The sequence below is a fragment of the Argentina silus genome (genome assembly GCF_951799395.1).
Source record: "Argentina silus genome assembly, chromosome: 4".
NCBI classification, from domain to species: Eukaryota; Metazoa; Chordata; class Actinopteri; order Argentiniformes; family Argentinidae; genus Argentina; species Argentina silus.
In genome coordinates this window covers 9,667,242-9,722,241 of record NC_139658.1, presented here as the reverse complement: position 1 = coordinate 9,722,241, position 55,000 = coordinate 9,667,242, and the positions used below count along the sequence as shown (strand labels likewise).

The 55,000-nt window shown below is 43.2% G+C and overlaps 1 protein-coding gene across 3 annotated transcripts; it reads left to right on the top strand.

Moving 5' to 3' along the window:
* Positions 1-11,095: 11,095 nt before the first annotated feature.
* rad18 (RAD18 E3 ubiquitin protein ligase) lies at positions 11,096-45,635 on the top strand. Of its 3 annotated transcripts, XM_083669012.1 has the most exons (13): positions 11,096-11,239; positions 11,358-11,436; positions 11,593-11,654; positions 11,935-12,005; positions 19,327-19,745; positions 20,115-20,214; positions 21,672-21,877; positions 23,281-23,351; positions 23,575-23,635; positions 28,145-28,279; positions 29,117-29,270; positions 38,795-38,839; positions 45,306-45,635. In XM_083669012.1, the coding sequence occupies exons 1-13, from the start codon at positions 11,192-11,194 to the stop codon at positions 45,403-45,405; spliced, it is 1,551 nt and encodes a 516-aa protein (XP_083525138.1). In that variant the 5' UTR covers positions 11,096-11,191; the 3' UTR covers positions 45,406-45,635. The 3 variants fall into 3 exon arrangements, with proteins under 3 accessions (XP_083525138.1, XP_083525140.1, XP_083525139.1); XM_083669014.1 differs by lacking the exon at positions 28,145-28,279; XM_083669013.1 differs by lacking the exon at positions 38,795-38,839.
* Positions 45,636-55,000: the final 9,365 nt, after the last annotated feature.

Sequence of the window (55,000 nt, the reverse complement as noted above, 5' to 3'; positions counted from 1 at the left end):
TGGGTAGGGCCTCCCTTTGCTCACAAAACAGCCTCAATTCTTTGTGGCATTGATTCCACAAGATTTTGGAAACATTCCTTTGAGATTCTGGTCCATGATGACATGATTGCATCATGCAATTCCTGCAGATTTTTCAGGTGCACTTTCAAGCTGTGAATCTCCCGTTCTACCACATCCCAAAGGTGTTCTACTGGATTCAGATCCGGTGACTGGGAAGGCCACTGAAGAACACTGAACTCATTGTCATTTTCATGAAACCAGTTTGAGACGACTTTTACTTTGTGACATGGTGCATTATCATGCACCATTAGAAGATGGGTAAATGGTGGCCATGAAGGGATGCACATGGTCAGCAACAATACTCAAATAGGCTGTGACATTCAAGCGATGATTGATTGGTATTAATGGGCCCAAAGTGTGACAAGAAAACATTCCCCACACCATTACATCACCTCCACCATGAGAAGGTGGGCAGGTGTTCCTAATAAAGTGTTGTCCTAATAAAGTGAGTGTATATTTTTACTGCATTAGTTTCTGGAAAGCAGCTGATTCAGATGTGGGTTTAATAACCCAATGCCGGTAAATGAGGACTCATATCCCCTGTGATAACATCTCCTTCCTGTACAAGTCTGTTTGACCTGTGCATGGAACCATATACGTTTGCTGTGATTTTCCCTATGTGTATGTTATTCAAGTTATCCATTGAGTCTCTGACGTTAAAAAGAAACAGATATTAAACAAGCCATATCACTCACACATATTGTTTTCTCCAGGGTTAATTTAGTGTAAAGGTTCTTGTTTGCTAGAAAATTAGAGCAAGCTGGGCATTTATATCTGTAAATACCCGGTGCAGTTAATTGCAGTTTAATTTCACCACAAATTATCCTCCCCACTAAGTAGTGGGACCATGCTCTGGCTGATGTAATATCAATCAAGCTGGCCATTAAAGACCTGAGCTGCCAGGAAGCATATGTGTATGTGACAGATATCCCTAAGTATCCCCTGTTTGATTAGGAACAGTCTGCTCTCAGACACATTATAACAAAGCCTTTTGGCTCTCTATGTTGATTATTCTTGGATACACAAAATGAACCTGCAGGAACATTGAGTTGTTTACTTGCCAAGGGTGCATGGCCCAATACGACTTGAGAATGGGATGAGACAGCATGCCTTTAATGCTGTAAATGGGATCTGAAGGCTAGGACAGCTGCTGCTTCAGACTGGGGAAATGGCCAGCAGCAGCAGCAGCAGATAGACTGGAGCTGTAGAGGCGAGCGTGTTCTAATGCCAGCCAGGGCACTTTGGGACACACCATCACCGTCTTAAGACATACCTCAATCAGTGTCTGTGGGCAATAGAACACCCAGAGACTGATAGGAAATGCATTTCGACCCGGGTTAGACATGGCTGCTTGCAGAGGAGGGTGAGGTCATGATGATAAGAGACCAACATCAGCTCTTTACGGTCCTCTAAAGCAGTCTCTGTCTGTCTACTCTGTCTGTCTGTCTGTCTACTCTGTCTGTCTGTCTGTCTGTCTGTCTACTCTGTCTGTCTGTCTGTCTGTCTGTCTGTCTGTCTGTCTGAATTAAGACTAGGACGTCCTGTGTCAGTGAGTGTGAGTATGAGTAACTCAAGGTTAATGGGATGACATGATGTGATATGAATGATCATCTGGTCTATTGGATGATGGACAGAACCATTTTTGCAGAGAATGAACTGCCTTGAAAGATAGAGTGAGCAGTGGATGATTCAGAGCAGGCTTCAATTCTTTTTCTCAAAAACTGACCGGTGCGTTTTTGATTTTTCCCATTATGTTTTTTGATTTTTTTATTTTTTTACATTTTCGAGCCCCCAGCATTTCCTCTCAGATGGATTACTGTAATGTAAACCCAGATACTCCATCAATTGATTGATATAGCATGACGTACCAACATAAACCAAACAACATCACCAAGTAGGACTAGCAAGAAGTCATGTCCTTTGTCCTTCAAAAGTGAGCGGACAAGCACTGTGTACTCAGGAATTGCCATTTAACTTTTACCTGTTGGCAGAGGCTGATGTAATGTACTTTGCTGACACACTCTTTCTATTGGAAAACAAAGGAACACCATCCAACCTTCTGTCTACCTAAAAGAAAAACGAAAATGTATTGGCTATAGCACTGTCTTTCTTTTTTTTATTTCTATTTTGTACACTGTCTCAGCTGCTACTACGTTGTAATGTGAACCGTCTACAATAAAAACATTTATATAAAAAAATAATAATAATAATTAAAAAAAAAGTGAGCGGACATAACTTGTTCTCGCTACCACATTTTTTCATGGCTCCAGCTCCTGCACTAAACTGGATGTGCTTAAAACACTCTCCCACCATCACCCAGGAGACCATGGAAAGAAAAGCACAGTACATTGGGCTCAGGGGATGACCAGCCTGGGCTTGTATGGTGGGAATGACTGGGAGGGGAGCTGACAAGGAAGGGAGGGTCATGGTCATAATAACGTACCAAAAAAAAAAAAATCATTCAACTATCAGTGATTAAAAACTGTATCCGACATCAGACTGACACTGACCACTGAATCTGCCCCCTCGTTTCACATCAGATGGAACACTGACTCTGATGATTTGGATAGTGTTTGCTCTCTGCCTCAGTGCCTACTGTTGGCTGATCAGTGGAAAATCCCTGGCAGGCTGTGTGGCGGTGGGATGACTCACCTGCTGAGGGCCTCATTACGCTGACACACAGACACAGAGAAAAGGACGAGTCTGAGGAGACAAAGCGGATTTTGACTGATCTCCTTGAGAGGCTCTGAGCCAGGGGAGGCTGGTGGAGATAGAAATTGGAGGACGGGCTCATTGTAATGCAATGTATCCAATGCATTGGAATGGAATGGAATGAGGAGTGTGAATGGTACTGTATCAAACACATGTGCCATCTCTTCCATTCATTACAATGAGCCCGTTGTCTGCCCTCCCCTGGCTCAGAGCTCTGAACCCATGGCTCTTGATAAAGCCCCCCCAATCAGAGCTCACCGTGGAACACATACTGTCTGTGTATGATGAAATGGGTCAAGAACCTCCAGTGGAGTGTGTGTACACAAATGGTCAGCAAATAGACTACAGCAGTCTGAGTGATGTGTGTGTCTAGAAGCACTGTTTTGGACAGCGCAGAATATTTTAATTTTCGATTGCATACCCACTCCTTGAAAGAAATGTCACACGGGGAAGTATACTACTTATAAATGATTGAGCTTGTTCAAAGAGAAATCATGAATCTGAGAGGCCTCTCTTCTTCAGCTTGCACTTATAACAAGCATCATGTTGCCCCGAAACAGTATTGTTACGCCTCTCACAAACTCAAACTTTTGTCCTCAATATTGCACGCCTCTGAAAAGCTAGAAACTAGATGGTGTTGGGAGCTTGAATGCTCCTCAGATCAGTGATCTCTGACACTGGAGCTTGAATGGACCTAAATCCAATGGACATGTTATTGCAGTGATTTGTTCATCAAAGAATGCAATACCATTTGATTTCAATACAAGTGAATATAAAGTAAAAAAAAAGACAAAAGCTCTCTCTCTTTCTCTCTCTCTCTCCCTCTCTCCCTCTCTCTCTGTCTCTCTCTGTCTCTCTCCCTCTCTCTCTGTCTCTCTCCCTCTCTCCCTCTCTCTCTGTCTCTCTCTGTCTCTCTCCCTCTCTCTCTGTCTCTCTCCCTCTCTCCCTCTCTCTCTGTCTCTCTCTGTCTCTCTCTCGCGGTAAATGAGGACTCATATGACCCTGTGATAACATCTCCTTCCTGTACAAGTCTGTTTGACCTGTGCATGGAACCATATACGTTTGCTGTGATTTTCCCTATGTGTATGTTATTCAAGTTATCCATTGAGTCTCTGACGTTAAAAAGAAACAGATATTAAACAAGCCATATCACTCACACATATTGTTTTCTCCAGGGTTAATTTAGTGTAAAGGTTCTTGTTTGCTAGAAAATTAGAGCAAGCTGGGCATTTATATCTGTAAATACCCGGTGCAGTTAATTGCAGTTTAATTTCATGCTTGAATGGACCTAAATCCAATGGACATGTTATTGCAGTGATTTGTTCATCAAAGAATGCAATACCATTTGATTTCAATACAAGTGAATATAAAGTTAAAAAAAAAAGACAAAAGCTCTCTCTCTTTCTCTCTCTCTCTCCCTCTCTCCCTCTCTCTCTGTCTCTCTCTGTCTCTCTCTCTCTCTCTCTCTCTCTCTCTCTCTCTCTCTCTCTCTCTCTCTCTCTCTCAGGATTTATGTGAATGTGGTTTTGTTTTGTATCATGTGTCTCCCGAGTTTAACTCTGTAATAGTTATGAGTGAAGAAGAGCAAGAGGAAAAATAGCATTCACCGATTTCATGGATATCATTTGTTGTGTTGCGAATCAAACACAGATGAAAACACGATTTTCCCATGATTGCTATTTGTGTAAACTGTAAACATGTCTTTTATTCTGTTTATTCAACATCAATCTCTCATGAGAATCATTTTTCTATTTGGAAAATGTACTGTATATACAGTATATCTTATGAAAGATTTATTCTGCACTTTTATGTGGTTTTGCACTTAGTAGCTTATGGGCATGTATTGTATTGTCTAGTGTTGATTGTTTGTTTACTGTGTTTGTATTATTTACTGTCTGTTTTACATGGTCCTTTGTATATCTGCTACTGAAAAGGAATTTCGCCTTGAGGATTAATAAAGTACCACTCTACTCTCTAATCTTCATCATCATAATGTCATGTTGCATCATAATGTTTACAACTTGTAATGTATACAATGAAGAAATAACTATGAGTTATAGTTGCAATAGTACATTATCATCACAGTAAATCAGAACAAAGGATGAGGAAGTGGAGAATAGTAAGGAGAGTGTGTTGGAATGAGTATTCTGTGACTGAATGGAAGAGTGCAAGGGGGAGGAGAGGGGAGAGGGGAGAGGGGAGAGAGGAGAGGGGAGAGGGGAGAGAGGAGAGGGGAGAGGGGAGAGGGGAGAGAGGAGAGGGGAGAGGGGAGAGAGGGGAGAGAGGGGAGAGAGGAGAGGGGAGAGGGGAGAGAGGGGAGAGAGGAGAGGGGAGAGAGGGAGACCTGGCTTTAGACCAGTGCACCGCAGACCTCTGAAGATGAGGAGGAGAAGAGAAGAGAGCACTTAGGAACAGGAGGAGGGGGAGGAGAAGAAGAGGGAAGAGGAAGATAAGATGAAGAACAGGAAAAAGAGGAAGAAGGAGGTGATTGTTCTGGTCTTAAAGCAGCTGCTCTCTTGTTTTACAGACATTATTTTATTGAGATGCAGAAAGCCCATTGAGAGAGAAACTAAGTGTGCTTATATGTGTACAAGCAGTAGCCAGCTGCTGCTGGCAATAAGCAATAAGAACATATGGATAATATAGTTTTAGCACACTAAAAGGTGCACACTGTTTTTCTTAGTCAAGGTCAGTTAGAGTTTAAAGAGCCCAACTCAATTCACCCTTACACTTTGTGAAGTCACTTTACTGGATTCATCTAGTTCGGAGACACATCAAGGTGAAAGTAGAATACATCGAAATGGTATAGTGTGTGAACTCTGCAATGAACACTGAACTCTATTCTCCACTAAATGTTGAGCTTTCATACCCAAGGTGGCCCACTGTGCTTAATGCAGAGTGGAAAAAAAAGAACAAATGAAATTACAGAGGTCGTCAATGTGCTATAAGCCCTATATCAGCCTTTTTCCGAGAAGTCTTCTAACCTCTGACGTACATTTCTAGCAACAGTAGTTCTGGTGCCTACAGTCTGCACAATCATTGTTACTTTAGTAATGGAAGCGTGCGTATAGTGGCAACAGATAAATCAGACTCGCAAATCTAAAAGACTGTTTTGCTCAAGAAAGAAACCAATACAGGTAAACACTTACTGAGCCAAAGAGAGAAATTGTTTGCGTGATGATATGTGATATTACATGATATAATGAAACTGTTTTTCTTAGTGTACTCCCCGTGTGCCCCAGACCTGTCATGGTGGCAGACGTGTGCGGCCTCATTTCATAGCACACACATGTTTTTTCAGGAAAGCTCTAATGGGTTCTTCAGAAGGATGGGTGGAAAATCCAGTCCCTAAACGCTCATTAGTTTGACATACAATGGGTCATGACAATGCTGTCTTCCTGCTAGGTGAGTGTGACTGAGAGTGTGTGTTAGTAATGGAAGAAATGCACACAGACGGAATGTCTAATATTCAAAGGATGTTCCATTTCTAATACCACTGCATGGAAGGGACACCTTATCCTTTATGCATTAGTATTATATTACGAATGTCCATAAATCATTTCACCATATTGTCTACCACAATGAGCACAGTAACACATAACCAATAACAAAGTTCTGGTGCAAATCATACAACAGTTTGCTGTAGTTGACGGAGTAAGAAGGAGAGGCCCTCCAAGTTTGGATAATCTGCAGAACTAAATGAATCAAACAATATCTGTCCTCCACATGAAAATCCAAGTATTTTCAGTATCATAAGGAACCCTTAGCCAAAGATTATATCTCAGATCTCTTCATGTGGGCTTCACTCGATAATCAGAGTCTCTGGAAGCTTGGCAGTGGACTGTCTCACAGCTAGGCAGGCTTTGCAGCGTGTTAGTCTGCTAATGTGAGGAGGTAATTAGTACTTCACTGAGCATCTAGTAATTGAACATTCCCTCTGTTTCCAAACTCATCAGCACACGGGGAGGGAACATAGAAGAGTGCTGGCGCTGCCTCTGCCCTCTGCCCCTGATCGGTCATGCCTGAACCAAAACATCTCAGACAGATTCAATTCTAGAAGACCAAATCACTATTTGTTTACGGAATGTGTGTCTGCAAGTCAGTGTTATCGTATCCATGTCTGTTCTGCTGTATTTTGGTGGACAACAACAACAAAAAAACAACACAAAAGCCATTATAGCATTGGATTCCTCGAAGGAAATGCATTGGATTAGTGTGTGTGGGGGGGGGGGGGGGGGGACTTTCTCCCAAGACATTGTCATTAAAACAGAAACAAAGTATGGGAATAAAGAAACAACAGGCTCTCTAACACAAAACCTTTCATGAGGACAATGTGCCAAAGTGCATTTAGCCAGATGATATATTGTCTTTGGCTCCAGGTATTTAATCAGGCAAACCTAACCAGATGTATTGACCTGGAGAAGGCTGATTGGCTCTGACATTTACGATTCCCCTGAAACCCAGTGCATTTCGACCTTCGTATTCATCTGGAGACAATACACTGGTGATAAAAAAAATGAAATAAAAAAAAGAGGTATGGCATTTGAATCATGTACATTGAAAATGAAATGATATGGTCATGGCCCCCGTCCCATTAAGATATTAGTATTGGCCTCATTGTACTATATCCTTTTTGGAGCAACTTGTTTCATCCAGTCTCTGTGCTGAAGTGCATCGATCCCTTCGATAATGAGTCAAACACGCATGTGTGACTCCCCCCACCTCTTTAGCATTGAGGAAGGTGTCCCTGTGTCCTTGTGTGAAGCCCAGGTAACAACCTGTTGTATGCTACAGTACTAATGACTTTGACAGAAGGCCATCATCCTTCCCCCTGCAGAGAGAGCAGCGCTGCCAAACTGACAGTAAGATTGGAGATTTGGAGACAATGTGGAGAAAACATCATTACATGGCTGGCAAGCCTTTAGCTCCAGCTCTGTGTAATGAATCTGGCCAAAGGCTCAGAGGGGCCTGCGTCAGGCTACAAATCTAATCACAGCACCTCTCTGCCGATGGCTACTCATGTGAATAAATAAACTCAGATTAACACAGAAATAGGTCACGGTTAAACATATACAGAACAATGATTTGATTTGTTTTCATTCATTTGCATTCTTCACTTGAACAAGCCAATTAGAATCTTTTCCAAATAGCAGCATTCTGTTTTGGATATCATAACTCCCTTAGAGATTCAGTCCTGTGTTATCATGGTGAGGGGAGATTTGAAAAGAGCCTGTGACTGAGCCTGTCACTGAAAACGATGGTGCTAAACCGTCCTCAGAACTTGAAAATCTGCCCAAAGCTTAAAGATAAAGCACATTTTATTTCTATATGACACATTTCAGTTCACCCTGTCATTGACAACAATGCAATTGGCCAGTTGTCAAGTATACATTTTCTGAAAATGTTTCTGATACAAATCAATACTATTCCTACTAGTTCTCTCTTTTGTGATTGAAAGATATATAAATCATCGGTGAGAGTTTTTTCCTAGGGTACCATTGCTGAGCGTGTCGGGGCTTAAGGAGATTAATGTGTCAGTATGCAGGGGGAGTGTGTACCCTCTAAGTTCAGCTCTCTCCTTACATTCTCGAGAATATACTGTATGTCAAGGGGAGGTAGATCCAGTGTTTGATGCATTGATCCATTTCATCCATCTGGGATGGGAGATGAAAGAGTTCTTACAGTGTTAAATTGTGGTCACATCTTACTGAAAGATCTGAGCATGTAACATGTTTTGATCCCTACCTGGGGATGAGGAATTAGTTCCACATCTGTTGTACTGTAGCCAAGAATCCATCGGAGACAGGCCAGCGTCTGACTTGTTGCTCTGCATTAACATGTGTCCAATATCATTTCAGGCAGCCATCTCAACTGCCATCTCAAGATCACAACTGTTAAATGAAATATGATATTATAAGGTATTATACACTTCTTTGAAAACACCTAAAACTGGCCTCAAGTTATATAAACACTGTTTAACAGAATGCTCTTGACAGGACTAAAATACCGAATTTTTTCCCTTTACGTCCCACAATTACAGAAAGGAAAATCAATTACAGAAAGGGAGAATGAGTTTGGTGAGGTTGGAAGAAAACCTTTAAACTGTGAAAACACAGTATATTTGGCTGGCTGCCATAGTGCATGAAATGAATTACAAAGAATCAACCAAAGTGCTATGAGCTGCCATCTCAAAATGCCTTGCTGGGATGTGAAGTATCAGCACTATCTTGAAGCGAGTTCTGTAAAACGCAATGTAGTATAAACACAGGCTCTTATTCTTTTCCCACGCAGAGAGAATTTTAGATTATAGGTTACACTGGTGTGAAGATTCTTAGGGGAAAATGTGTGCTCAGTCTAGACCTGATAGTCCCCTCCAAAGCCTGCTTGGTGTCTTCTAGCTCAAGGATTTAGCAGTAACCATCTGGAGGATTTAACAAAAAAGAGGTTATTATTTCATGATGAAGGCCTTTCACTCAGACAGTAACCTGGCAGCGAGGGGAGATGCACTTACCACAGCCACTGCGCTGTATCAGGTTTCAATGGCAGGATATAGGAACTAAAAGCTGCTTGGACTGTTTGTTCATTTGTTCATTTCTACTAACACTTGTTGCTCAACATCACTTTTCTCCTTATCCATTTGAATACGACTGTAAGATAGAAGCTAGGCTGTCAAGGTAGAGAGCCATGAGTAAGTGTGTTAATATGGAATACTCATTTTCCATCCTCATAGTTCCTGATGGGAATCATGGTTAGGATTAAGAGGATTTGAATGTTTTGGGGCTGACTTGGTTAATCAGAGGCATATGTATCTAGTAAGTCTACCCTCTTGGATTTGGTTATGCACCCCACACCCCAGAGGCATAGCAGTATGAACCAATTAGGCTTACTTCAAATGTCTGTTTTTTTTTTAAAGATTTTATTTTTCAATTATGACTGTTTGTTACTCGTGGTTGAGTGACTGAGATCACCCTGTTCACTACATAAGAACAATCAAGAACAATTAAGAACAAATACCAGAAAGAAAGCCAGTGAAGGAAAGATATCTCTTGTTATTTTTTGCATTTAAATTAAATAATAGTATGGTGTGAGATGGTTTACTGTCATTTGTAAAGAGCACAGAATCATCTCAATTAATTAGTTGGATTAACTACATTTAATTTGCTACTGTAAAAACACTGTCAAATGAAACTCCAAAGATTCAAGAATTAATAGATAAACTAGAACAAAATGTTTAATAATGTTATTCATCATGGTTTATGGTCAGTCTTAAAGGCCTTGGCAGCCTGAACAGGCTGTATTGTAAATATACTGTTCTACAGAATTCATATTCGCTTTGGGAACGAGAGATGGATTGAGCTGACATACTCACAGGCAGAGAGAGCAATGTACTGTCCCTTGCACAAGCCATGCCTTGCGCACAAAAGTCAAACGAAAGCCATACTGCACACTAACTTGTTATCATTCTAGAGGTCTATTCTAAACATCATATTGCGACTGTACAATGGAATCAATTCACTGAATGAATGAATGAAAGAATGAAGGAAGGAAGGAAGGAAGGAAGGAAGGAAGGAAGGAAGGAAGGAAGGAATGGAGGAATGAATGGAGGAATGAATAAATGGATGAATGATTCACTCACTCAATCAGAATAAAATGTTTTGCACAGTTACTTTATTTCTCCAAAGTACATGCGCTGTAGTTCTTGGATTGTATGAGTATGGCTTTAGTTATTCCTATGGTTAGCTCTGTGACATCTTGTGTTTTTGGTGCCCAAAAAGGATAAATGCAAATGTGTTATTATCACAATATGGTCTATATGCCAGTGGGCCTCTGTCATAGGTCCTAATCGCTCTTTTTCCAAACTGTCAAAATTACACCCAATTAACAATAACAAACCATTTTGAGAAACATTAGTTGAGAGCAGTAGCTTGGCCATGTTTTTTGTATTTTTCTGGTCACAAACACACATTTGCACGCACACACACACACACACACACACACACACACACACACACACACACACACACACACACACACACACACACACACTGTTCTTTTTTTCTATTGTGATTCTTAGTCTATTATCTGAGGAACACGTAGAGAAATTATTAACTCTTATTAACACTTAATAAGAAACATTAGTGGGCTATATGGCAGGCAGTGGTAGTTATACCATAGAGCATACAGTATGTTCTATATAGTGTGCGGTGCGTGCTCAGTCCCAAAAAAGCGCAATGACGTAAATCGAGCGCACCCATAAACAAAGGAAGTGACAGCATCATCGGAAGCACACGTCTAGTATTATGAAAACATATTAGCGGGATAAATCAGTGCTGTTATCTAGCTAGCAAGCACATCTGATCACAACGACACAACTTCTAACCAATTTTAAGAAGCTAGCCGGTACTTTTATAAACCTATCATGGCCCTCAATGAAGCGGATTTACCATCAAATCTCACAGGTCTCAAAGTAAGTAGTTCAATAAGAGGGCAAAGCTATGTAGCTAGCTAGCTTTGTGCTAGCTCTCATCTATGGAATCTAGCAGCAGACAGAATATGATGACAATTTATTTGAACTTTCTTTACAGAATGTTGATGCCCTGCTCCGATGTCCCATTTGTTTCGAGTTCCTGAATATCGCTATGATGACCAAATGCTCTCACAACTGTAAGTTAATATACCTAGATAGCTGTCATCACCAGCCAGTGGGTCAGCTTTCAAAAAGTCCAAACAAAAGCCAAACCATGTCTTTGATTGAACTTATAGTGCATTATACTGAAATATTTCTCATTGCATTTTCATTTGGTGCATTGTCTTTTACAGTTTGCTCGTTGTGTATGAGGAAATTCCTTTCTCACAAGTTGCAATGTCCTGTTTGTAATTCAGTAAGTATGAAAGTACACCCCCCCCCGCCCTGGCAGTATTACATCATGTAACCGTAGCGTACCATCACAAATGTGTAATGGACTGATGGACATGATGTGACGGACCACATTCACCTCCTGTACTAATCTTAATGGTTAGTGGTTTATGTAGGAACCACTTCAAAAGATGAGACCCTTGACCTGCATTTTCATAAATATAATATAATTTCATTCATTAATATGTGTGCTTTCTATATGTCAAAACCAAAAAGACTTATGATTTTTTTTCCTCTTTTTTTAGCCAACAACAGAGCAGGACCTGAGAAACAACCGGATACTAGATGACCTGGTCGTAAACTTTCAAGGTGCAAGGTAGATACATCATACATGATAACTTCAACTAAACACCTTCTGGGGAAAAAGCCACTGACTATCTATTCCAAGTGTCATGGCAATGATATGGAAACACCATGGGTGTAGGTTCTACGCAATTTAACAATACTCATGGTACCTTTAGCAGGTAATTTAGAGGGCAGCATAAATAATAATTTCTATCAGACATGAAAGGTATGAGTTCTATATGTTACAATAAAAAATGCCATTAAAAAAGAAAAAATAGTGGGACATGCTTAATGAAACCTATGGCCCTGGGAAACAATAGAGACCAAGATAGTGTCTTGAAGCAGTGTGAAGCACTAAAACCTCGCTGTCAATGCTATGCACTAATACGATAGGCAGAGCCTGCTTGTATTTCAATTTATTGATAACATTGTCTGTGTCATAGATAACCTGCTATACTCTTGATGGAGAACAAATTAAAACTGTCATCAAAACACTACCCTATCTCATCATTGGAACTAGTGAGTGTAGTTATTGGTGTAGATTCAGCGAGGGTGCACACCTCGTGTGCCATCAAAGCTCAATAATGCTGTGTGCTCAGGCTAGTCCTTCCATCATATCAAATCAAATGGCAGGTTTTAGTTGATCATTTTCACAGTAGTAGACCACAAAGTATGGTCGTCTTGTTTCGAAAATAGACAGTGCATGTCATTTGCAATACTTCAACTGAAGTTGAGTGTTGCTGTGTTCTCAAGGACTGTGATTTGATGACTTACAGTAACTCACAGAGGGCCACATGTACTTGTTTTTTTGTGCCTTTTCATTATTCACCCTCCACACAGTGGCATTGGACACTGAGCAATAGAAGTCTATTCAGATGCTGTGTATGCTTTGGCCATGTTGTGGAAATGACAGACAGGAAATTGACTACTATATAGTGTACAACAAAGACAATCCTCCACTATAAATTGCTATTGCTATGAGAATTCCAGGGACCTGAAGATTAGGAACAAATAAAGACAGACAGTATTTTAATTGAGGGATGCTATTGTTATTGACTAGTTTATGATTTACCCTCTGGATTGTTTTATTTTTGGTCCTACCACTTACCTTCCACTAATCCTCCCCTGAATCAAGGATTTCCTTTTACAATCAAATGGGGATTTATTTTTCATAAACCAAGGCCATTCATATACCACTCTTTCTATCTGGTGCACCTGACACGCAAGCTAGGCCCATATTGTTATAATTTTTTGCATTTGCATTAATTCCATGAAAGAGACGTTGCAGGACGTTTGCCTGATATTGAGGGAACCACATCGAAAATATTTGCAGCAATTCCCCAAATGGATGCTGCCTTGTAAATAAGCGTTCCCGTTTTATGAGTGAGCATAACAATGTCTGCTTTTGCTTGAACAGGAAGATTTGAGGCTGCTGCAGATTTGATCTCGCTGTGCATCGCCGTTATCAGTGTTAAAACCATGAATGCTTCTCTTGCGTCAATCACAGTGGCGTCATTACTCTGAAAGGGCTCCTTTAGAGCAGAGAAATGTCAGATGGCCATCGGGGTTGGGAGAGAGTGGCTTATGGGGCTGGTCCTCCCCTATGTCCTTTAATTTCCTGTTGTCTAGCAGCGAGCATGTGAAAAGAGGGGTACACTACAATAGGTGACCTCTCACAAGGTAGAATGGGATGGTTATTTAACACATGGTGGACTGGTTAATTTCCCTGCTGGGTCATTCCATGTAAAATTAACAAGCCATGACACCCATCATCTCAGATTGTTCTGAAATGGTTTCTGTAATTAGAAACAGATAAGATAAGTATTCCTGCATCGTTATTTTTGTAGGAATATAGTTCCATCCCTGAGAAATAAGATAATTGATTGTACCCGAATTGGCCATTTTCATTTTGTGGGATTCATATAATATTCAATAGAATTCAACCCTCCAACCCCCCTGACTAATGACTAGAGCCTGACAGACATGTCTGAGCTCCGATATTATAGGCTGATATTGGCCATTTAGAGAAATATATGTATCGGCACATATTCCTCAGATAATGCACCGATTCAGCACCAAAGATGTGCGTCAGCCTCACTTTCTGAAATGATAGAATATCAGTGTAGTTGGGTTTTTACAGAGCAACAATTGTTATGAATGGATAAACTTGCCGTTTTCGCTTACTGGAGGGCCTAAGTGGCTGAATTTAAGAAAGTAACGTTAGCTCCTTGGACTGCAGTCAATTAACACAGTTACTAACTAAAAGGATGTTGACTGAACAAGAGAGTTATTCGGCATAAGGAGTCACACAGTAAGATATTATTTACCAATAAATTATTTCACCAGTTAACATGGCTTTAGCTAGTATACAATTTCAGAGTCAGACGTCACAAGCAGCTTGCACTTGGGTGTGTAGTTCCAATCAACTGTGTGTGTCAATAGCATGGAGCACAATACAGTTTTATGATGATGTTTTAGGAGTGCATTTCACTGAATTTGTATATGTGTTCGTGAATTATAACTAATGAATAGAATATAACTAATATAATTCAGTGGATGAGTTCAGACTTTTAGAATCTTTTTGTCATTGTTTATCTTCTGAATCACGTGTTAAAAGGAATTAAAAAGCTCTTTTTAATTTCACCTCTGAAAAACAATATCGTCATATATATCTGCTTTATCGGCAGTACCAGCAGGGCTCTACTAATGACTAATACCTTTGGACAAGGCAACCTCTAGATTACCAGATTAACCAAAAAGACATGCAACAAAACTCCAGGCCACATTTTGACCATTGTTTAGAATTCCTCATGTCTTAATTGGATTTACTTGGGTCCAAATCAGATTTAGGGTTTAAATTCTATTGAATATTATATGAATCCCACAAAATTAAAATGGCCAATTTGTGGACAATCAATTAGCTTATTTTTCAGGGATGGAACTATATTTCTACAAAATAATTATGCTTATACAGTTATGCTTATCCTTTTTTTTGCTAACGACAGAAACCATTTCAGAACAATCTGAGATGGTGGGTGTCAAAATCATGTTTTGTCTGTTAAGGCTACAGTAGCTTTGATTGCCTTGATTTCTTTCCTGTCTGTTGTCTTGTGTAAAATGTGTCTGTGTTTTTGAGTACTTAGAAACATAGTTACTATATTATCCCTTAAAGGTAGGTAAAGCTATCCAACCATGAAAGTAGACTGTATGTGACTGTGAGCCATCCTTATCTTTTGGGGCTTTTATACCAGATATTAATTCTAGGAAGGTCGGTCTGGGAACTTCAAAATCAATATGCTTAGACAACTGAATTGCAATTAGAGTGTGTGCTTTTAGAAGGCAGTATTGACTCTCTCTTTGCTCTTTGTCTGGACCGCTGGTAGCTACAGGTCAGCTCCAGGATGATCAATGGGCTCTCAAACAGAAGCCTCCACAGCCCTGCCCCCCCCCCCCCCCCCCCCCCTTCTAAACTACATCTGCACTTATTCTCATTTTTCTGTGTTTGGACATTTGCATAGCGTTGGTGCCAACAAAATGACAGAAAGCCACCAGCAGCATAGGATCCTGGCCTTAGGGTGATGCGTATTTGGATCCCAATATGGATGCTATTCTGAATGCATGCTGTTCTGAATGTATGCTATTTATAGTGATTGCATGTTTAGGTACTGTACAAAGTCTTCTTCTGGATTCCTAGCAACACTAAGATGCCCATTCCTCTGGGAAATCTCTGATTCATGGCTCCCAAAAACCATGGCTTGCTCACCCATTATTTAGAAAGGGCCTGGGCTCCCTGCACCTGAATAGTAAATCAGGGAGGCAATCAGATCAAGCTGTCATGTAAGCTTAGATCATCTCCAGCTCATCCCATCCTCCTCCACCTCAGCTCAACCCATGCCAGAGCACACCTCATGTGGGGGAAGGCGATTTATTTAGCAACCTGTCCTCTGCCTCTTTGCTCTCTTCCAGAGGGCATAACTCTTGGTGTGTGCGTGCTTGTGTGAGAGTCTGTACAACCGGCTCCTCTGTCAGTAGCATACAATTATTAATGGGTACACTTTTCTCATTAATGCAGTAAGCTCTCACAATATCTTCCTTTCCTGTGTTTGGTTAATTTAAAATGTACGCATGATATTCAGGCAGAGAGGGGGAGAGATTAAATGTTTAATTAGCCACACTATTCTTCCTCCACATGTTATATTTTACCTTTTGCCTCTGAGTGAGAGCTTAAATTATTGTTCAAAGTATCACAATGTTGACATGTTGATGTCATCGTATTGAATCTGCTGAAAGCAGGCAGTGAAAGGGCCTGACTCTCTTAAGAGGCGCAGTTCTGACTATGTCCAGACTCAGAAAGGTTCTGGGGGGGTTTTATCCTGTGGTTAGAGGATGAGGGTAACTCAGTGGAACTGACATGGGAGACACTAGTCATATGTAGTATTTTATCTGTCTGCATCTCCCCAGTCAGCGATTATAAAAGTTTGAATACTGACACCCTGCCAGAGCTGGAATGAGAGAAGCAGTAAAAGAATGAGAGAGCCACACATTTAGTCTCGATGCTCATTACCCCCGATGCAGCCCCTGTTGTTATATCGACTTGCATAATCCCACTATTGGCATTTTGATGAACTCTATAAAGATCGGATGCAGTGAGCGTTACAAGATTAGGTGAAGCAGTGTTTTGCTCTCTGTGGAAAGGCATTTCTAGTGTATTGAATACGGTTGGGCAATGCTGTCATTTCTGTCTTTGGTCCAATACCAAATTATCGTGTACCAGAGAATATACACTCACTGAACGCTTTATTAGGAACACTATATTAATACTGGGTAGGGCCTCCTTTGCTCTCAAAACAGCCTGAATTTTTTGTGGCATTGATTCCACAAGATGTTGGAAACATTCCTTGTTGTTTGGAAGTCATGATTGAAGACATGATTGCATCACACAATTCCTGCAGATTTTTCAGGTGCACTTTCAAGCTGTGAATCTCCCGTTCTACCACATCCCAAAGGTGTTCTATTGGATTCAGATCCGGTGACTGGGAAGGCCACTGAAGAGAACTGAAGTCATTATCATGTTCATGAAACCAGTTAGAGATGACTTTTGCTTTGTGACATGGTGCATTATCATGCTGGAAGTAGCCATTAGAAGATGGGTAAATTGTGGCCATGAATGGATGCACATGGTCAGCAATGTCAGCAACAATACTCAATTAGGCTGTGGCAATGATTGACTGGTATTAACAGGCCCAAAGTGTGCCAAGAAAACATTCCCCACACCATTACACCACCTCCACCATGAGAAGGTGTACATTTGTTCCTAATAAAGTGTTCGGGGAGTGTATACTGTATATAGGAGAACTCACACTCCCGCAAAACATGAATTTTGTACCAGCAGGGGGTGTGAAAGAGAGTAAGGGAAAATACATGGGATACTGACTTATTTCCAAGGACAGTGTATGTATATGGTTAACATGAGGCAAATACAAAATGTTTACAGTGCCGTCTAGTCGGGAATTGGTCAAAGGGATGTGCTATCTGCCCCACTTATCATAGTGCTAGCAGGTTTTACAATCAAAAGTGTAGTCTTACATAGAGATGAAATTTAGAAAAATTTAAGAAAATTAAAGACCAGGTAAAGCATACCGTTTTTTAATACATTTTGGAGATTCATTTTTAGCTTTTTAGTTGCATTTCTTCCTGCTCCTTACTAAGGTGCACCCTCTGCTACCACTGCCATAGGAACTGCAGGGCATAGTTTGACCAGAGGATAGAGAGCAAAAGTCACCACCCGCCTGGTATGACGCACTGGTACCAGAAGTACAAATTTATCCAGGAGATGCTCCATAGAGGCTATTTACCGTCAATGATTTCACTTAAATACAAAGACTGTTTGAAACCTCAACTTGACAGGAAAACACACAAGGATTTATTTATTTTTCGTAAAAATGTCTGTGTACAAAAATAGCACTACACAAACTACATATTCCAAGACCAAACACTGATGCACAGGAGACGTCTGAAACTGATGTGAGTCTTTTTCTAATGTGAAATAATATGATTCCCGTCTAAAATAACAACAGCAATGTTATTAATTGTAAATATTACTAATGAATCTTACGATCAAAACTGGCAAGTGTTGAGTTCTATTTGCAATTTTGAGTGTTGAACATTTCACCTCAGCTAGCGGTTGTTGTTTCACACCTGTCCACTCTTATCAGTCTATACAGAATAAATGGGAGAAAGTCTGTGTTCTGGTCCTTTGCTACATGTATGCAGCTGATCACTAGATGTATGCAGCTGATCACTAGATGTATGCAGCTGATCACTAGATGTATGCAGCTGATCACTAGATGTATGCAGCTGATCACTACATGTATGCAGCTGATCACTAGATGTATGCAGCTGATCACTAGATGTACAGTACCAGTCAAAAGTTTGGACACACCTTCTCATTCAATGGTTTTTCTCATTCAATGGTTTTTCTTATTTTCTACATTGTAGATTAATATTAAAGACATCAAAACTATGAAGGGACACATATGGAATTAGGTGTTAAACAAACCACAATATGTTTTAGATTTTAGATTCTTCAAAGTAGCCACCTTTTGCTTTGATGACAGCTTTGCACACTCTTGGCAAGGTGTGTCCAAACTTTTGACTGGTACTGTATGCAGCTGATCACTACATGTATGCAGCTGATCACAACTTAATATCTGGTGAAATCATTATAAAAGTATATTTATGAGTATATATATTTATTATTAAAGTCTGGTATCAAAAAATAAAAGGGGCAAAGCTCTCTAGAGGAGCGGCTCTAATGCCTCGACCAAAGACAAATAAAAGGATTTCAATATGGAAAGCAGAGCATTGCACAGCTCATTGATTCCACTTTATGGCCCAGTAATGGCTCTGCAGCTACCAGCTCTATTTGTTTGCTTTCCACATTTCCAAGATTGTGGCCAACTGGCCCGCTCGTTCTCGCTCAGCAGGGAAATGCTAGATAATTGGACATGTGCAGTTTACGTCAAGGAGCTCACATTACTGTCAGCAGCATTCATTGGCAGATAATCCTCTCTCTTTTCGAATTGGTCCGTAACGGCTTCCCAAGGGGGCCCTGTACCTGTGCCACAATGGGATTTGTGTGTGGCTGTTTTTGTTTTTGTTTGGATTATATTTGTGTGTGTGTGTGTGTGTGTGTGTGTGTGTGTGTGTATGTGTGCGTGCATATTTATACATGCATATTGAGGTGGAGAGCTCGTCAGCTCTGTCCTCTTGTTCCTCTGGTGTGACTCTTAATTCTTCGCACACAAAAGCTCTGATGTTTTTGTTTTTTTCTTTCTCTTGATTAATCCCAGACAGCAGTTGTCAAAAATGAATTTCGACTCACCGCCGATCTCCCCGAAGATCTCTGCCTCGGCTGTCAAGTGTCAAACCCCCAGACAGAGTGGCCGAACAAAGGGAGGCTCCATCCGTCACTTTTTCCAGAATGGGTCCTCTACGTCTCCTACTACAGAGGCCCAGAGAGAGCAGCCTGCTCCATGGCGTAAAAAACGGCCTGGGCCTACACACACCCACACACACGACCCTGTCAAAAAAACGATCCCTAAAAAGAGCTTTCCTCATCTTCACTCTCTGAAGAGCGAGTCCGTGACGGAGGAGATACCGGCTCAGGTGATGGTCTCTGTGAAGTTAGAGAAGATGGACATCTCCGTGTTGGAGTCGTTTAAGGTGGCCGACTACCCATCCACATCCCAGGACAATCCTGTGGTCAAAGGTGAGGCCCCGCCTCTCTGAGTCTGGAGTACATCTCCTCCTAACTAATGTTCTTTTCCACTGGAACATTACGGAATATGAGAAGGAGTTGGCTGCCAAAGTATACTGCTATAATGCGTAGGGTTTTAAATTAAAATGCATTCCATTAGGGTGGGAAGAATGGAGGTTTAGATATTGCTTTTTGTATTATTATTATTAATTGTTTTAATCTCAGTTGTGTGGAGTATTCACGCCCATTAAGATGATCCATGGCTTTAACGCTATATACAACAGTAGCCGATTGGCCCGTTCACAGTGTTACTCTGCTTTGAAATGTTTGTTCTCCTCCCTTGTCCTTATGTGTTTCTGCCTGCCTCTCTGTCTTCTGCAGTGGAGTGTCCTGTGTGTTCTGTGGCCATCTCTCAGCAGTTCATCAACAGGCACCTGGACAACTGTCTGTGTGGAGGAGAGAAGAGGGAAAGCCTGAGGAGGTACAGAGGACACGTCTCTGAGATGTTTCTCCATCCTGCTCCTGGGGGCCCACAAGGCAGTGCACGTTGTCGTTCTAGCCTAGCACTAACAAGACCTGGGTTCTAAAATGATTTCAAATACTTATCTGTACTTGATTGTGCGGAACCAATGGAATAGTCCCAGAAAGTGCTAACCCTGCCCATTTGACACTGCAAGCAGGCTAAATCAAACACTGACAATATTTGAAAGGATTTCAAATTATATTTGACCCAGGTCTGGGCACTAACACATCTGGTTCAACTAATCAAGGCTAACATCTAACATCTAAATGTAATAATCACGCCTTTGGTTTGTGTGTTGTTGCTCGGCTAGGACTAAGATATGTAGAGCATTGGAGGGGTCAAGTGTATTGAAGAACTCTCGTAACATTTTCCATGAACCTCAACATAAAGCTCGCTCCAGGCAAGGGTATATGACATATCTTTGATGTGTATGCATTTCATATCCTCTAGATTGATGTTCAAGGGGAAAGTCATATTGTTTCCTCAACTACAATTACGGTCTACAGTGCTTTTTAAATTTGCAGTTAAGCCGAAGATGTTGTGCTTTGACGATATTTGATGTGACTTTGCAGTAATGATTAATACACCCTGCGGCAAGTTGAAATTCTTCTGTCAGAAATTATGTTTGCGTCAATTGGTAGCGGTCCTTGATGTCATAGTGATGGATAACGCAGGCTTCTGTTCTTTTAAACACCTTTTACTATATCACACTACTCTGCATAAAGATGAATTTTCAGTGTTTAAATGTTTAAGCGATGAAGAGAGGGGGGGGGGGTAGAACCTCCTTGTCACATCCTGAATCCTCTATACACTCTTTAGCTGAAAAGCAGATATTGTATAAATCCATACTAAGTTTAGGACGGAGGACCCAACAGGAGTGATCCAAAACAGAACGTGGGAAAAGCCCAGTGAAAACCCACAGATTTATTGGTCTTATGGGGTGGTCCGCGATAAAGGAGAGAGCCTTTCTCATTTATAGCTGCCAAAAACTGCCTGACTCCAAATATATGTCGACTAAGCTGAAAAGTGGTAGTGGAGTGACTCCTCACCCCTGATATCATTTCATTATTGAACAGACGTGACCCCTGCATATCAGGCCTAAGATGGATAATGGACATCTCTATTATAACTTTCATGTGTCTTACTGTGGTATCCTTATGATGAACTCATTGGGGCAGAAAGGCCTGACTGAGTATGTCCAGTACAACCACAGCAATTCTGTCATTGAATAGTGCAGTAACTCCAAATGTCTGGCACCGCTGGGCAATAACTGTCATGTCTACTGACTACAGTTTGGGCACTTTTGAGATTGTACAAATGAGAAGCACGTTACAAATAAAATGTATTATTATTATGTCTTTACCATAGGTTGTGAACTAATGATCTTAATCCTCTGCCCTCCTTGTCTGTCCCAGCTCGTTAGGTGGGCCTGGAGGTGGACCTGGGAAGAGGAAGCCGATGGGCAAGCTGGTGTACACCCTGCTCTCCCTGCAGGAGCTAAAGAGGAAGATGAAGGCCTGTAACCTCTCTGCCCAGGGCACCAGAGAACAGATGACCAAGAGGCACCAGGAGTTTGTGCACATTTACAATGCCCAGTGTGACTCCCTCAATCCCATGTCAGGTAAGAGGCTAGCAAGCGCCAGGTCAGGGGCACCGTGTGCTAGGACATGACAATTGTAGAACATTTAAACTGTGTTCCACAGTGATGGAAAATGCTTGAAGAATAGTCTAAGTGTGATTTCTCTTTGACCACCCTGAATTGAGTTTCCACCATTACGGCCAGAGAGCTCAGAAATGTGTGTGGCCATTATTGATTTCAAACAATCCTTGATGATTGACATCCATTTAAAGAAAAATACACAATATACCAGGGAAAATACCGGGCGAGGGGCGGGCAAGGCCCACTGACAGCAATGTTTGGGGAGCGCTCTGATGGCCATGTCACAGCCCTGCCAAGTCCATTCTGACTACTTCCTCATTGACCAGTTCATCTGCCTCTTCACAGAACGCTCACAGGTTCTGCAGAAAAGGGGGTGGGAGGTGTTAATGATTAATTCATTTTATTGAGCTGAGCACCTCCTTGATTTGAAAGTTCTGACCGTTCTGCTCATTTTTAACTTCAAAGATTGAAGTGAAATGAGTATTGCTTCTGCTTAAGTTGGCCAAGCAACAGTGATGCCTTGGTTCTCTGTATTATTTGCAAATGCTAAAGTAAATACTGTGTTGACAAGTAGCTATGTCAGTGAGTGACCATTAGAAATGATATTACCACCATAGTTCATTATTTATCTTTACTATTTAGTAAGTTATTGGATGTGAGATGTCAGAGGATAAACCTTGTCAACAACAACAACACACCATCTATTTAAACTCTGCAGGGCCTCCAGTCTAGCAGCACCTGCTGAGACTATTACACTTGAATTACACTTTTGCGACCACTTGTGTATATTTCTGTATCCAGAATCATCCAGAACACTGCCGCCCATCTGGTGTTCAATCTCCCCAAATTCTCCCATGTCACTCCCCTCCACCAGCGCCCCGCTGGTGGAACGAGCTTCCCACTGTTGTCATGACTGCAGAGTCACTACCAATCCGCCATAGATTGAAGACCGATCTCTTCAGGCTACATCTTAACGGTCCCTCCTAAAGACCTCTTCATCCCCACTACCCCCCCGTACAAGTTTCACAAGTTTAAAAAAAAAAAGAAAAATGTATTTGATGTAAGTTGCTTTGGATAAAGGCGTCTGCTAAATGCCATAAATGTAATGTAAAATCAAATTCATGTGTGTGTTTGGAAGTTATGAATCAGGAATGCAGGAATCCCAAACAGGGTTTTTGAAATTTGAAATGCATCATAGTTTCCTGTTTTTGGTATATGTGCATCTCTGGAGAGGGCTTCATTTCCTTAGCAGTGGTCTCAGGGGCAAAGACCGTTTATGTGGTGAAAAGCACAGTTCATATAAACAAGCTATGTTTGTGATCAAGTGAGGGTCATAAAGGTCTCTCTTCATCCTTGGTCAACAGCCGAAGACATTGCTAAAGAAGTGGAGGCCAGCGAGAAGACAAGGAATCAACTGCAGGGGAAAAACAAACGTGTATGTACTCAAACAAGACCTCTCTGACTGGCCTTTGAAACAGGAGCAACAGGATGCAGTGTATTTCGGTTGCCTGTTTTAATAAAAGGAGCTGAAACAGGAGCAACAGGATGCTGTGTATTTTGGTTGCCTGTTTTAATAAAAAGAGCTGTCACTTGTAAACAAACCTTTTGTGTGGTGTTGGCTTGATCCTTTTCTTAGGTTTTTTTTGTTTGTTTTGTAGGAAATGGTCTTCTCCAAGGATCAATCTGCAGAAGACATTGACAAAGTGCATTCAAATTACAGTAAGTCATGTTCACAGGTCATTGATTTTTTTGTCAGTGGGGGGTTGTTAGCTTTTTCTCAAAGAGTATGCCATTTTTATCGTTGTGCTATGTTGTGTATTTTCTACAATGGCTATTTTTGATCTTGATCAAGTTTACTTTAAATTCATCCTCCGTGGAGCAAAAGCTGTTATGATAACTAATTAATCGGTACTCATAAATCAGTGTTGATGTTCTCCTCAGTAGTGGGCTTGCATTCCATCTTCATTATGCTCAGTACATGCTCTCACTTCAGGCCTGAGTTTGTATACTGTCGGTTTGAAGTTTGCACATGTTATTCTTGGAAGGGAATTCAAATGGGGGAAAGTAAATCTACAGTCATGACATTTTATTTTATTTATTTAACCTTTGCTTTCCACTCATCTTTTTTCAGTCCCTTCTGAAAGTAATCAGTCATTGCACCAGAACATCTTGACCTTTTCGAGTTCTGCAGTACAGAGACTCTGAAACACGGCTAGATGCTTTATTTCAGACCTCTTTGTTTTTTTCCCATTCCACCAGAGTAGTGCACTTACTGTAGTAGTGGTACGTAGGCGTTTCAGAGGTTGTAGATGCCCTTTTACCAAGGCATCATCCACTGAGTGAATCAGGCTGCCAGGTCTGTCACTTCCACAGAGTTGTCCGATCATTACAATGCAGGGTTCTCCCCAGGGTTCTCCCTCACTGAGGAACATCATAACGCTTTCACTTTAGTTTTTTTTTAAACTAATGTTGTTGGCGATCAAAGATAGATATTCTATCATTACTAAATATAGTTTAATTTGCCTTGAAATGTTTACAGAGTGGCCCTGGCAAGTTCACAGCGTGGGGAGAGCCCTGCAATGGGAGTGCAACAGGTTTCACTATTGATCCCACCTGATCTAGTGTAGAGGCCATCATATAGAGACCCACTCAGAAGAGCTTCCACACAGAATTGCCAGGAAGACTATAAGCTCCCATGATGCTTGTGTTACTCGACTCCTCTAATCCAGTGACAGTTTAGGAGGAGACTGGAACACTTGTAAAAGTGATGAAGTCCTTTAGGGACCCTCCTAGCAGCAGACATTACACACGGTACAGGAGGAGGGAAACACTCAGCTTTACTCAGGGGGAATTGAAGTGTCTCTTTGGGAAAACGCTTTGGTCATTAACTATCTGAACTCAAATGGCCCATACCCAGGGGCATAGATCATATATGCAGAGGAATTTGAGCCAGATCTGTGTTTGCTTTGCCTTCGGGGGGGAGAGGTTGCATGAAAGCAGATTGGTCATAGGACTATTTGCAAGGTTAAGTTGACAAAGTAGAGGAAGATGGATGCTTGGTGAAAATATCTCAGCAAAGCTAACTTTAAAAAGGAGGAGTATTGAATTATTGATGTGCCTCACGGAGGGGGGGGTTCTATAAATAGCCTGTGCGCTGCGATAACCGCTTGATTAATCAAAGGATGATGCGGATGACTCACTTCTCGGGCTGTGTGATCAGTGAATGGCTAGACATGAGAGGGAGAGGAGAGGGACACACACACACACACACACACACACACACTGAAGTGTTGTTAAGTGCCCTCTATCAAGTAGTCTTGCCATTAAGGACATCTGTTTGATGTCATCCATGACAACTGCCCATCTGAGTTGAATCAAAGCCTGAGACTACAAGGCAAGAGTAGGGGATGATGATCTCTCTTCTCTCTCTCTCTCTCTCCTCTTTTTCTCTGCATGCAGCTGAACCCATGTTCAGAGGCAGATAGGAGATGATCTCTCACCTCTCTCTTTCTCTGTATGCAGCTAAACCCTGTTCATGTTTAGATTACAAGTTGTGACATTTTAACAGCCGCAGCGGTCCGACCTGTGATATTTGCACACGTCATCTGCTGATTGGTCCCTGACTTGTCCCTAGCAACAAGGTGACTCAATGATCGCGCCTACTTCAAGCATGGCGTTTCCGGAAGACAGCTGCAGGCCGGGGAAATGGTCTTGTTCCTTTGATATTGAGGAAGTTGCACCTTGCTTCGTGTCAGTTACAGATTCAAACAACACTGTGTCTTTGATACTTACAGGATGTCTCATAGAAAATGTCTTGACACCAGGTATCAAGCTCATTTAGAATTGCTGGGCTGACAATGATCAATATTTTCCCATGCACCTATGATTTTTCATTACAGCTAAAACTCAGTACAGAGATATGGAGATAGTAATAGTATCCCTGTGATGGTTCATCTGGGGCTCCATATGAAAATGATTATCCCCAATGAACTGTGGTAGCAGGCATTGCACACATTAGCATACAGAACATTCTTTAGATCTATTGTCCTTGTCAAAGAAACAAGAAGAAGTAATGGAATTAGCTCAATTAAATGAATCGGCTTTGACATAATTTGCAGACCTAATTGTAATGATATATCTAATCTTGATATTGAACCCAGCCAGATTTGTCATGGCAACTAAATTAATGGACCCATGGATTGTGGGTATTCATCTTGGCTCATAGAGTGCTACTCAATCTGGGTGATGTAGTACTTCTTTGTAGTCCACTGGGAAAAGGCTACTTGTAGTTAGGCTACTTGTTATACATCTACTTGTATAAACATCCCCCTCCCTTCCCGGAGATGTATTGAAAGTTTTTTTTGTTTTCGGCACACAGCTACACTTCCAATAACACTCTCAATCATTGACCTTCGTTGAAGAAATGCATGCAGGCAAGAATAGCGTTCCAAGGTCGAGGCCTGTCATTTCCTAGTCAATACAGTCCTGAAAAAAGCCTGATTCAGACACTGATCTTGTTGTCCTGAAAAAGAAAAATGAGTCAGCCTCTGTTATGAATATTTATGCATCTGAAACTCGATGCTAGCCCTCCTTTTTGTCTTGGAAATTTTCAGGATAAGCCAGGAAGCGAGGGAAATGTATCTGTGTTCTGCAGCGGAATATCTGAGATCTATGTTGGTTTTTTTATTGCTTTTTTTGGGTTGAGTCATGGTTCAGAGCTGGGGGAAAAAAGAGGCGTGAAATGCAAGGCTAATGCGGACCATGCAGTCATGGACCCCTGCAGGCACACCTAAACTCAATTTACTGTAAATACCGGACCAGCAGGAATGTTTCGTGCCGCAAGTCTGGTCTATCACCACCTTCTAAAAAAAATAACTCTTTGCATCTGCAGGGTTCAGTGCTATTGGAAGATGAGTATCTCCTCTATGTTCTTCCCCTGTTCTCCCCCCCCCCCCCCGACTTTTACCACCCATACCACTAGAAAAAGAAGTCTTTATCTCCAGACTTGCCTTGTGTTTGTGGCGATTTATTTCTCTGATTGTAGATTCATTACACAGATTGTAGGTATTGGAGTACATGATTTGAGAATGATAACATTGGCTGCAGATACCACAGGATCTGTTGTTGTCGGGTCACCAGAGGTGAGTGGAGGTTAGCTTTGGCTGAGAGTACCCGATGTACCACAGAACAGGGCTTTAGCAGGCGTTGCGGAGGGAAGGAATCTCATGATGAAATCACTACCAGCAGCACAGGCTGTTGTAATGCAATTCAGGCCGATCATATCTGTGGTCTGGTCTACTTTAGGTCTAAATTGTATTGACAGGACACATATGGCATTAGGACTTTAATTTACAAAAGAATGAAACACTGTTGCCCTTTTTTTCAAATCTCAGTTAAACCAGGTATGAGGTTTGAGCAAAAATATGAAAAATAAATAACGATTGCATGTGCTTTTTTTGTTTCTCTCTGATCCATTGTTTAGTTGTTCCAGCCTTGTAATTGTAATTCCATACTCTTGGTTTTACGTTAGTTTGTTTCAACATCCTCCGGACCTTGCATCAGTTTTTTTTCTATATCTTAAAAAAATAAAAGTATGATAGTGTTTCATGTTTGTGTTTTCTTTCTGCAGAAGTCAACCCATCTGTGTTTTTGGTTCTCTTCTGCTAACTTGATCTACAAGCTTTGTCTGTATAAACCGATTAGTGTGGTTTCCATTGTGGTTTCCCTCGTTTGTTTTGATGAGGTTTTTTTTCTTCCACTACGGCAGTAACTTGTGGTTTGATTTTGTCATGATGTTGTTATCGTTTACGGTCTCCCCTACGATAATAACCAGCCCTTTTATGGTGCGCTTCCCTCTGTCTTAATAAAACCCTAAAGTGTCTGTCTTCTGCTATTCAAAACAAATCTCAAACCTCCCATAATTGGTCTGTTCTCAACTATGCACATTGCTCTCTCCCACAGCATGCCTCTAGTTTTCAGATATTAAACAGGAGTGGGGTTGGAAGATAGCGTAATTGATTAAAACTGTGTACGTTTTTCTGTGTGGTTTGGATGTGTGGGTGCGACCGTAACGTCCTGCTTCAAGTGTGAACGTGGGGATTATAACAGTGTTCTGCCCTCCCAGTGTGTGTGTCTGTCTGTCTGTCTGTCTGTCTGTCTGCACGTGTACAGTATGTTCTCTCCATGTCTGTCCTGCCGTTTCAACACCTCCCCTCGTCTGCCTCACAGGGAAGCAGCACAGCAGCGAATTTTCCCGCCTTATCGACCAAGTCAGGGGTCGCCTGGAGCCTACCAGAAGGACCCAGATCAAACAGGAAGTCAGAAACGGAGAAGGAGAGGCGGCTCAGGGAGAGCACTCGGCAGGTGCACATCGTACCACCGCTAGCCCTGTTAGCATTCTGAGAGGAATCAAACATGGCAACCAGCTCCCGTAGCCACGGGACACCGCGATAGCCCTCCTCAGCAGCCCTCCACAGTCAATAACCAATTTGCGAAGGAGATGTGTTTGAGTTCCCGTGTGACGGCCCCCCTCCTCGTCTGTATCCCAGATCAGGAGGATTTGTTATCCCAGCGTTTCATCGTCCTGCTCCCCCTCTGGCTCATCAAATCCCACCCTTCCACTCTCTGATTGCTCCCTCGGGTGGTCATGCTTGAATTGAGGGCAGCAGTAAATGTGTGTGTGTGGGAGGGGGGGGCAAAGGCTGTTTGCTGAAATTGATTTCTTATCCTTTGCATCTTCTTTATGTTGTGAGGCAGCTTATTTTCACTTCCTGTCTCCCCTGCCACCAGCTCTCGCCTTTGAGCTCAGATACATGAGATATATATTAGATTATAGCATTGTCTCAGTGCAAAGATGTGGGTGTTAGTCTGCAAGCTATAGAATATTATTAACTGTTCTTCATAGCCTCTGTTCACTGGCTGAAAGATGCAGTGGAGTGTAAGTGGTTAGTAGTATTCTGATAGGTGCTTTGGAGCAATATCCAGAGTGATGCCATTTTGAGTGACATTGACAAGTATGACTTTGGCATAAATCACACAGGCAGCTCAGGTACATGTGTCCGATGCTGGACAGGACAGATCTAGATTAAAGACCATGACTCGGGTGTCAAGGGCGGTTTCTAAGCACTGATTCCTGCAAGTTAATTTTCATCTTTTGATTGATGTCCACCAATTGCCTGACACGATGCATACTTTTTTCAGCACTAGGTGAAGGTGCAGGACAGCAGAACCCCAATGACTCACCGTCCTGTGTATTATTGACATCAGCAGAGGTGACCTCTGAGGAGCAGGCTCCAGTGTTAAGGGACATCTCAAGGTCACCCAGCCCCTCCATCAGTGATGTGTCCATCAGCAGGTGAGCATGTATTCTTTGACTTTTCCTATCAACCTTTATTTAAAGGGATAGTTCACCCAATTATAAAATCACATATTTTGTTCCTTACCCTGAAAGGAGTCTATGGACAAGCACAGACTTCATTCTACACTTTGGTTCTGTTTAACTGGGCACTGTCGCTAACCGCCAACTGATAGCATAACCCCAAAACTATTAATTTGGGTGAACTATAATTCCCTTTAATGGTTATGACTTCATGTGAAAACAGGAGAGCTGCTGGATAGTGTTCGACTTCGTAAATCTGCCTGAACCCAAAGTATGATTCCTCAGCGGGTGTATTGAGTTTGTGCTTTCACACCACATGGGGCCCTGGAAACGGATCTATCAGCATTCATACTCCCACAGCCAGCAGTTCAGCCCAGGATAGTTGAGATTGACGTTCCTTCATAATGACGCCACGAGGCAGGCTCCTTGAGCACTAAAGCTCAGCATGTCAATAATCAATGGGACCTACATATCAGCGGGCGGTGAGGACAGATCCCTCGCCACTGATGGAAGCGTCATCATTGGTTTAGAAAAGGAAAAAAAAATAAAAAAGGTTTTAAATTTAATTTGTAAATAATAAGGCCAAGCGCTCTCAAATAAAGAAAAATGAATGATATTTAATACAGTCCATATTATTGTAGCAGTCACTGTGGACGCGTTTCTGTGTCAAGCCTTCATCGGCCCAGCTTTTGTATTTACATAACAAAAACAGTATTGTAACAACAGTACCACATATTCATCCAAGGCAGTTGGCAGCAGACCAAGATATTATATTAATGGTGCTCATGTGTTTGTTTGTTTTCTGCAATATTCAGCATGACCCCAAAAGACCTAGCGTTTACAAAACTGTAATGAATCGGATGTTGCCTTGTTCAGAGTGTCAACAGGCATGTACGTATTACCTCGGGGTCTTATCAGATAATCACTGTGAACTGTCCACAATCTCATAATAATGTAGACATCCCTGCTGTGAGGTGTGGGGCTAAGAGGCCAATGGTACACAGCCGGTGTACCATTGGCCTCCTATTCATGTCTGAGGCCTCAGTGCTCCGTGTAAATATGCTCTCCTATCGCCCTGCATTCTGCCTGTGTTTAACTGGAAGTGCGTGGGTGTGAAATCATGCAGGTGTACCAGGCGAGGGAGGGAGAGAGAGAGAGAGAGAGACAGACAGACTGACTGAGCTATCTGATTTAATTACAGCCCCATCCCTCTGTGTGCACCACCTGCCTGTCTGATAACGGACCTGAACGTCTGCCTCTAAAAGTTGCCTGGGACTGAGGCGCCTGACAAGGCTCTTTAACGCGCAACTTAAACTGATATTGACAGGCTCTCGGCAGGGCTATCATCAGATCAGCACGGGGTCAGACCACCCTCCCACTCCCCCAGACAGTGACGAGCCAGCCAGCTAGAGAGATGGGGAGGGGGAGGGGGGGGGGGAGAAACTCCATGCTCCAGCAGCAAGCTCTAATAGCCAGACATTAGCCCCTCAGGGCGCCTCCTCGCTCTCTATGCAGATAAAGATAGCTTCCCTGGAGGAGTGCTAGGAGGAGGGGGGGTAACACCTACCAAGGGGTCCATTTACTCTGTTTGGCCACACATTAAGGCATGTCAATGTGTCTCATAAGGACTCCCAGGGAGATGTGAAGTACCTCTCGATGCTAGGGCCATGTACAGTGTAGCGTACGGGCTCCCTCCCCCATATACATCTCTTTGTTCTGCTCACAAAGGGGGTTGATTTTGCCTTTACAGTGAGTGGCAGCCCTTCTGGGAGAAACACCACCACCACCATCACCACCACCACCCACAGGTGTTGGTTTTGAAAAGCATTTCTCACCTACTGCATATCTTTTCACACCATGTGGTGTAATGCTGCAATCTTTTAAAGTGTCTCCATTCATATGGTAATGCAGAGTGTGTGCTAGATGTGCCTTGAACTATTCAGACTGCCACTGTATGCTACCTGTCATTGAGGCTCTGGGGGGGGGGTCACACCCTGCTTGTGTCTGAACCTCAGTAGAGATGAGGCAGCCCCCTTAAGGTTTGTTGCTTCTCTTCTGTACCATTCATTAACCAGCTGTCAGCAGCCATAAACCTTACAGCATTGCACTATTGTCACAAAAATGCTTCGGCATTTTCCTCAAGTGTGGAGTTGTTTTTCGCGAATCCACAATCTGCACCTTTCACGAGCTGCACCGCCCTCAAAGACGTTTTTGGCAGAGGAGCTAGTAGGCCTATGTCCAAATCACCGGAAGCAAGGTGAATTAAAAAGGGGTTTTACGATAAATGAGAAACAAAAGTGTTGCAATTTTGTTAATGTACTACTGGCTAACTATGAATAGCACACCTGGGCTGGTATGAAGATTACCACTGTATGTTTGGACCAGTGGAGGCTGGTGGAGGTAGAAATCGGAGGACAGGCTTATTGTAATGCATGGAATGGAAGGAGGAATGCTCATTCTGTTCCCATGTGTGCTATTCATAGTTATCCGGCTAAACTGCAACACTTTGTTGTGTCGCATTTGTCGTAAAAACCTCTTTTAATTCACCTTGCTTTGGGTGATTGGACGGTGTTGTTAAAGGTGCACTCTTTGCAGGTGTTGAGTGTTTATATAAAGCGCCGAAGGGAACATTTAATGCCCTCACTTCTAATCTGAGGTAAGTGGAATGACAGCCACGGAAAGATGTACGCTAAGCACTAAAAGCAGAGGCTTGTTTGGTTTTGATTTAATGTTGAGGCAAGACGCATTACCTCCAGCTTTTTCCTCATTATGAGATGAATGGAGGCTGCTCAGAGCAGCTGTTCAGGATAGATTGACCCATTGTGTTGTCTCTGTTCCTGGTCTGTCTGGTTCTTCTGGCCCTCCAGGCACAGCAGTGCTTCCTTTTGCCTTTATTTGGTCTATTGATTTTATTTGGAGTTGCCCTCCTGGGCATGCATTGAATTGACTCCACAATCAGGACAGAGAATAACTCACAACAAGAGAGTGCTGATGTACTGTAAGACCAGAAAGCAGACACATATTAGGTAGAATGCACCAGTGAATGTGCGTCGTAGTGAGGAAGCACGAAAGATGAATAAGATGAACACGAATAGGTGTTCTATCTAACTTGAGAAAAGGAAACCTATAAGGTGAAATTGTTTGCCCCTCGAAATGTAACTATCTATATTTGTTCTTTTCCAGTGTATACAGTACGATATCTTGCCGTCTCCACATTTTCTTTCATTGAATATTGAGTGTACAGTTCCACTGCCATTGCTAAGCCCTTAGCCATTGTTACAGCAGTTGCGTCACGCTTTTATGTTCCTCTGCAACAACAACCCAAGTAAGTTGTCCACCAGTTCCACCAGCACACAGGCTGCAAGGTACTCCCAATCCCACGTGGGCGTAAAGGCTTGCTTCTGTGTCACTTGTACGACTAGTACGCGGTTCGCAGTGCTCAACACTGTCGCAAGCACTCTGTAATTCATACTTGTGCGTAGCCTACGCACAGCCTGTGTGCAGTGGTGTCATTATGCTTCTGGTGGCTTTCATATTACCAATTACATCATTAATGGTTGAGAACAGCTTCAGTCAAAGTAGTGTAGCAGAGGTCAGACTGTACTGTAGGCTAGTGGCTAGTTAACAAACAAAGTTAACTAACTCTCCAGCTTTCTTTTCATTTGCACAAACTTTTCCCGAATCTTCTGCCACTACTAAACTACTTTGGCTCCGCTTCTAACCAGCCAATTAATGGTGTGTAACATCTTCACGGCCAGTCACTCATCTACACCCCTGGTTGTGTTGTTGTCGATGAATCTGCCTTTAGGGGAAAGAAAGATTAAAGTGAGACTGCAAACCAATGAGACTGCAAACCATTATTTCTTAATTGGTTCAAATGTGGTTTGGTTAGGATCAAGTTAGAGTTAATGGGTTGCAGTGGTGTGGTGCAGTAGCAGACGTCTCTCCACTGGATATCAGCATTCAATGACACTGAATTCACATCTTGTGGGAGAGATACTTGGGAGTCATGGCAAATTATCTTCCCATTTGATACGTTGGTCTCTGAAACAACACCTTAACATGTATCCCAGGGTAGTGGAATTACAGATTAATTAAAAGATCTGTTTGGGATTTATAAAAGGAATAAAAAACAGCAAAACAAGCAGAGCCAAAGCATTCATCACCATTACACAGGAACAGTTAGAGGTTTAAAAGATGAAGAAAACTATTCGCAAGCAAATCCAAACTTTTTCCATAAATCAGGATCAGAAAGTTATAGACATGATAAAAATAGACTTATATTATTATGATCTAGTTATAGACATAACTCTAAAAGATAATATGATCTGTAATGATTTGTGTGACATACTAAAATAATGCCTGAGGCAGGTGACAGACGAGATAAGCTATCACCGTGCAAGAGTTGCAAGGAATCGTGGGAAGTCTTACCATGAGTCTTAGGCTGTGTGTGTCAGGGACACACAGGAGAGGCATGCTAAACCAGGAGAGGCATGCTAAACCAAACTAAATGAATGCATCTCTGTTGCTTGCTTATATACTTTCTCAACAAGCAATAAAACATCAAAGACCAGTATCAAATGGGGGAAGCCTTTTGGCAAACCATGCGTAACAATAGCACAAATTTACAATCGATGTACATCACGGGCCGCAAGCTACCAGCCATTCAGGACCTCAAGGGCTGCAAGCTACCAGCCATTCAGGACCTCAAGGGCTGCAAACTACCAGCCATTCAGGACCTCAAGGGCTGCAAACTACCAGCCATTCAGGACCTCTACTCTGAGAGGTGTTCCGGAGATCATCAGGGACCCCAGCCACCCCAGCCACGCCCTCTTCTCTCTGCTGCCTTCTGGCAAAAGGTACCGGAGCAACAGGCTCCGGAACAGTTTCTACTCCCAGGCCATAAGATTGCTCAACTAACCACACCCCCCAGGCTACTGTAGGTGGGAGATGAGGGCTGTGAGAGGCGGGCATTTTTGACCATTCACAATAGAAGATCAAACAGCACTGTCATGCACTGTCATCAGCTACATGCAAATAGTAAGAACGTGGTCAAGAGTTCTGTTCCCACACCCACACATCCACATCATGTCTCCTGTCTCCTCCCAATCCCACTACACAGTCACAGCAGACTGACACACTCTGCTGTTCCTCACTGCTCCTCTCTTTGCTGTCCGATTGAACACTAACTCCCTACAGCGCCAGGTCTGGACCCTCTGTCAGATAGTAGCTAATAGACCTGCTGCCTGCTACAGGGCCCCTTAGGGATCAATTGTTCTCACAGGAATATGCGAAGATGAGACACAAAAAAACTATTGAGTCCACAGAGTGTGAAGGCCTATTTGAAATATGAACAGGCGTGAAAGCCCCCTTCCCCATCACAGTAAAATGTCTCATTAATTTAATGGATTGCGGAGTTGCTGTGTATTTTTTGGGCAGTTTTACAAAGCCTGTGTTAATCCCCCCTGAAACTAGTGTTTTATAGGCAGAAGCTAGAGGTGTGATTCCCTAAAATGTCTTGTATGTTGTCCTTGGAAGCCCCCTTGTCCGGACGTTTCCATTATGAATCGCTTTGACAATGACACTGGGACCAGCTTCAAAGAGGTCCGGCCTAATCCCCGACGGTTCACCCTAACCTGCCTCTGATGGCCACAGACACTGATCTCACCTGATGTAAGACGGATCAGGGGGTCATATTTGATTACGCCTTAAGACGCACACTGTTCCGCGGCCCTGTGTTTGACCCCTCCCTCCTTTTTCTTCTGTTGTTTTGTGAGGAGTCATCCCTCCTTCTGTATTTCATCTAGGTGCAAATGAGCTACTTGATATGGTGACCGCGGATGTGCCAAGTAAGGGGTTTAAATCCCATGCGATCCACGGTGCTAAACACATTTGATATTCGGCTCCTAAGGTTGCGGTTGATTCTCTCATGTTTATTCTGATCATGGTCTGTTAAGTCGACAGAAGCAGTCTTCTTTGCCTTGAAAAATCCCCCAAATACTTGTTTGCATGCACACTATGACAAAATATCATATTCTCCGTTACCCGTGCCTTATTAAGTCATATTGCCGGAGGTCATTCAATTCAAAAGGTTTTGTTTTCCTGGTTTTCTAGTTTTTCCTAGTTCACTTTTCCTCCCTGAACATAGCCCCCCCACGCGTACAACTCATTTGCAGTTTTGTTCCGCCATGTTAAACATGTGGGTGTTTTCAATCTGGTTGAGGTTATATTGGTTGAGTGGTGAGAAACAGCCCCCAAAGATCTGATTTCACTGGGGTTCCACTGGGGTTCCACAGTACTGAGAGAGCCTAACCAGTACTGTTATATTCTGTATACTCTACTGGGACCTGGTGAGGCGGCAGGCCTGTTCTGAACAGTTAGTCATTTCATCTGTCTTGTCGTTCCGTCTCTTTGAGGGGGCTGTAAGTTCAGTATTCACACCATAAGACAGAGACAACTCTGTCTGAGTAGATGGAACAGCATCTATCTTGTCTATGCACTGCTGGCCTAGCTTTGACAACTTAACAACCTTAATGAGTCTCCTTTTGTCCCCCCCTATTTCATTCTAGGATACGTGTACAGCACAAAGACAGACGTCTGTGAAATTGTAGCCATCGGCTTTATAAAACTATTTAGCTCTATATTTCTTTAGACATCTTCTATTTACAACCATTGACCTAAGCCAATCATCAGTCTTGCAAAGAAAATAAAGCCCCCCCGTCCCCGTCCCTGTCCTTGTCCCCGGGTCAGCTGCAGTCAGTCTGCAGGCGGACGGTTATTTAAGTATCCTCCTCGACTCTGTAATGTAATGTGTTGCAAGGCCCTCCAATAACGCTAAAAGGCCGCTGGTCTTCCCTGGAGAGTGGTCCACGATCAATTGCCGATAATTACCTGGAGGATAAACAAATGCAACCTCCCCTTTGATCATTAGAAGCAAATTGTCCAGTCCTGTTTGTACTTTGCATATGTAAAATCAGACTGATGTTTGATTGCTTTGCGCTTATTAGATACTAACTAGTGTGTATGATTGTATCTGAGGGCAGACAAGGGCCTTGTGGTATGCATGAGAGCCATATAATGAAGTCAAGAGAGAGCCTTTCAGAAAAGTGATGTCCCACATTGTCGCTGTGTTTGTTTTGAGTACGGCCTATGAATTTGTAAATACAGCACTTTGCATGCAATTATTGATGTGTGGCCCTTGCTGTGTTGATTTTTGGGGATGTCATCATCCATATCACCCCCCCGCTAAATATTTGGGAGCCTTAAAGGGATAGTTCCTTCTTTTTTTTTTTTTAGACCTTATAGTCAGATGGTTCCTTACCCTGAAAGTAGTCCATGGGCTAGGAGAAACTGTAATCCATGGTTCAGAGTTGTTTAAATAGCCACTACTAACGTCAGCTAACTTTAGCCACCGCTAAGATCAATGGGAGTGGAGTAGACAAAGTGACAGTCACTAGACGGTAGACAAAGGGACTAGAAAGGGCCACAAATGTCAAACTTTGTCTAATGCTCCTACTCACACCTAATGTTTTTATGTTAGCGCTGGCTACAGTTCTGAACCATGGATTACAGTTTCTCCTGGCCCATAGACCACTTTCAGGGTAAGGAACCATCTGGCTTTAAGTTGTAAAAAAGAGAACTATCTCTAAGTCTTGAGTCTGCCTTGGTGCAGTGGTCAGTTTTTCTTAGCCACTAAAATCCCCATGCCCCCCAAAATGACTCTCATTCATCTTTCCTGTGTCATATAGCCCATAGTACTCTATATACAGGAGAAACTTTAGAGTCCAGGGAGTGTAGCTCATACTGTAATTAGACTCTGGCCCCCTTATCCCCATGTCCACTCCTCTCTCTCCCTCTACACAGTACAACATGTTGAGGATGGGTGGGTGATGTATGATGGAGTGGTAGTATAGAATGCATCGGAGTTACAACATGTATCGGAGCCCCAGTCCAGGCGACATGATTTACTACGGTCTCTTCTCAACTTACTCATGCCTGACAACCACCAGGGCTCTTGTTCCAGCAACAGAGGCAGCACCACAGGGGGCAGATTTCCACTCTTTCTGCACCCCTATCCCCCTCGTCCAAAAAAGGAGGCGAAAACCACCCAGGGAGAAAACTACTTTGGAGCTTTATCTTTTTCATTTTCTCTCTTTTTTAGTTTTTTTCCCCCGATATTCCAAGAACTGGGCTTGATGAAAAGTGAATTGGTCATGTGGACAAGTGGAAGTACATTCTTTCCCTCAGGTCATAGGCAGCACTAGAGAGCAGTAAGAGTAGATTAGTAAAGGAAGGAGGTGCTGTTGTTTTTAGTATGCTAGTATGTTTTTTCTGTGACTTCAATCTTGCTCTCGAACTCCTAACATAAGTGGTAACTGAATTGAATCTAAAAATCGATTCTTTGAAAATGGCTTTGCAAACTATTCCAAATAAAAGTTTTTCATTTCATTTTTCTCGGGTGCACCCGTTTTTGGTGTTGTTTTTGGTGTTGTTTCCCCCCACTCCTGTACTGTACATCCTGTATGATCCTCCTGATGCAGCCCAGCCCTGTGAAGCCTGCCTTAATTCCCACAGCTTTAGTCCTCTCTCTCTCTCTCTCTCTCTCTCTCTCTCTCTCTCAGACCTCTGAGTCACAGCAGCTCTCTGAGGCGGGACTCTCATTTACTGCAGTGTTACCGCTGTGCTCCCTGTGGCACGGCTCCTTGTTAGGATGCAGCCTCCAGCTCGCCAAATTTCCCCCGATGGTGCCATTACTGAGCGGCTGCTTATTGTTTCCTGTATACTTTTCATTAGAGATACAGCACTCAGCAGTCATCTCACAGGCAGGTCTGGCCAAGAGCTCTGATCCCCCAGTCCACTCCAGCCCTCCCCAGTCCACCCCAGTCCACCCCAGCCCTCCCCAGTCCACCCCAGTCCACCCCAGTCCACCCCAGCCCTCCCCAGTCCATCCCAGTCCACCCCAGTCCACCCCAGTCCTCCCCAGTCTCACACCAGAGTAGTGTCGTGTAATGCATTGCATTGCTGTGCATTATCCATCAAAAACCACCCATCCACATGTTCCCTCTTGCCATTTGACCAGGTTTACGACACCAGCATACAAATGGCCTTTGGAAGTGTTTCAGGTTAGACATGAGAGATGAGCTTGACAAAAGTTCTGTGACGGGACTACTAAGAATGAGTGCTGATAAATCTGACTGCTTGGATGAGAGACGGCAGTAGCACTGTGTCTGCAGGGTAGACATCAGTGACAGATTCAGGAGCATTGCAGTCTATTTATAGCCTGCCGGAGCTGGTGTTGGTGCCAGTGGCGTCGGCCCTTTATCGTACTGCAGCCGGTCGGGGCGCTACGGCTGGGATCCACCTCTCTCACCTTGTTCCGCTGACGTGATGTTTTGCCCTCATCACCGACGGAGTCGCTCAAACTTGTCTGAATAATGTGTGTTTCTCTCGCTGTCTCTCTGTCTCTCTCACGCGCGCTCTCTCTCTTTCTCTCCTTTCAGCTCCATTTCAGACATCTTCGGACCAGAGCCTGACAGGAGCTTTGAGTAAGTGTCTCTTCCGTTTTGATGAATAGCATATTAATAAAAATCTTCTGTCGCACACACACACGAACACACACGCACGCGCACACACACGTCACTCCCAGTGTTTGGAAATACAGCCTCAATTTGTCAATCCTGCCGTGTTGTTCTGCTTAGACACTCTCCCAACTCATCTCTGCTCGCTGGCTTTGTCATTTGGAGTCAGCTGATCAGAGGCCAAATAGTCCATCGCAGGTAACTGTAGACGCGATGACTGTCACGAATGCCAGGGCAGCCGGCCTCACTCACATTGACATGATCGATGAATGTTTCCAACCCTGCCTCACAGCAAATGCATTTATTCACGCAGCCCAGATAGCTCCATACATCTAGGTGAGATGTCACGGGTGTATCGAATAGAGAATAGGGTCAAACCTCAGATCTTTGCTCTGCGTGTCTCCTGAACATCTGGAGGGAGTCCCACCCCGGCAGTCTCACAGATGGAGTGGTGCGGCTAGCCTTTGATAAGCCCGACAAGCGTCGCCTCCCGGGATGCCAGGTTCGCAGAGATGAGCACTTTTGGGGCGATAACTGCTCCATCCTGCCGGTAGCACATACACATGTGCACACACGCACCCACCCACGCACACACACACACACACACACAGACCTATGCACAAAGACATACATGTACCACATGCACATACTTTAAACACGTGTGCACACACACACACACACACACACACACACAGACACACAACAAACACACACATACACACACATTCCAGTGCTGCCTCCACTCTCACATCAGCAGGACCCTCACAGGCCATGTAAGTACAGACAGGATGTTATCTATCGGTGCAGCCCTGTCTTAACATCAAGAGTCCACAGCTGGATCCACAGCAGCAGGTCATGGCTGCTCCCCTGCACCTGTCACATTTGTCACATCACAGGGGATCTGACAGGGTTCTGGCCATAACCACCCCCATGGCCTGGATCTTCTCTTTACATAATGCTCAGGTTGGTGGCCACAAAACCAATTTGCTATTTATTTCGCAGACATTACACAGTGGAGTTTCCAAGAACTGCGGTCGTGCTTTGCCTTTCCCAAGGCCCTGGGATGACGGGGATGGTCATTCTTTCCACGATGAGAAGCACTGGAGTGTGTCCCGGGGGGCGATCGCACAGACAATAGAGTTTATATAAAAGCTATATTATGTTCACACAAATCTGCCTGTCCCCCAGACGTGACACTGTTTTTAAATTGAAATTATTCAGCTTGGTGAGAAGTTATTTAAGAAGCCACCACCGAACTGACAGTGGAGAGTCTGTCATCGCAATTGAAATCTATTGTTCCTCAGCGAGATCAGTTGCGGCCACGGTAATGTGGTGCTTTTCCCATAAATGAACTTTGGAAAATTCACCCTCTGTTACAGACAGCGTCTATATATCACAGCACATTGGCTTTCACCCGGTCAACAAAACAGCTATGGACCCGTCTCTGTTGTCATGTGAGCATTTTCTGTCCAATAGGTGCTCAGAAAGCTCCTCCTTAATGTTTGGACAGCTTGCCTTGCACACCCGCCCCTCCAGAGATGAGGAGAAGATGACTCAGATTGATGGTACTGTTTGTTAACCGAACGAGTCAAGAATATCAGGCACAAGTCAGATGGTTGACTCTGAAGGGAATAGCACCCATATGGAGAACCAATTATAGCATCTAGGCTAGAGCCTCAGCCTCCCATTGTGTGTGTGTGTGTGTGTGTGTGCGTACAGTGTTTGTACAAACAGTAGATACGCATGCTTCTACGTGTCTTTCTGTCTTAATACAAGCCAATTCAGTTGCCATTAAAATGCGTGGCTGATCCTTTGGATGAGCAACAGACAGCATTACTTGCTGAAATAGAAGCAATCATGACACTTTTCCTAAAGAAGCTGAAATAGAAGCAATCATGCCACTTTTCCCCTAACCCTCACAATGGTAAGACAACTCAAAAGGCCATTTCACGTACCCTAACCTTTTACGGAGAGGCAAGGGGAACATCAAACAACCTAGAAGCAATACAATCTGGTTTGACTGCTTGTTTTATCTCTGTCATTGTGTTTGTGACTAACCAAGGTCCTGCTGTTCATCTCTGTCTTAACCGACCTTTTAGGGATGTCTATGGCTGCCAGTGTACAGTCCCGATGCCATCCCTCCTCTGTGCAAGGTTGAATACGGCCCATATCTCTGCTCTACCTAGCCATTCATAACCCAGGAGTGCTGCAGCCCGGAATGGCTTGTCAGCTTACGAGCAAGTTTTTATTGGAATCTGTGATCTCTACAAAATGGGAGATTTCGGCAGATTCTTTTCCCACCGAATGCACAACAACAAGGCCATATCTCTAACCTTCAGCTTCTGTCAAATAAAACCCCCCAAAAACCTGGCACAGATGTTAGTTAGTTGTTGTGTTAGTGTTACACAGCGAGCTGACGTGGTACCCAACTGTGTTGTGTGTGTGTGGGCCCGATTCTCACGCACCACTCGTCTACGGCCACAGTTAAAGCCGAGTTTTACTATGGAGTCTATTGTTGTTGTTGTTTTCATTAGTCAATAGTAGAAACATAAATAGTAATCATGTGTTTCAAAGCGATCTCTGGGTCAAGATATCTCGCTTTTGAATGCCCTGATCACTCCTGATGTTCCAAATTGCCCATTTGAATCAACTCCTACAGCGCCCAAGATTCCCCTCTCCCGTCCACGCAAGGTCCTTCTGTTGAACAACACAAGAGCTAGCGTGTGCTGCTCTCTGGGAATCACAGCCATAGTAGAGCAGGTTCAAAGTGGAAAAAAGTATTTTAGGATGTATTTGAACTGATTTGCTTCTAGGAAGTAAATGCAGACCTCACGTTGATGCAGCTGCATGCGAAATGATGAAAGTTTGAGATGGTATTCATCATGGATTGACCAGAAATACACATGAAATTGGATTTCGGGTAAACTTCCCCTTTAAGACACCTCCCCAACTTCCTTCCACACACATGTGGATTCGTGACCCAAATTCCAGCGGTGGAATTTTGTTTTGCCTCTCAGTCCAGTATTAGACAGGATAGGCTCATGCCATTGTCATTGACTGGGGGGGACGGGACATCTCTATAATGTAAACAGTTGAAGAAGACCCTTCATGTGGAGCCCTAAGTGGTTCCACATGGGGGGGGGGGGCAGAGTAATTCCATCCCTCCTTTCCTCCCATTCACCTCTGTCTCACTCATTCTCTCTCTCCCCGTGAGAGTCTCGCGCACGGGTTCGAGCCTGAAGCCCTCAACCCCCCCCCCCCCCCCCCCCCCCGGCTTAGGGTTCATGTGAGAGGTGATTAAATCATGGAGCTATCTCCCTATAGTAGGGAGAGGCTTAACCAGTGCCATCGGCCTCATGCTGAGTTCTGTAGCCCACCACCACCTCCCACTGGGTCCTGTTTAGGAAACAGGATTGTTGTGAACATCACATTCATTTATTTTCTTTCCCATGTCTCTGTTGCGGTACTGAGTAGACCTGATTTATGTACGTGGAGACTAGGTCCCCAATGATTTCTAGGAAATTCCAAGAAGAGGTTTTTGGTTTGGGGTCACAGTGATGGTTCTGGACGGTTTCCAGACATCAGCTAGGCCAGCACACCAGATTTTGCTGTGTGTATATTTGATGATGAAATGAGGGTTTGCTAATGCTGCTTATTGTCCCACCCTCTGATTCACAGGGAACCCGTGAAGCAAATGGAGTGATGTGTAAGTGTGTCACCTTTTAGAAGAGTGATTTACCCTGCTCTCTGGTGTCCCTCTGTTGGATTGTAGCAACCTGAGTGAGCCCCCCCCCCCCCCCCCCTTCCCTTCCAGTCGGTTATGTCGGTCGAAGTTTACAAGTCACCCAAATGACACCGTATAAAAAAACAGCACCTCATAAATAACCCTCGTAAAACTGATTTTATTCAGTGGTTGAAATCACACCCACTGAACCACTTGACTTGCCCGAGAAGAAACAGCAGAGTTTTTGAGCTCTTGTTCACAAGGGGAACGCATCACTTATACCAGAAGGATCCTCGTCTGAGGAGACGACGAGTGACTAATTGATTCATCTGCCCTGCTTTCAACAGGCTAATTAACATCAAGTGCTCCTTGAGAGTGAGATACACTGTTGCTAATCAGGAGAACCAGCCCAGCACAGAGAATCATCAGTTTGCCGTCAGTACACTTTTCAGTTTGCCGTCAGTACATTTCTTGGTATATTGAAAAGCTTTTCACTTCGTTTTTTTCAATATCCTTTCAGATGAGTGGGTGGGGGTGTATCTGTATAGACATCACATTTTCCACTACACGAAATTGGGGTGGTGTTGTGCTCTAAGAGGCACAGCGGATTCGATTTCAAGAGGGCTTTTGATGGATTGCGAGCTAAGTATCTGTGGCAATCCTCAAACTAGAATGCCTATGGTATATTCGGGTACCTGTGGTGCAGTTTCCAATTGAACACACAATACAGGGCTTCCTTTAATTCAACGGACCCCCACTGACGGTCTTAATGACCCACATTTGCACTTGCAAGTTTGTGTGTGTGTGTGTGTGCGTGCGTGCGCCTGTGCATGCGTGCGCCTGTGTGTGTCTGTCTGCGTGCCTGTGTGTGCGTGAGTGTTAATGTTTGTTTAAAATTATAAAAAAGTAAAACTTTCTAGAATTATAATTATGAGGAGAGGGAGGCTTGTAAAATGTGATAAACCAAGCAGCATTCAAATAAACCATTAATTGGATTTCCCTCTGGCAAGTGGCCTCTCCTGTCAGCCTAACAAAGTTACTCGAGGCGAGAGAGAAAGTGAGGGAGAGAGAGAGAAAGAGGTACATGTAGCTCTGTGCTGCATATTAACTGTTCCTTTTAGAGGCTACTGCAGTCTGAGGAATTGGTCCTATCTGTAGCCACTGCATCAGAGGGACAAATTGGGCTGCTAAGGAAGCCAACCAGAAAGAGCTCAGTACGATAATTGGCTTGGTGACTCGGTGGACATGTGCCAGGTTACAGTCTGTTTGAGTTATTCCACGTGAAGTGGTAACGGTGGAAAATGATTTTGGCAGATTATCGACCCGAAAACAGCTTACCCTTGGTGTTAATAAATGTTTTACATTTTTATTTTTTTCGGGGGCCGGAGGGATGAGGAGGGGGGAGTCCATGTGACTGCTATTAGGACTCTCTGTGCCTCGCTATCAATAAGCAGCAGAACGGAGGTGGAAGAGTTCAGAGGAAGAGATGGTGGGCCAAACTCAGTGTTGTGTCAAAGATTTCACGGTATTAGTTCACTCCTTGCACTCCTTGATATCATTCACTTCATTTCAACACAGAAATGTATTTGGAAAGACGGTGTGCAAGAGACCTTGTCTTAGGCTGATATCAACCTTTTCAGTGATTCTGTTTCTTTTTTTTGTCCTCCTTGTCCAGTATGTTTGCTTTTGCCCCCCCTGTAGTCACCACTATAGGGTTCACTGGGCTAGGTTAGAAGGCAGCCTACAGGCCCACAGTTCTCGACACTATGCACTATGACCTGCATCTTCCAAGGCTGTGTCATATGTGCACGCACCCGACAGGCCAGCAACACAGTGCAGAGTTTTAACTTTGTCCTGCATGTCACAGGGCCATGTGTGCCAGACAGTAAACCTCCTGAGAGTGGAAGTGGCCAAAGGGGAGAAAGGGTAAATAGAAAGAGCAGAAAGAGGGAGAGAGAGGTTATAGTTTCTGCTGCAGAGTTGCAACAGTTGACCACCAGGGGCCTGCACTGCACCCAGTCCACCATCATCAACACTTACAGTACCAACCAGGCCTGGGTACAATTTGAGCATTTGCTTTAGCCAGATGGGCAGGCTAAGCACTTTTAGGACTATTTCATTTGTTCAATTGCATCAGGCAAACAGAATCAAGCACAGATAAGGATTTGGAATCCTCTCGAATACTTTTTGAAGCTAGGTTCTGATATCACCTCATCCAACCATAACTAACACCTTACTCTAGTTTCCCTGGAAACATTGTATTATCATGATCTTGTGCTCTTGGTTCAACCATCATCAGTGGTGGTACTACAGCATTAGTTCCCCTTTGGCTAGTCCTGTCTGCTCACAGACGTTGTGTGTCTGCAGTAAAGTAGCCTTTCTGTGGAAAAGTGGATGTGATCAGGGTCGCTCGCTGTTGATCAGGGACACAAGCCTATGATGAGATTGTCTCTCATTTGAAGGAGGGGATAAACCACACCTGGTTTGAGTGTTGTTTCTGCGAAATAAGCACTCTACCAGAAGCCAGACCCCCTTTGGAGTAATCTGCCCATCACATGGTGTTAGTTTGAGCCCAATTTTGAGCAGGTGCTTTTGCCTAATAATGTGATTTGTCTCTCATTATCGCCTTTGTGATCCATTCATCTGAGGCTTGATTATAAGACCAAAGGCCCAGACTCACTTCTGAGAATTCTGTTTTTTTTTCTCCAGAAATACGGAGAAGGCCTTGAGTGAAAAGAGGTTTTCCTGCTCCAGTGAGGGCGACTTGACCCCACCTCTCACCCGGTCAAAACGAGCCCGCAAAACCTGAGGGATGAAGAGGAAAAGGAGGAAGGAAGGAAGGAGTCTGAACTGAACCACAACTGCCTTTAGTATTAACATATTTAGAATGTGTACTTTACTTTAACCATTTCATGAACTATTGCCATTACGGAATAGGTTTTATTCCTATTCTTGATTTCAATGCAAGGCTACTGTAGGTTTGAGCAACTGTTATTTGTGTACAGGCTAAATATTTTGGAATAAATATTTCTGATTTTACTGCTTGCTGTGTTTTGTTTATAATGTAAACTGTATTAACCTCTCTTTTGGCTATCAAAAAGGGCCAACCTCTTCTGATAATCCTCCCAATTATCTCCCACACTTCGAAATCGCCACTTTAGAATAAGGGGATAATGGCATCTACTGGTAAAACAGCTTAACTTATGCAAGTATTCACATATTATGACAAATAATTTGCATGCATTCCCAGTGCAAGGTCTTGTGCTTCATTATGAAGCTATAAGCTCTGTCGTTAATGTGAACACAGACCAGCACTGCCTTGGGGAGGACAATGGCTTAACAACCCTTACAGTGGCTTTGAAGAAAGGCTTACCATTGAAATTCGTTTGATGCTTTTCTCCTCATGGGACCAAGATTTTGGGACTGAACGAGAGAGACAAATGTACAGTTTGTGTAAAGAGTGCTAACTGCCTCTTATCGGAAGTTTGAGATCAACAGGGTCAGCACAGTACCTTTGATGAGATAGTATGTGATGTCATCACTATACACCCCCAATGGCAGTATTTTTGGGCAAAAGGGCTTTGGAGTTTTGTAATGTTTGCAAATGCTTAGACTGTAGTCACGGACCAACTTTACATAGTGCCAGAAATGTGTTCTGTATTTGATGTTTGTCTCACTGTTATCAAATTGATGGTAGGTGTATTCAATTGGACTTCAGTTAGACATTTTAGGGCACATTTGTTAACCTGTAAAGGGTTTACTCTAAGCCTGTTGTACATTTGACCTGGTTCATCCTGGATTTGCCCAAATCTCTCTGGGTTTAATTTTCCTAATCAGATTGGCTTCATATTATGCACTTTGAGGTGCAAGTGGTCCAAACCACATGAGCTGCACAGCTACCAGATAGCCTGGCGTTGATGCATTGCCCTCACAACACTATCACTGCATTATCCATTGAATGCTTATTAAAGACCTAGTGTGTGTGTGTGTGTGTGTGTGTGTGTGTGTGTGTGTGTGTGTGTGTGTGTGTGTGTGTGTGTGTGTGTGTGTGTGTGTGTGTGTGTGTGTGTGTGTGTGTGTTCTTCTCACTCTTATGAAAAATGCAAAGCAACACTGCATTTATTGCAACTATCCAATAATCATCCACAACACATTAATAAGTAACTTCTGGGGCAGGTACAGTATGCAGTAATCTGACCACCACAGTATCTTCTTATATCAATTGCCGTGTCCATCCATTTGAGTTAGATACAGTACCTGGCAGTGTGCCCGGGGTAACACAGACCTCTGAGAAACACACTGGCTTTGCTTTAGGTGAGAAGTTACCCAGAGGGACTCTGAGACTGCAGTGTTATAGATTGCTATTACAATAGCAGCTTTACAAATGGCCCCAGAGATCACTGGAGCCCTAATGGAGGGTGACGTGAAAGACATACGATAATTCTCCATGATCTGATAATCTGTCCGGTCAGTTTGCCCCGACCCCCCCCCCCTCTCTCTCTCTCTCTCTCTCTCTCTTACTCTCTCTGCTTCTGGTGTTTGCTCCATGTCCGACCTGTTGTTTGGCCGCCGCGGATTAGCAGAGCTGAGACACGTTGGGTTTGCATGTCATTTGCAATTCCAGCTTAGTGCCTATGTATAAACAGTTCTCAAATTGATTTTGCGTTTGTTTGAAAGCATAGAGAGAGGGGCCGTTAAATTCAATATTATTCAACGTCTGTGGAAAAACAAAGCAAATAAGAGGGCTGTAAGGAGGGAGGTATTGTATGTGTGTGTGTGTGCGTGTGTGTGTGTGTGTGTGTGTGTGTGTGTGTGTGTGTGTGTGTGTGTGTGTGTGTGTGTGTGTGTGTGTGTGTGCGTGTGAGTGTGTGAGAGAGAAGGAGAGAGTGAGCAGCAGCACTTTGGAGACCTGACCTTAATTGAAAACAGCTTCGGTGGAGCCTGCACCGTGACATAGTGCTGCAGTCAGAGGCTCAGGGTGTCTCGGCCCCCCAGCCACCGCAGGGCCCCACTGACTGACTGTCCGCTGAGCTCTCCTCAGAGGAGGAGAAGAGCATCTCAAAGCCACAACACATCCACCAAAGTGACATGCTCATCCAACTACACTCCTCTCTCTCTCTCTCTCTCTCTCTCTCTCTCCCCCATACTCTCCTTCCCTTACTGAAAAGCCATTCTTTTCTAGTGGGAGGAAGAGCAGGGATGTCAGCCATGCCTGAAGCCACAGGACAGAGCTGACTGGCTGCTGATCCCCTCCTGGTTTTGGGAAGCAGTGAAGCAGTGAAGCAGTGAAGCAGTCAGTGTTATCACCGGTGCCAGACACAGGAGAGATCCACAGAGACGGGGACACCTACAAACACACACACACACACACACACACACACACACACACACACATTTCCACTGACCACTCACAACACACCCTTCTCTTTTTTTTTTTTTTCAACAGAAGACACACTCACCATCTATGTCTTTTTCATGACAGAAAGGTTTTGAATAATCAGTTGTGTAGTGCTGTATGTGTGTGGCCACGGTTTTTCTTTCCCCTTACACGGAGTTAACTGCAACCATGCTTATATTTCATGGCAATTGAAAAGTGCCTGTGTCTTGCCCTTACCTAAAACGGTCTTCAGGTCTTTATACATTCCACAATGGTCCCTGGTTGAGTCGTACAGTTTATATCCATGACTGCCCTTACGTCACAGTTAAGACCCTCAACTGGGGCAACAGGCCTTCAGGGAGGATTGCCTAATCACGATGTCACAGAGATCTGTGAAACCTCTCTCTGATACATGGCCAGCTCTCCCCACACACGCATATGGACCCTGGCCTGGTGAACTCCTCTAGAGCTGCTGGTGTAGACTGAGTTGGTCCTAGTCTCCCATAGCTCCCACCATTCCTCACCAACACTCACACTATCACACTGTCACGCCACACACCCACCCACGGCTCTGTGGAGCCTCCTGAGGCTGTCCAAATGACTTGAGCCCCTTTCTTCTAAAAGCAGCGCCTCCAAGACGTTAATTGCCAAAACATCCTGTCGCGAAAATGCTGTCGCTTGCATCTGCTACAAAAAAAGGAGGATGGCTGTGTCTTGCTGTTTCCTCTCTTTTCAATACTGTTTATTTTCAGAGCCATATTCCGAAATGCGACTGCAGAATGACACATGAAACGGCCAGTGAAATACCAAACTGAAACTCAATAATAACTCATGTGTTTTGAGACCGGGGCCAAGTTTGACAGCTTGTCTGAACCTCAGACCTTCTCTCTGAGTTGCAGACGTGTGCTGCACACTGCTGTCGTACTGTGTGGATCGAACGTTCCCTTGTTTAATTGCTGCAGCATTACTATGCACCCTACAGCGTTGCCTGAGAGACATGAGAACCGCCTCCGTTATGCACTGCCATCAATGCACATATCTTTTAATCCAGCCAAGAACCAGGGAAATACGCAAGGTTAATCACAACTGCAACCGATTTGACCCTTAACGTTAAGCTTTGAACCATGAACACATATCGAAATATTGCAGCAGTTCTCATTGTCAAATACGGATGAGATATCCAGGTGAATTTATGCAGAGCTGGATGACTGCAGGAGCATAATAGTGCCTCTAGAAATATGGAAATGATGTCCTGCCAATTAGACTCTTGAGCTGTGAGCTGGTGTCACAGTGTCTCACACAAACTATTATTGTCTCATAATCATAGTTTGGGTTCTGGGCATTTGTTTTGTTGCATTTGTTTTGTTTCTTCTTATCCTTTTCTACACCTAATGAGTCATGTCTGGTCTGCAAGGACTTTCAGGAAAGGTCAGAGTGGGTGGCTAGTCATTCATGGCTTTGTCAGATGCAATGAAGACACAGCTCTGTGACACGTTGGGCTGTCACACTGACGGAGGGAGTGTGTGTGTGTGTGTGTGTGTGTGTGTGTGTGTGTGTGTGTGTGTGCGTGCGTGCGTGCCCAGTCCTAGAGGAGCTTTGAGCGTGAGCAGGTTTGACATTGCACACTGGACTGGAAGGAGCGGCTTGGCAGCCTGTGACAGAAAAGAAAGGACAACAAAACTCCAGTCGCTGAGTATCACAAGGTCGGGCAGTCTTTCATCTGCTTGCAGCTCCTCAGGAGGTCGGATCATGACGGAGACGGACACACCTCTGTCTGGACATCCTTCATATAACAAACAGTCCCACCAGCGATCCTGTCATCGGAGAGGCAACACCAGAATGAATATGATCAAATTCTTCAGTCTTCACCCCCTTATTTTCTCAACCTCTCCTCTATCACTTGGAGGCACCCATTATTCCCTCTGGTTTCCTCGTCTGCTGACTTTGGCCCACATAAGGCCGTTGGACCAGATCCAACCTCTCGGAGGTCTTAATAGAACGGAGATTCAATTGACTTTTACTGTGAAATGACTTGTGTGGCGTGTGGTGACTCAGTTCATGTTTTCTCAAACAGCATGTATAGTACTGTATCTGTTGTCTGTTGTCTTCACCGCCAGTGTTATGCCAGTGGCTTCAGATGGTTTTCTGTATCTGGCAGAGATAGCTCATAGTTGGCTCTCAGCCACCACTGATGTCATCCAAAAAGTCCATCTCATTGTGGATGGTTTGTGTTCCCTTTCAGGGCGCTGCAGTCCTGATGCCAGGGCTGTTTGGAGTGCCTCTCCAATCAGTCACCAGGCCGGCTGTGTAATAGACTGTTATTCCCAGTAGCCACAAACCATGAAGCTCTCAGTCATTTCCCCTGCCCAAACCTCTCTGAGACTGTTGTTACGTTCTCTTTGAAGTAATAATGATAGAGAAGGAAGGGATGAACTCTCACTCTTGGGAGAAACGTTATTCTGGCACAAGTACTTGAAAATGGTTCCTGATTCTAGTGTATGGTCAAACTATTGTTCCTGTTCCTCCCATTCAGTCTATCTGTTGTTGTCGCAACCATTGCATAATAACAGACATTAACATAAAGGAATAGGCACATTCCAAAACTGACCCTTAAAAGACTTTTGTTATCATCTGACATTACATTCTGTATATATTATACAAGACTACTTGGCACCCTCCCTCTCACTCTCTCTCTCTCTCTCTCTCTCTCTCCCTCTTCTCTCTCTCTCTCTCCCTCTTCTCTCTCTCTCTCTCTCTCTCTCTCTCTCTCTCTTATTTCACTGTACTTTTGGAAAGTGGCTACCTCATTTTGTGGGCAGAGTGAGCATAGCCTGTCCTCTCTGGGAAGCCAGCTTTGTCTATAACGGGCTCTTTTTCTGAAGGCCAGGCTATGCTCACTGAGTCTGTACATAGTCAATGGTTTTCTTAATTTTGGTCAAGTCAAAGTGGGCAGATAATTAGCCACCGTGTACTGTCCAGATAGCAATTCAAATTACTTTGATTTTTGTTTCCTTTTTGATTATTTATAATTGGGTTAGGTCTAATCTCATTGGTGTTGCTGTGCTGTGTTGGTTTGGTTTAGTTCACTGAGCCTCAGGGTCAGCTGGCTGAGAGTGCTCTTCTCCAGGCTCATCTCAGGCATATTAGGGCTTTGTTATGTCTCTTTTCTCTCTCTCTCTCTCTCTCTCTCTCTCTCTCTCTCTCTCTCTCTCTCTCTCTCTCCTCTCTCTCTCCGCTCTCCTCTCTCCTCTCTCCTGCTTTGGGGTGTAATCTCAGGCTCCTTTTCAGACCTTCTCACCAGAGGAGGAGGAGGTGAGGCCGCGGGAACGGAGAGAGACACCTGCTAATGGAATGGACAAGACGCTAATTAGCAGATTAAAGAACAACAAAAAAGTCATCAAGGCCTCTTCATCATAACACACTGCGGAGCGAGCTCTTCTTGTGCCACGCAACAGCACTCCTGGGTCTACCTCTGTCGAGCCTAGTGTCCCCAGATGCCGCGGTCTCGAGAAGCCAGGAAATCGAGGCTAACCTTTCTCACTGCCATTGCAGATTCAGCAGTGTTCAGCGCTGTTCAGAGGGCCCTGTCCATTAGAAGCCAGTTCATGTTGAATATGAAACATTTAGTGGGATCATCATTATTTGATTTATTTGATTATTATTTGATGGCCGTAGTACTCTCTAATAGCGTCCTAATGGCATTATAAGCCATCAGTGCCTGTGAATGATTTGAGACTTAGACGTAGAAAAGGGAGATTTGATTACTTTAATTGCTTTTTTTTTTCTTTTTTTTTAACAGTGGTGTATCGCTAGGGAAACACAGATATTACCTAGCTGCATAATGGAATACAGTGAATCTCATCTTTTACTCTCCAGCTGCACAAGAGAGCGTCTGGGAAGCTTTCTGATAGACAGTGAAAACCATCAGGCCTCCCTCTCTCCCAGCCACACAGCCCACGCTGACTTAGCATAGTGTACTTTCTCAGCCTTTTGTGTTTGTAATTATCGTATCTATTTGAAGGAAGCAAGGTAACACACTGTTCTTTTTCTCTGACCTGTCTGTTTTCATCTCTGCAATTGTCGCCACACTTCAAATGAATCAATGTTATTTTTTTTTTATACAATGTCTCCAAAGAAAGTCATATGATGAATAAAACACCACAAACGGGGATGTAATTATCAAGTCGATGGCCTTGGCTCAGTCAGTGCAGTTTTGAATGGATATCAGCTTTGTGTCTTGAAATTGTATTTGCTTTGAATTTCAGTATTCCAATTTGTTCGGAGAGGGTCAGGTCGAATTGAATTATTGTCGTTATTGAACACCTACCTTTATTCTCAGCAAACAAAACAGTACCCTCTAGGAGGCCCTTTGAAATTGGTCGGTCAGGTTATCTACTCTGTTATTGAATTAGTTTGTGAGGAATCAGTCTTTAGAAGCTGTTTTCCTGTGAGGAGGACAGCTACTACAGTACATCCTGACTCCTGACAGATCATTGATTAGGCTGTCAACATCACAGGTCACACTTCTCCACTTTTCTCATTCGTTTATCTTTTTTCATGATCTATATTTTATTCCTATTATCTTTTGCCATCATTATAATTCGCTGTCATGTTCTGTCCAATTATGCACGGCTCAAATCCAAGACAAACAGTGGACCTTTCCAGGATGAAATCCAGGTACAGTTTGGTGTTTGATGGTCAGCAGAGAGACTAGAACATACTGTTCAGACCCATAGAAGGTAGGCTGTGGGTGCTTAGCATCTCCTCTATGTTGTTTCTGTAACTTATCTTATCTCTCTGGGAGGCAAGCGATCCACTGAGAGAGAAGGCCAACTGGGAGACTTGGCTCCAAACCTGTGATTGAATATGAAGTTAAAATGGGTTCATTTCTATCCATGGCTCTGGACTGATTCTACTGCACATTAGCAGCCAAGTGTCCTGCTTCGGTTTTGACATGCAATGATGTAACAGCTGGCACAGCTGGCACTAATCACCTCTAATGGAAATCTCTCCAGCTTGGAATTCAGAAGAATGGGGTCCAGACCAGGATAAATGGGACATTTCTTGAATTAGAAGTCATTTTAAGTGCCTTGAAAAAAGACTCAGTCAGCGATGACATCTGACTTATTTTTATATAAAATCATATAGAGGCATCATCTGGTAACATGTACATTAAGCCGAATGTATACTGAATGTAGGCGTACGACTCTATGGGCTATATTTTCATTTTTCGCAAAACGGAGGCATATACAGGCATATTGGCCATTTGTGTTGTCAGTAACAGATGAAAATATCACTGTGGTGTAGCACCGTCTCGCCTGCCCTCACGTGGGTGGAGTAGCGGTAAGAAGCGTGTTCATGACAATAAGCAGGTCAAGTGCCATCATATGCGCTGAAAAATCTGGCCTTAAAAATAGCGTCAATATATCAGATGCCCTCGACAGCGCTTGCATTTGCGCTAAGACTAGTTTTCGCGCCGTTAAAAGCCCTATGTACAGTATGTCTACACAGAATGTATAGTTGCAGTCTATGTGTGTGGACTATGCATGAAGGTAAAAACACCATTTTGTATGCTGGAGTTAAATATACCCACACAACAAATGAAATCAATTCAGGCAAGAATTTGGTCGAGAATCCTTTGCATGCAATAACTGCCTGATGTCTGCGACCCATTGATCCCACCAGATACTTGGTATCTTCTCTGGTGATGCTCTGCCAGCCTTATTTTCTTAATTAGCATGAGGTGAGAATTCTTCTGTCATCCACTGTAGAAGTCTTCCTTGGCCTACCAGCGGTTGCTGAGCTCACCAGTGCTTTTTGAATTTTTAATGATGTTCCAAACTGTTGATTTTGGGAAGCCTAAGATTTTGGTTATTTTTCTTTTCTTTTCAGATTGTTGAGCCTAATCCTTGAGCATCCTTGACTTTCATTGACACCTCTTTACTCTTCATGTTGACAGACACTAACAGCAGACTCCAAAGGCAAATGCAAAGCCTAGAATCAATACTAGACATTAACAGCTCTCTTATGCCTGCACATATGATATGATGGAACACACCTGACGTGCCAGAAACACCTGTCAAGCCAATTGTCCCATTACTTTTGGTGCCCTGAAATAGGGGGACTATGTATAAAAAGTGTTGTCATTTCTAAATGGTGAAACCAATATGTACACAATTACCCTCAAATAAAAGCTTTAACCTCATAGTAATTTTGGAGTATAGAGCCAAAAGAAGAATAAATGCTTCATTGTCCCATTACTAACACAGGGCACTGTATATGTTTTTAATTGATTCAGTTTATCAATCAATCATTAAACAAGTTGAAATACAATGCCCTTTTACAGTAAGAGACAATGCAGTAGATTAGAACATAACTTCTAAGATTTGGTACAGTCTTTTGCTCTTTCATCAAGCTCTCATCAAGTATTTGTTTCGAAAGCTCATGATCCATCACAGTGTGTGAAAGATACAATCACTCTGATTGTACAACACATGCTCATTCATGTGTGAGCAAACATCTTGCTGCAAATGCCAGGACAAAAGGCCCAGTGTTGCCCTGTCCGCAGCTTGCTCAGTGGATGATTGATTTTCACCATGGTTCTTTTCTTATTTAAAGTCACATCATGAGAAGCCGACCCTGCATTTCCTCACAAGAAAATAATTAATGAATTGTGAAAAAGTATTACTAAAAATGATACAGTAATTAGGCTTACTTCAGCTGAAATACTGTGTTGAATGCAAAGGTCAATCTAAAGTAATCTGTTTGGCTTTGCAAAAACAATACAATTGGGCTTGCTTCAGCTGAAATGCTGTGTTTAATACAAAGGTCAATCTGAAGTAATCTATTTGGCTTTGCAGATGCTGTAGCAGACACTTTAAAGGGAGCGTTCATCCAAATGAAAACAAATCACATATCTGGTTCTTTACACTGAAAGGAGTCTATAGACAAGCACGGTTACTAACTGCTAACTGACAGTCAATGAAAGTCAATAAACGCTTAATTAGCATGTTTGGAATTTCATGAT

What these genes read in the sequence shown, in the direction of transcription:
- rad18 (XM_083669012.1), top strand. Translation starts at nt 11,192, where the DNA reads ATGGCCCTCAATGAAGCGGATTTACCATCAAATCTCACAGGTCTCAAA. An exon ending in GTAAACTTTCAAGGTGCAAG is followed by an intron (nt 12,006 to 19,326) that starts GTAGATACATCA and finishes GATTAATCCCAG; the next exon opens with ACAGCAGTTGTCAAAAATGA. An exon ending in TCAGGGAGAGCACTCGGCAG is followed by an intron (nt 28,280 to 29,116) that starts GTGCACATCGTA and finishes TACTTTTTTCAG; the next exon opens with CACTAGGTGAAGGTGCAGGA.